Source organism: Chrysemys picta, chromosome 13 (assembly GCF_011386835.1).
Source record: "Chrysemys picta bellii isolate R12L10 chromosome 13, ASM1138683v2, whole genome shotgun sequence".
NCBI lineage: Eukaryota > Metazoa > Chordata > Testudines > Emydidae > Chrysemys > Chrysemys picta.
In genome coordinates, this window is record NC_088803.1 from 10,953,650 (window position 1) to 11,024,490 (window position 70,841).

The following is a 70,841-nucleotide window of genomic DNA, read 5'->3' on the forward strand; positions in this document are numbered from 1 at the left end:
ATCTCTTCAACCCACATCTTCTATGATTCTACTGTGTCCAGTTCTGGGTGCCTCAATTTAGGAGAGATGTACAGAAACTGGAGAGGGTCCGGAGGACAGCCACAAAAATAGTCAAAGGTTTAGAAAACCTGACTTTGGAGGAAAGGTGAAAAAAACAGGGTATGTTTTGTCTAGAGAAGAGGAGGCTAAGGGGGAACCTGAGAACAGTCTTCCAATGTGTTAAGGGTTGTTCTTAAAAGTATGGGGGTCAATTGTTCTCCATGTCCGCTGACGGTAGGACAACAAGTAATGGGCTTCATCTGCAGCAAGGGAGATTGCAGTTAGTTATAGGGAAAACTTTCTACCCCTAAACGGAGTTAATCTCTGGAATAGGATCCCAAGGGAGATTGTGGAATCCCCATCACTGAAGGTTTTTTAGCCCAGGCTGGGCAAACACCTGTCAGGTATGGTCTAGGTTGATGTGGTCCTGCCTCACAACAGGGGGCTAGACCAGGTGACCTCTCGAGGTCCCTGCCAGGATGATATTTCTATGATTCTACTCTATGAAATCCCCTTAGCCTTGTTCCCCTCCATTGGCTGTTATCTGGAGACGAGCTAGCCAGGGAGTTATGAAATATTGCACCGAAAAAACAAAGCTGATCTTGAAAGTTTTGTAAGAACCGGGAGAAGAAGGAAATGACTCAGCAAGTGGGGACTGGAGAAAGTAACAAATTTGCAGACAACGATGTAGACATTTAATAGTCTCACTGGTGCAGGCCAGAGACGGTGTGGCAGGGGGTGGGTGGTATGTGACCACAAATGTCCCCCGAGATTAGCTACTTAGCTTATACTGACCATGCTCACACGGACTGAGCATGCTGGATAGCATTGCTGAAACCGGCTGCCCTCATTCTGCACCCCACTATGGGCAGGCATGGGTCATCTCTGCCAGTAACCCTCAATACCGACCTGCAGACCCACCATCCCAGTCTTGGACTCAGGACCTCAGACAGATCCATCTATGCTTCCTAATGTCTGACTCTAAGAACGGTTTCTGTTCGTGACACGGCCGTGTGTGGGGAAACACCTTTCACTGCCAGGGGGATGGGGAGATGTCCTTGCGCACACACTCAGCTTGTCAGTCAGGCCTCAGGGCTGACAGCCTCCTACAGATGGGAGGGTTTTACTCTCCAGGCCATGGCCACTGGGTTTATGTCTACACCACAAATAAACCCATGGCAGCAAGTTTCAGAGGCTGAGTCAATTGATCCCTGGGTGCGGACCAGACTGGACACAGCCCCAGCTGTGCAGAGCCCAAGATGCTGAGTGTCTGCACATGTTGGGCACCCATCCTTTCTCCCTGCCATGTGACTGGGTGTACATGGCCCAGGACAACCTAGCACCCACCTATGCACTGGGAACCTGACCTGAGGTTTCCTGTCCCCATCCAGCTGGAGATGCAAACCCCCTGGGCCCAGGCAGAAGCGCTGCCCCCTCCTCAGACAGTCCATGAAGATGCTACTTGCAGTGGGATTGGAGGAGGCCCCTTTGGAGAGAATGGGAGGGTCTCATACTCTCTGGGTGCTGTCTGACGGATATCGGGGCACCCTGAGGGAGTGGGACAGATGAGGAGAAGACCAGAGGGCTTCATGCATTTAGGGGTCAGTTCTTCAAGCTCTTCTCCGCAGCTTCGTGGGCTCAAAACGTCCAATTTACCAGAAGAGAAGCCGAGATTCACAGGTGATCCCATGACTCCTGACTCTGAGGCTTTACAAAATACACAAAGCCATTTCAGGAGAGCTCAGAGCTTGATGGAGAAATGCAGTCAGCCCCTCAGGGCACTTTTAAGCCACTTTCTGGGGCCCAGAATTGTAGGAGCGTGAGATGTTCAAAGGTCTGGCGGTGGGGAAGCTAGCTCTCATACAGCCTCATGGCAGAGGATTCGCTGGTTCAGAGGGTGCAGAATGAGACGTGGGGCATTTCCCCTCTAGGGCATCTCTGTTCTGCTGTCACTGTTCCAAGCACAAATTTCTGCCCTTCCGCAGCTACCCTGTTTACATGGGCTGAGGGTAACACTGATCGGTATCAGTGCTGGGTGAGAAAACACACCTCTGTCCCCCTGTGTGTGAGATAGAGGCAGGTGGCTCTGATCACCCTGATATCAGTGCCCCACCACAGACATTGTGTACGTGACAACCAAAGTGATACCCTCATTGAGTTTATCAACCCACAAGGGGGCTCAGCCCCATCCCCTGTCCATGGGGTCCCTGGCCTGTCATGGGAGGTGCTGTCCCCCTATGAGGATTCGCACACACAGAGCCAGGAGCATCACTGGTCCAGTCATTCCTGCATCCTATCCCCCCAGCCAACCCCTCTGCTGGCCCTGAGTCAGGTCGGTAACCCCTACTGTAGCTATCAGCTGGGTACAGACAGCGAGTGGGTCCAGTACTGGTAGGGTGGCAAGATGGATCGAGAATGGATGTATGGGGGTCTAGATGGATCTAAAATGGATGTACAGGGATGTGCATCGATCTAGAAGGGATCTACAGGTGGCTATGTGAGTATGGGTAGATCTAAAATGGAACAGCATCAACTGTAATGAATCTAGTCTAAAATGGAACAGCATCAACTGTAATGAATCTAGCATGAATTTTAATGGAGTTAGTTGGGTATTCATGCATCTGTATTGATTTTGAATGGATCTAGAGAGGTTCTGGAATGGTTCTAGATAGTGACACTGATATCTGGGATGGACAGAACCCATACATCATCCTTCAGACAGACCAATTCCAAGAGAGGCATTCAGAGTAGCAGCCGTGTTAGTCTGTATCCGCAAAAAGAAGAACAGGAGTACTTGTGGCACCTTAGAGACTAACAAATTTATTAGAGCATAAGCTTTCATGGACTCCAGCCCACTTCTTCGGATGCATATAGCCTATGCATCCTATATGCATCCGAAGAAGTGGGCTGTAGTCCACGAAAGCTTATGCTCTAATAAATTTGTTAGTCTCTAAGATGCCACAAGTACTCCTGTTCTTCTTTTTACTTTGTCATTCTGAGCAACGTTAAAAGTCATGTTCAACAAGGTGACTGTGCTGATGTGATATATACGTGGATTCCCATAGGGAGTTTGCCAAAGTACCACACAACATTCAAATTGAGAAATTATCTCTCTAAAAACTCAACATGGCTCCAAACTGGGCTAACTGATTCTCCTCAAAATATGATCCTCAATGGGGAATCAGCATCCACTGGGGTGTTGCTGGTGGGCCCCGCAAAGCTCTGTTCTGGGTCTCAGGTTATTCAGTATCTGTATCAATGATCTGGAAGTTCATGTAAACTTGTTGCTGGCAAAGTCTGCGGAGAACACAAGGATAGGTGCGATGGGGACATCTTCAAGCTACAGAGCTAGCTGTGTCACCTTATGAGTTGGGCTCAATTAGACCTGCACATGAATCCAGCCAAATGCAAAGTTAGACATCGAGGGACAAGGTATGTCATTCATGCTGGCAGGACAGGAACTGTGTCCTGGAGAGGAGGGACTATGAAAGGGAGCATGGTGGAAACCATTCAAACAAGAGAATGCTGGAGCTAAGCAGCCAGATACCATCCTTGGGTACATAAACCCGGGGATATTCTGTAACAGCAAGGAGGTGGGGTCTGTGACAGGTTCGGTGACAGAGATCTCCTTGGGACTGTCAAACCATGATTTGAGGACTTCAATAGCTCAGACTTAGGTGAGAGGTTTATTGCAGGAGTGGGTGGGTGAGATTCAGTGGTCTGCTTTGTGCAGGAGATCAGACTAGATGATCATAATGATCCCTTCTGACCTTAAAGTCTATGAGTCTATGGGTAGGTCTACTCTTACCTCCGGGTCCGGCGGTAAGCAATCGATCTTCTGGGATCCATTTATCGCGTCTTGTCTAGACGCGATAAATCGATCCCGGATCAATCCCGGAAGTGCTCGCCGTCGACGCCGGTACTCCAGCTCGGCGAGAGGAGTACACGGCATCGATGGGGGAGCCTGCCTGCCACGTCTGGACCCACGGTAAGTTCGAACTAAGGTACTTCGAATTCAGCTACGTTATTAACGTAGCTGAATTTGCGTACCTTAGTTCGAAGTGGGGGGGTTAGTGTGGACCAGGCATATGAGTCTATGAAATTACCCCTGAGCCCATTTTCCCTGCCAGCTTGAGACTCCAGAAACCTGCCTTGTTGATTCAGACATACTAGCCTGCTTCAACACAGACATGGTATCTGGGACGTGCCCCCAAAGCTTCAGACTTTAACTAAAAACAGCCCAGCAGGTTACCTGTCTCCAGCACCCAGACACCTAGCTCCCAATTCGATCCAAACCCCAAATAAACCCATTTTACTCTGTATAATGCTTATACAGGGTAAATTTTTTAATTGTTCACCCTGTATATCACTGATAGAGAAATATGCATAGCTGTTTGGTCCCCCAGGTATTAATCACTTACTTTGGGTTTATTAATAAACAGAAGTGATTTTATTAAGTATAAAAGTAGGATTTAAGTGGTTTTAAGTAATAACAGCCAGAACAAAGTAAATCACAAAGCAAAATAAAACAAAATACGCAAGTCTAAGCCTAATATATTAAGAAACTGATTACAGGTAAAAAGAACAGGAGTACTTGTGGCACCTTAGAGACTAACAAATTTATTAGAGCATAAGCTTTCGTGGACTACAGCCCACTTCTTCGGATGCATATAGAATGGAACATATATTGAGGAGATATATATACACACATACAGAGAGCATAAACAGGTGGGAGTTGTCTTACCAACTCTGAGAGGCCAATTAATTAAGAGAAAAAAAACTTTTGAAGTGATAATCAAGCTAGCCCAGTACAGACAGTTTGATAAGAAGTGTGAGAATACTTACAAGGGGAGATAGATTCAATGTTTGTAATGGCTCAGCCATTCCCAGTCCTTATTCAATCCAGAGTTGATTGTGTCTAGTTTGCATATCAATTCCAGTTCAGCAGTCTCTCGTTGGAGTCTGTTTTTGAAGTTTTTCTGTTGTAATATAGCCACCCGCAGGTCTGTCACTGAATGACCAGACAGGTTAAAGTGTTCTCCCACTGGTTTTTGAGTATGTTGATTCCTGATGTCAGATTTGTGTCCATTAATTCCTTTGCGTAGAGAATTAAAAAAAAAAGAATTAATCAAGTTTTTTTTCTCTTAATTAATTGGCCTCTCAGAGTTGGTAAGACAACTCCCACCTGTTTATGCTCTCTGTATGTGTGTATATATATCTCCTCAATATATGTTCCATTCTATATGCATCCGAAGAAGTGGACTGTAGTCCACGAAAGCTTATGCTCTAATAAATTTGTTAGTCTCTAAGGTGCCACAAGTACTCCTGTTCTTTTTGCGGATACAGACTAACACGGCTGCTACTCTGAAACCTGATTACAGGTAATATCTCACCCTCAAAGATGTTCTAATAAGCTTCTTTCACAGGCTAGACTCCTTCCTAGTCTGGGCCCAATCCTTTCCCCTGGTACAGTCTTTGTTAGATCCAGCAGACATCTTGGGTGGTAACCAGCGATTTTCTCATGACTGGCCTCCTTTTGACCTGCTCCACCCCCTTTTATAGCTTTGCCAAAAGGCGGGAATCTTTTGTCTCTCTGGGTCCCCACTCCTCCTTCTAAATGGAAAAGTACTAGATTTAAGATGAATTTCATTATCAGGTGACATGGTCACATGTCACTGTAAGACCCCTAGTCTCCATTCCCCCTGGGCTGGCCCACACGTATACAGGAAGGCTTTCAAGTAACAAAAGCCATTTACAACTGATTGTTTCTGGAGCACCCTTAATGGCCTCCACTTAATATGTTTACATCAGTGATACATGTTTATATCTTATTCTCCTAACTCCAGATATAGAAATAATACGTGCCAACAAATAAGATGAACACACTTAGTAGATTACAAGCTTTCTAATGACTCCATACAAGGGGTATTTAGTGTAAAGCATATTCCAGTTAATTCATATTCATAAGCATACTTCCATAAAGCATATGGAGTGCAACGTCACAGGATCATCTCTGGATTCGGCCCTTGTGGGACCATGAGTGGAGATTTTGTCCACCTCAAATGTCCACACCTCTAGCAGGACTTTGGCAAATTGGAAAGAGCTACAAGAACAAGCTGGTGGGGAGAGGTAAAAGGAGAGTGGTCTCCTGAGGGTATTGGAGGTGAAGAGGGGACTTGGCCCCCTCTGCAGAAACCTCCATGGGGCAGGGGTTTCTGAGAGCAGGGGGCTCTTCAACCTCTCTGGCCAAAACAGGAAAAGACTCGATGGCCGGCAGCTGGAATCAGAAAAGGTGTGGCTGAGACTAATATGCAACCATTAAACATGCAGCCATGGGAACAACTGACCTGGGGCTGTAGTGAAGGGAGGAAATGCTGGGTGGGGTTTGGATCTGGGGTTTCCACCAGGGGGTCAGGTTGGGAGGTCACAATGGTCCCTTCTACCTTTGAAATCTATGGGTCTGGGTATCTCAGTGCAGAGATGCCCAAGGGTGTTTCTTACACCTGTAGTACGGAACAGTGCAGGGTTAACCACATCCGCAGCCAGACCGAGTGGGCACCAGAGCAGGGAGGAAACCCCCCGCCCTGATGTGGGCACAGCTGTGGATGGAGGCTTCTCCAATCGGCGTCTCCACCCCTGGGCCATCTGGGGTGGGAGATTACAGGCAGTAGGGTACACGTCCCTGTGGTTGCCAGGCTCTGCCCTGCCCTCCCTCCCCTCCCCTTCCCATGCCTGGTCCATATAACCCCCAGGGCTCAGGCAGAGGCTCCGTGCCCATGCCTGGATGGCTCTGACGATGGAGCTCTTGATCCTGGTTCTGCTTCCCGTGGCCTTTCGCCTTCCCCCTGGGTCTCAGGCTGGTGAGTTCGGGGATGGGGGGGATCAGGGCCCATGGGCAGTGGGACCCTCACCCCATATGGGGAGTTGTGGGCAGCAATTAGGGTCTCCCCTTGCTCCTGCTGGGGCCAAGGACCTGTATCAACCCCTGCATCCTTTCCTGCGTGCACCTGGGGCTCTCACAGCAGCACAAGGGGTTGGGTGGCCAAGCCCCCACAGGCTCCTTTTCGGACCCCACTGCCAATCCGTGTCCCAGACAGGGAGGTCGGCCATGGGGCTAGGACATTGGGCTGGGACCCAACAAATCTGGGACCATTCCTAGATCTGCCCAGGATCTCTGTGGACAGGGATTTGTATGGATTGAGGATGGTCAGCGAAATCCCTTAGTCAGGTTTACAAACAATCTTCCTGGGCCTCAGTTTCCCTATCTGCACAATGTGAAGAACAATTTGGCTTGTGTTTGGACACTGCCTGGGTCAGTGAAAGGCCTGGAGCAAGGGAGCCCCTGATCTCAGTTAGTTTCTGCACAGCCCCTGGCATAATAGGGGCCTGGATCTCGGTCTATGTACCACCCTCATGCAAATAACAGCAATTTGTTAAAGTTGAGATTTTTCAACACACCCGACACCTGGGTGGAGACTTCTTCAGAGGTGATCAGAAAACATTTTTTATTTTCCACGGGAAAAAACCCAAAGTGATACTTTTGAAATTTTCACCTAAATATCACCCAACACTGGGGGGGAAAGAATTAGTTTCACCACAATAATTCAGACCTGTTTGAAACGAGGCTTTCTGAGAAAAAATGACATTTGTAAAAAGTTTTCTGGGTCGGTCTTGGAGCAGCCCTGGCTGATGGAGAAGATGCATCCACAAAGGACCTCTCAGTGCCCTTCCAGGGGCTCCCTGGCCTAATCTGGGGTGACTTCGGCCCCCAAAGCTGTTAACTCCAGGCAGTGCGATTACTGACCCACTCCTGATTCTTTCCATGGTGGCCAAGCTTAGAATGTCCATGCTCCAATCTTTGATTGTTGGTTGCTTTTTTTGATTTCCATTTCTGTGGGACTAGTTTTTCCACCACTGTTAGTGCTCTGCTTAGCCAAAGTCTTTCAGATTTATTCCGCTTCCACTTAATACTCATTAGGTTGAAAATTACAGGTTTAATTTTATTTGATAGGAAAAAATGTACTCTCCAATTCAGTTCCACCCAAAGCCTATGCATCTAGATGCCTTCCCAGAGCATATGGGTTAAGTCAGCACCTGCCGAATCTCAGAACCAACATTTGTCTGACTTAGCAGCATCTGGTTTGAACAGTGGAAGGAAGGTCCAGGACCTCCTGTGTATGATTTCCTGTGGAATTAATCTGAAATGCAGCTCCAAGGAGCAGTTTGGAGCACTGGCTACTATTTATTTCCATTTGGTTAGCAGAAAATAATTGGTCTTGTTCCTCCTCCCAATGCTTTTTTAGAGGATCGGTGTTTAGTTCAATTTGCTGGCCAGCTGTGCATATAATGTTCCATATCTTGGGCAATGTAGGTAACATTTGGAGAAATGAAAGCAGTAAAGGGTCAGGGATAGTGAAGGCAGCAGGGCTAAACGGATGGGGGACGGCATGTTTCCATTGCATACCTTGCCACTGCTTCTTAATCTCTAGTGTGACCAAAGAGAAAATTGTTTTGGTGACCGAAAACTTACAAATTGTCAGCTGAAAAATGCCGAAAGCTGGGGGCAATGATCAGTTTGCCAAGAAAAATGTTGAAATGTTTGAAGCGAGGAGATGCTTTCTGGGAGATTTTTCATTATCTAGAAAACCCGATTTTCTGTACAAAAACAGTTGTGGGGCGGGGGGAGGGGACAGCTTGGGAGTAGCCCTGGCTCATCACTGGCGGTTGACGGAGAAGGTGAAACATCATCAGGGGACGTGTCTGTGGCGTTCTGGATGCTACTGGCCCACAAAGCCGTTAACTCAGGGCAGTGCGATTACTGACCTGCTCCCAGTGCATTTGGCACCGATTCTCCACCCAGCGAGGTGAGAGCTTTAGATTTACTAGGGGGTGTCCAGTGCAGGGCAGAGCTCAGCACGGGGCAAAGTTCCTGGTACAGGAATCCCCCAGGGAGAGCATCACAGGAGATGGGTTGAGGCTGTGGGGACTCCCCTTTGGGATGGGGAGACTGATCCCAGCCTGGCCCAGGGAGATGATGTGGCTCTTTAGATGAATTTGTTCCCCCCCCAGGTGAGATCATTGGGGGCCGGGAAGCCCTGCCCCACTCCAGACCCTACATGGCCTGGATATACAAAGCAGAGACAAGAGGTTTCGATGTGGAGGGTTTCTGGTGTCGGAGAACTTTGTGCTGACGGCCACTCACTGCAATGGAGAGTAAGCGCCTCTGTGCTGGGGATGTCGGGGCAGGTCGGGGTTAGCAGGTGATGGGGCAGCCGGGAGCTCTGGCACCGTCGTAGGTTGCAGGGAAGAAGCAGTGAGTGCGACAGGCTGGGAGAACAGAGCCCAGGGGTCTGATCCGCTCACGGGGTGTCGGTGTGTCTCTAGGGGCCTGCGGAAACCATGGTCGAGATCCAATGCTGGGTAAATCAATGGAGCTATGGCCCATTGACACCAGCTGAGGTTCTGGCCCCATTGATGCCAGTGGAGCTCCATCCCATTGCACCAGCTTTGGATGTGGCCCATTGTCCTGACCTGGGCATGGAGGGGCTCACAGTGCTGTGGTCTAGGGGGAGCTGTGTATAGACCCTTGTCTGGATCTGACTGGGGAGGGGTCACCAGGCTGCAGGGGAGCTGAGACCCAGGGGCCAGGAGGACAATGGGGAGTGAAGGAACTCAGGGGAACAGCACAAGGACTGGTAGAGACACAGGCTGGGACCCCAACATCACAAGGGAGGGGCTTTATGCTGCAACCGGCACCCCCTAGATGGAAAAGGCCCTGTGTCCCATTCCCTGCCCCAATGAGCCAGCCAGTCCTCCACCCTGAGGTCAGATCAGAGCCAGCCATGTGTTCAGAGGAATGTACATTATTTCAGGCTGTAAGCTGAGTCCTAGATCTCTTCCTGAGAGCCCCCAACATAAGTATTAATGAGTCAGATTCACATGGGCCCATCCCTACCTCATGTGCTCTGTTGCCCTGAAGCAACATGTGTTCTTCTTGGCTTTACAGCATCATCGCTGTCAGGCTGGGAACCCACAACCTTAGGAATTGGGAACACAATGAACAGAGGATGTAGGGCCTGCTTTGCAGAGGGGCTGAGTCCCCCCAGGCTGATCTCCCCCACCCCAGACATCGCTCCTCTCAGGCAGTGCCCAACCCATGAGTATCAAGGCAGGGAGCCTCGGGGAGTTAGGAGCCATGTTCAATTCCAACTCCCTCAGCTCCCTTGGTGATCCCAACCCTGGCCCTTAGGCTGCGTCTTTGCTAGGGAAACAGCTGGTTTAGTTCCCCCGGGGTAATGGACACGGGCCAAACCCTGGGGCAGACCTGGCAGTTTGTAGCTCTCCCCAGTGTTAGCCCGTCAAGTGACCGTTTATGGGAGATCCTCATCATTACCTGACCTGCTAACTCCTGTTAAAACTGCATCCTGCCCTGTCCTCACTGGGCCTTTTCCACATTATTTCCCCAGGGGTAGCCACCCCCCGTTCCAAAGACACCTGCTCCCAGTGCCGACAAGGAAAGTGGGAGTTTTTTCATGGGAAGAGAAATTAGGAAATTATGCACTGAATTGATTTCAGCTGAAATGACAGCTCTGAGCGCCTCCCTCTAACCTCCCCTGCCCTGCCCTGCCCTGCCGCAGGACTTGGTGCATTTCGCTCACTGCTTCTTACCCAGCAATGAATAAAAATGAAGTTGCAAAACAATGAAGTGGTGCCTTCCTGGGAATTGAATGAAGCCCCCAGCCTCGGACTCCCAGCTAACTTGTACCTAGCAGGTGTAACCAGGGTTTTGGGCCCCGTGGGGAATTCACCCCCTGGGTTTGAGTAATTCAAGCTGGATCTGCTAGAAAGACAAGGAAAGTCACAAGTGAAAAAGCAAATCACTGTGTGTGTTGTCAGTTCTCCTGACTCTGGTATCCCACCGCTGACACCTAGGCCAGCTCCCTGCCAACAGGAGTGCACTTTAGGCCCACTGGAAGAGAAATCGGTACCAGGGTATTCTTAGTTTCCCTTGTGTCATTCATCTTCAACTCTGCACCTGTCTGGAGACAGAGGGGTCACAAACAGCAGGCAGGTCAGTCCCCTCCATCAGGCATCTCAGCCCAGATGTCAAGGCCTGATCCCAAAGAGCCTCTGTGTGTTCCCGTCCCCCTCCCCGCCCCCGGACTGACTCTAATCAGGGGCTATTCAGGCAGGGAAAAAACTCCATTGCTGTTTGCAACAGCTCCCCTGCAAAGAAAATGCACCACAAACCTAGCCCAGTACAGCAGGGATCCACGGACCGGACGCTGGTCTGATGCTCTGGGAAGAGATGTCTCAGACTGGGACACGGCACCATCAGACGATGCCTGTTAGTGTCATCTCATTGTTCCCCTGGTTCTTCCCTCTCAGCCTGTCTGTAGCCATTTGTTTTCTCTTGTTCTATACCTAGATAGTGAGCAACTGGGGACAGGGGCCATCGCTGTGTTTTGTGCTTGTACAGCACCTGGCACGGTGGGGTCCTGGGCTATAGCTGGGAGTCCACCTAGGTGCTACTGTGATACACCTAACAAGTAATGTACAGCGGCAATGGGATCCTTTGCCATTACTGGGTCTTCTAGGCGCTACCATAATAAAAGGGTCAGGAATAGGCCTGGGGAAATTATCTTTTCTGGTAAGTATCCTGCTGATCTGTAGGCTCCTTGGTTCCAGGAGGTCACTGCTGGGAGGGAATTGGGAGGTGCTTTCCAGGGCTAAGAATCTAATTGCGCAGTGATCCCCTAACAACCTAGACCCGCTCAGGAGACGGGGTGTTGGTTCAGACATCTGATCGGCCCAAAGAGGTGAGGTGATGGTGAGACCAGCTCAGCACAGCTCCCACTGGCTTGGCCAAGATCTATTATTATACATGGCTATTGACGTTCCTTCATCTGAAACCCTGGCCAACACAACCCAATCCAACTCTACTCCAAACTCAACCACCTCAACACAACCCTACCAACCCTACCTCAAACACAAACTCCACCCTACACAAACCCACCACTAATAAACACTGCACAGCACCCAGCACAATGCAGCCCTGGTCATCTGATTGTCCTGGACATGCTCAATGTCTCAGGTTGGATGCCAGAAACGAGAGTCACCCCAGGGTCCCAGCTCAAGCTGCCATCGTGTGTCACAGCACCAGGCATTGCGGTAAATGCTGACTGAGCCAGGGCAGGTGCAGGGAGCAAGCTGGGGCGCTTAGTGAGCTGGGCCCAGTCACACCCCAGCAGTGAGAATCCAGCCGATGCAGTGTTCTCCCTCCCAGCCCCAGGGACGCAGACACCTCCCCAGGTCCAGGACTCTGTGCTGGAGAACTGATGCTCCACAAAGGATCTAGGTGGGCTTACAGTGAACAAGCAATGCTATGAGCTCCCCACGCACCACTGGGGCAAAACTGGCCAGAGCCTAGGCTGTAAAACCAGGGGCGTAGGAGCAGGGAGGTGATTTTGCCTCTCTATGCAGCATTGGTGAGACTAATACTGGCCCCAGGATGGGGAACAGGCTGGCTCAGGGGAGTGGGGAATGGACTTGGTGCCTTTCCCCTATGGGAGGGGGCTAGCTCTGATACAGCCTCATGGCAGGGGACTGGCTGGTTGAGGGGGTGCAAAATGAGACGTGGGACATTTCCCCTCTAGGGCATCTCTGTGCTGCTGTCACTGTTCCAAGCACCAAGTTCTGCCCTTCCCCAGCTCTCCTGTTTACATGGGCTATGGGTAACACTGATTGGTATAGGTCCTGGATGAGAAAACACACCCCTGTACCCCTGTGTGTGAGAGAGAGGCAGGTGGCTCTTATCACTATGATAACAGTGCATTGTGTACGTGACACCCAAAGTGACACCCCCATTGAGTTTATCAACCCCCAAGGGGGCTCAGACCCATCCCCTGTCCATGGGATCCCTGGCCTGTCAGGGGAGGTGCTGTCCCCGTACGGGGATTCACACACAGAGAACCAGAAGCATCACTGGTGATGGGGGAGCTGGGAGCTCTGGCACCATCGTAGGTTGCACGGAAGGAGCAGTGAGTGCGTTAGGCTGAGAGAGTAGAAGCCAGGGGTCTGATCTGATCAGGGAGCATCGGCGTGTCTCTAGGGACCTCTGCAAACCATGGTCCAGATCCACCACTGAGCAAATCAATGGAGCTACGACCATTGGCACCAGCTGGGGTCCAGCTCCATTGACACCAGTGGAGCTACGTCCCATTGGCACCAGCTTGGCTCTGGCCCACTGTCCAGATCGGGGCAGGGAGGGGCTCACAGCCACAGGAGAGTTCTGCGGGGCTCTGCGGTGGGGGCACCTGGGCGTAGACCCCTGTCCGGATCAAGCTGGAAGGGGTTCCCTGGCTGGAGGGGAGCTGAGACCCAGGTGTCAAGGGGAATGAAGGAATCTGAGATCACTGCCCTGTCCCCACAAGATCAGTACTTATGTCACACCATGGGCCCATCCCCCCTTCAGTACAGTCCTGCCCAATGCCCATGTATTGCTCTTGGTTTTTACAGCAGGATCACTGTGGAGCTAGGAGCCCATAACATTAGACAACGGGAACAGAGCCAACAAAAAATCCCCGTGCCACCGGATCCCCCATCCTCAATACAACGGAGAGACCTTTAACAATGACATCATGTTGCTGCAGGTACAGCCCCAGTTTTGTCACCCTGCCTCAGGGACCGCACACTGCTGCAGGTACCATCCCCATCCCATCTCTCTGCCCTCAGTGATCTCATGTAGCTGCAGGTACTGTCCCCATCCCATCACCCCACCCCCAGTGACCTCCACTCATGCACTGGACACATCTCCACTTTCCTCTGTTAGGACGTGTTGGCCCCTCCCAGCTCCGCTCCCTGTGCTGATCTGGTTCCTTGTTTTCCCTCACGTCCATGTCAGCTGTCACACAGCGCAGTGCTGAATAACTGGGTGCGGCTCATCCCTCTGCCAAACGCCAACTCCAGGGTGAGGCCGGGATCCACGTGCAGCGTGGCCGGGTGGGGTCGGACTGGCCGGAACTCAAGAACTGACACGCTCCGTGAGGTGGACCTGGAGGTCATGAGGGACAACATGTGTCAGCTGTACCCGGGACACAACTGCTCAACAATGCTGTGTGTGGGGAAGCCCGGCCTGGGGAAATTACCTTTTCTGGTAAGTATCCTGCTGATCTGGAGGCTCCTTGGTTCCAGGAGGCCGCTGCTGGGAGGGAATTGGGAGGCGCTTTCCAGGGCTAAGAATCTAATTGCACAGTGATCCCCTAACAAACTAGCCCCGCTCAGGAGACAGGGTGTTGATTCAGACATCTGATCGGCCCAAAGAGGTGAGGTGATGGTGAGACCAGCTCAGCACAGCTCCCATTAGCTTGGCCAAGATCCATTATTATACATGGCTATTGACGTTCCTTCATCTGAGACCCTGGCCAACACAACCCAATCCAACTCTACCCCAAACTCAACCCCCACAACACAACCCTACCAACCCTACCTCAAACGCAAACCCCACCCTACACAAACCTACCAACGCTACGCTAAATTCACCCCCCAACACAATCCTATCCAAATCTATCAAACTTAACCCCTGTTCTGCAAAACTCTCCCCAACTCCAACTCTCCCTAAACTTTACCAACTCTACCAAATCTCTACTAAATTAATCCCTGTCTTATCCAGCTCTACTAAACATACACCCTGTCCTACTAAAGTCTACCCAAACTCATTACTTCCTACATCCACCGAATTCAAACACTATTCAATTCAAACACAACTCTACCAAACTCTGCCTAACCCTACCAAGTGCTATCCCCCGCCCCCCCAAAAAAACCACTTCCAAACAGAAAAGATTTTGGTGAAGTTGCCAAAGTTGAAAAAAGGCAATTTTTTACACAAAACATATTTCTTTCCAAATATTTAACCATCTCAACTCTCATGCAATAACATCTGTAAATAAAAAGTCATGCTAGAGATGTAAAAGATGTAATTGTGGTTATTCTTAATCCCAGGGTGATTCTGGTGGTCCCTTGGCATGTGACGGAGTGGCCCAGGGCATCGCTTCATATGTTGACGAGCATTTTGGGAGCCAAGCGTGTTCACAAGACTCTCCACCTTCATCCCCTGGATCCAGAACATTCTGCAGAAACAACACTAAAGTAGACACCCATTTTCCTGTCTTTTTGCTGGCTAGACCAGCCATGGGCTAACTAGGCTTTGCATGTGAAATTCACATTATCTTCATTACTCTTAGAAAAATGCTATGAATTGATTGATGTCAAAATGGATTGGGGGTGGGAGAAGCAGTCCATAGATATTGAGATAAAACCCCTGTGTGTCTCTGGGAGTTTTTGGACTCTCCTATGGGATTCTAGAGCAGGCATCAGATTCTCTCTTTTAAATCCTATAGGATGGTGCAAAAAAAAAAAAAACCAAACTATAGAAAGGCTGGTATTGAAGCCAGCGCCCCCTAGAGGGAAAATGCTCCATGTCCTATTCTCCGCACCCATCTCAAGCCAGTCCCCCCTTCCTGGAGTCAGATCAGAGCCGGTACCATTTTCCCTCTCCCTCATGAGCCATCAAGTCCCCTCTTCCTGAGGTCTGAATAAGTGCATTGTGGGAGGGGTGTTGGTCATTGTAGCAGTGGAGATATTTCTGCAAGTTTTGCATCTTTTGTTCTGGCAGGGTCTGCTGCTACCCTCTACAGGGGACAGGTCCCATATCTGACCTTTTCTATTCCTACTGATCCTGATCTGGACCATCAGTCTGCCCTGTGCATGAACCCTTACCTCAGTTCACATTGGTTCCTTGACACTCCTGAGTAAGCCCTAGTTAACCTCTGCTTTCCACCCAGCACATGCCACTTGGGGTGCAATAAAACGCTTGATGCAACAGCCTCTGTGTGTGTGTGTTTGGATTCCTGTCTGCGTCTGACTGTAACTGCTCTGCCTGGAGTTCACCCCACATCTGCACCTCATGGCCCCTGAATGCTGGAGAGAGGATTTGTTGCTACCCTGTTCCCTGTCTCCTAGAGATATGGACCCAGCAGGAATTCCCCTGTTGTGGCAACAGTGCCCACTACTGTCCCAATGGGTGTACAGCTCGGCGATTGTTGAACTTGATATCTTTTTTTGATATATGCAGCTTTGTTGTAGCTGTGTGTGTCCCAGGGTATTTCAGAGACAAGGTGGGTGAGGTGATATCCTATTGCATCAATTTCTCTGAATGAGAAAGACAAGCTTTGGAGCTTACACAGAGCTCATCTTCAGGTCCTGGAAAGGTCCTCTGTGTGTCACAGCTCAATGCAAAGTGGAAACAGATTGTTTAGCATAAGAAGTTAACACATATTTCAAGGGATCATAAAAGGTGAAGTAGCCTGTTAACGTCTCTCCAGTCATAGGGGGAGAAAGAGGAAGGAAAAGGTGTGTGGAAAGGGGTTTAGTGGGTTACCGATTGTTGTAATAAGCCATGAATCCAGTGTCGCTATTCACTGTCTAGCAAAGTTATGAATTTAAGGTTGATCTTTTCTAAGTGTTGTGCAGGTTTCCTTTGACAATGAGGACTGAGAGGTCAGAGATGGAGTGATCATCTCGTGAAAAGTGTTCATCCCCCAGTGATAAGGTGTTTTTGACTGTCACCATTTTTCTGTGTGAGTTCATTAGAGGGTGGTTGTCCCATTTCACACACCTGGTTGTTATTGGGGCATTTAGTGCACTGGATGAGAGAAACCACATGTTGTGACAGGCATGTGTAGGACCCACGGATCTTGATAAGTGCATTGTGGGAGGGGTGTTGGTCATTGTAGCAGTGGAGATATTTCTGCAAGTTTTGCATCTTTTTTTTTCTGGCAGGGTCTGCTGCTGCTTGGAGTTGGTGGGTCCTGGTCTGTGCAGAGCTTGCTTCCGATGATGAGTTTTGAGAGGAATATGTACTAAGTACTTGTACTAAACAACCTGTTCCACTTGTACTTAGCTGTGACACCCCAATATCCTTTCCCAGACCTGAAGAAGAGCTCTATGTAGGCTCGAATGCGTGTCTCTCTCACCACTAAAAGTCAATCCAATAAAAGATATCCCCTCACAGACCTTGTCTTCTTTTAATCAGATTACAACTTTGGTAGATGAAGGTAACAGTGTTAATGTTATACACTTATAATTCTGGAAGGCATTTGACTTGGTACCGCACATGCTGAGTAAAAACTAGAAGGATATAAGATTACCATGGCATGCACGACATGGATTAAAATCTGGGTAAATGAGAGGTCTCACGATGTAATTGTAAATGGGGAATCATCATCAAATAGGTGGGTTTTTGTGGGGTCAGGGATCAGTTCTTGTCCTATGCAATTTACCTTTTTTATCAATGCCCTGGAAGAAAACATGAAATCATCATTGACAACGTTTGCAGATGACTCAGAAATTGGCTGGGTGATAAATAATGAAGACGAAAGGGCAGGGACACAGAGTGATCTGGACAGTTTGGTAAACTGGGTGCAAGCAAACATTATGGATTTAAACATGGCTAAATGTCAGTGTATACATCGAAGACAAAAGAATGTCAGCCATACTTACAGGATGGGGGACTCTATCCTGGGAAGCAGAGACTCTGCAGAAGATTTGGGGGTCACTGTGGATAAGCAGCTGAACATGAGCTCCCAGTGTGATGCTGTGGCCAAAATGGCTAATGGGATCCTGGGATGCATAAACAGGAATCTCGAGTAGGAGCTATAGAGATAATTTTACCTCTGGATTGGACACTGGTGCAACTGCTGCTGGAATCCTGTGTCCAGATCTGGGGCCCACAATTAAAGAAATATTTTGATAAATTGGGGAGGGGTCTGAGAAGAGCCATGAGAATGATCAAAGGATTAGAAAAAAATGTCTTACAGTGATAAACTCAAAGAGCTCAATCTGTTTAGCTTAACAAAGAGAAGCTATTGGGTGACACGATCAGTCTAGAAGTAACTACACAGGGAACAAAGATTTAATAATGAGCTCTTCAATCTTCCAGAGACAGGTCTAACACAATCCAAAGGCTGGAAGCTAAAGCTAGACAAATTCAGACTGGAAATAAGACAGTGAGGGTAATTAACCATTGGAATGACTAGCCAAGAATCATGGTCAATTCTTAATCACTGATAATTTTAAAAAGAAGACTGGATGTTTTTTCTAAATGATTTGCTCTGGGAATAATTGTGAGGCAGTTCTCTGGGAAGTGTTACACAGGAGATCAGAGTAGATGCTCACCATGGTCGCTCCAGGCCTTGGAATCTATGAATTTAGGTTTAGGGATGGATGGACGGATGGATGTGTGTGGGGATGGATGGATGTACAGATGGCTGGCATGGCTGGATGGATAGAGGGATAGACAGATAGATGGATGTATGGATGGATGGGCAAACGGATGGATAGACAGATGAAGGGATGGACGGATGGATGGACAGATGGATGGACTGATAAATGAATGGATGGATGGATGTGTGACGGGTTGGATCACAGAAACCCCCTTGGGGCTTCCAATTGATGTGCCAAGACTACTTCTGCCCCTGCTTTCCCTGCCAGCTTGGGAGTCTAGAACCCTGCCTGGTTGTTCCAGACACGCTTGCCAGCTACAAACACAGACCCAGGTCTGAACCACGTCCCACAAACTGGAGGCTGAATTGAAAGCAGTTTAAGAAATGTTCCTGTCTCTAACACTCAGATGCCCAACTCCCAATGGGGTCCAAACCCCAAATAAATCCGTTTTACCCTGTATAAAGCTTATACAGGGTAAACTCATAAATTGTTCACCCTCTATAACACTGATAGAGAGATATGCACAGCTGTTTGTCCCCCCTCCCCAGGTATTAATACATACTCTAGATTAATTAATAAGTAAAATGTAATTTTATTAAATACAAAAAGTAGGATTTAAGTGGTCCCAAGTGATAACAGACGGAACAAAGTGAATTACCATGCAAAATAAAATAAAACATGGAAGTCTATGCCTAATACAGTAAGAAGCTGAATACAGATAAAATCTCACCCTCAGAGATGTTCCAATAAGCCTCTTTTACAGATTAGCTTCCTTCTAGTCTGGGTCCAGCAATCACTCCCCTCCCCTGTAGTTACTGTCCTTTGTCCCAGTTTCTTTCAGGTATCCTTGGATGGAGAGGCTACCTCTTGAGCCAGCTGAAGACAAAATGGAGGGGTCTTCCAAGGCTTTATATAGTTTCCCCTTGTGGGTCTAAACCCCTCCTTCCACCTGTGCAGAATTACAGCTACAAAATGGAGTTTTGGGGTCACACGTGCAAGTCACATGTCTATGCATGACTCAGAACTTTACAGGCCAAGCCACATAGCCAGGAAAGCTCAGATGTGGATTGGTGTCTATCAAGGTCTATTGTCAGTTTAAATTTTTCTTGATTGGGCACTTAAGTTGCACATTCCTCTCTAAAGAAGCTGACGAAATTCCTTACTAAGACTACTTAAAATCAAAGAAGTACACAGCCAATATTCATAACTTCGAATACAAAAATGATACATGCATACAAATAGGATGAATATATTCAGTAGATCATAACCTTTACAGAGATCTGTTACATAGCATATGTAGCATAAAACATATTCCAGTTATGTCATATATACATACATAAGCATATCTCGATAAAGCCTTATGGGGTGCAACGTCACAGGATAGATGGGCTTTTCCACCATAGGGATGACACTCACAACATTGACTCACCCTCCTGCCTTAGTAAGCCCAACCTAAGCTGAAACAATTACCTAGAATTAAATCAACATCAACAAACAAATGTAATTAAACAAATAAGATCTGAACAATTCAAAAATCAGAAGAAAGAAAGAAAGAAAGAAAGAAAGAAAGAAAGAAAGAAAGAAAGAAAGAAAGAAAGAAAGAAATCTAGGACTGGAAGGGACCTCGAGAGGTCATCTAGTCCAGTCCCCTGCACTCATGGCAGGACTAAGTATTATCAAGAAGACCATCCCTGACAGGTGTTTTCTAACCTGCTCTTAAAACTCTCCAGTGATGGTGTGATAAATGAAAGGGGAGGAGGGTTAGCTCCCTTTTATGGACATCCTGCCAGCCAGTCAGCTATAAAATCCCCCTTAGTAGTTGTTCTCTACATGCTTTACCTGTAAAGGGTTAAAAAGTCTCCCTGCATAGGTAAAAGGAAGGGAGTGGGCACCTGACCAAAAGAGCCAATGGGAAGGCTAGAACATTTTTCAAATTGGGAAAAAACTTCCCCTTTGTCCGTTGTTGTTCTGAGGGAGAAGCACAAACAGGACTGGAACTATGCCGTAAAAAGCTTGAGTCCAGGTATGAAAAATCATCTGAATCATACCTAGAAACTACTCACTTGAAACCCCCAGATATGTAAGTAGATCAGGAAATGTCTAGGAAGACGTGATTGGGTTAATTTCTTTTTATTTCTTTATGGCTTGTGGACTCCGCTGTGCTAACCCCAAATGCTTTTGTTTTGCTTGTAACCTTTAAGCTGGACCTCAAGAAGGTTATTCTTGATGCTTAATTCTTGTAAGTGTATTTTTAAAATCTAGCAATAGCCTGAGTTTTCAAATGTATTTTCTTTCTTTTTGCTTTTTTAAGAACAGAATTGGATTTTGTGTCCTAAGAGGTTTGTGCACATGTTGTTTAATTAGCTGGTGGCAACAGCTGGTTTCCTTTGTTTTCTTTCTCAGCTCTTCCCCAGGGTGGGGGGAGAAAGGGCTACCCCACAGGAAGGAATTCTTAAGTGCGCTGTGACGGGGCAGAGCGGCCCCGCACTGGTACAGCAGGGGTTAACCTGTCTCTCCTAGCAGAGGAAGCCACACCCCGGAAGCTCTGCTGGGCATGCTCTAACTGGAGCACAGATATAAAAGCCTGCAGATCAGCTGAGTCTGGGCTGACTGCTGGAGGAGAAGGATGTATGCTGCTAGCTCCTGCAGAGGGAGGGCCTGCGAGCCAAGACCCGGGAGGCAGCCAAGCTGAAGCACTACCTGGGACCCCGACGGAGGGCGTCTCTGGGGAGGAACTGAACGGAGGACCCCCTGCCATAGAGGAACTGAGATTCACAGTAGGAAGTGACCCAGGGGAACTATAAGGATAAATGGCATTAAAGCTGTATTGATGCTCGGCGTGTTGCGGGTGGATCCCTGCCGAGTGAGTGGCAAGGAAAACTTGCTATCAGGGTCCTGGGTTGGGGCTTGGTGGAGAGGGCAGGCCTGAGTCCCCCCTACCTCCTCACCCCCAAACTGTGAGGGATTTTTGATGGACTCTGGCTGCTAGGCTGTGCTACCCCACTTGTGAGGGTGTTTATATGGACTCTGGCTGCTAGGCTGTGCTACCCCACTTGTGAGGGGGTTTATATGGACTCTAGCCACTAGGCCGTGCTACCACGCCAGATAGGGGAGGTGTAGGGAGAGGAAGGATGAAAGGCCGTAACAGACCGCCCGCAGAGGGGCGGCCACAAGGACTATAGAGTGGTGAGGTGCTGACACCCCATCCTACCTCTGCCCCAAGGGGGCACTGCGGTGAGAGGCCAGCCACATGCACCTTCCTGGGTTCTCAACGGGGTTTTTGCACTTGGGTGATGGCAGCATCTACCCATCTAAGGTCAGAGAAAAGTTGTAACCCTGGGAGTTTAATACAAGCCTGGAGTGGCCAGTATTCATTTTTAAAATCCTTGTGGGCCCCCAACTTCTGCACTCAAAGTGGGGAATCAGCCTTAAGAGATGGAGATTCCACAACCTCCCTAGGCAATTTAGCAATTCAGGAATTTTTTCCTAATGTCCAACCTAAATCTCCCTTGCTTCAATTTAAGCCCATTGTTTCCTGTCCTCAGCGGTAAAGGAGAACAATTTATCACCCTCCTATTCATAATAATCTTTTAGGTATTTGAAGACTTCAATCTTCCCTCATAGACCATGTGTTCTAGTCCTTTAATCATTTTTGTTGCTCTCCTCTGGACTTTCTCCAATTTCTCCACTTCTTTCCTGAAGTGCGGGGCCCTCAGCTGGACACAATATTCCAGTTGAGGACTAATCAGTGCTGAGTAGAGCAGAAGAATGACTTCTCGTGTCTTGCTTACAACACTCCCGCTAATACATCCCAGAATGACATCCATTGTTGGCTCATATTTAATTTGTGGTCCACTATGACCCCAGATATTTTTCTGCAGAACTCCTCCCCAGGCAGTCATATCCCATTTTGTATGTGTGCAACGGATTGTTCCTTCCTAAGTACAATTATTTGCATTTGTCCTTATTGAATTGTGTCCTATTTATTTCAGACCATCTCTGCAGTTTGTCAAGATCATTTTGAATTCTAATCCTGTCCTCCAAACCACTCGCAACCCCTCCCAGCTTGGTATCATCTGCATACTTTACCAGTGTACTCTCTATGCCATTATCTAAATCATTTATGAAGTTATTGAATTGAACCTGACCCAGGACAGATCCCTGCGGGACCCCACCTAATATGCCCTTCCTGCTTGGCTGTGAACCACTGATAACCTGGGAACAGTTTCCAACCAGTTGTGCACCCACCTTATAGCAGGTTCATCTAGGCTACATTTCCCTAGTTTGTTTATGAAAAGGTCATAGGAGACAGTATCAAAAGCTTTACTAAACTGGAGAGAAATCACATCTACTGGTCCCCACCTATCAACTAGGCTTGTTACCCTGTCAAGGGAGACTAGGTTAGTTAGAAATGATTTGTTCTTGAGAAATCTATTTAACTCCTACTTATCACCTTCTTTTCTTTTAGGTGCTTACAATCATAGAATATCAGTGTTGGAAAGGACCTCAGGAGGTCATCTAGTCCAACCCCCTGCTCAAAGCAGGACCAAACCCAATTATATCATCCCAGCCAGGGCTTTCTCGAGTCGGGCCTTAAAAACCTTGAAGGGTGGAGATCTGAGTGTTGGATTATTTGCTTCATTCTCTTTCCAGGTACCAAAATATAGATGACTGTCTTATAATTCTCTGGATTGCCCTTATTCCCCTTTTTATAGACCGATACTATCTTTGCCCTTTTCCAGTCTTCTGGGATCTTTCCCATTGCCCATGAGTTCTCAGAGATAACCACTAATGGCTCAGAGATCTCTTTAGATAGATTCTGGCCTGCAAGCTCCAATAGATGATGATCATCTGTGGCAAATCTGTTGTGACTTTGAAATACCTCTTCAGCAGCCTGATGTGGACTGCTTCTGAGACCCCAGTCCACCTTTGGGGGCTAAGCATAACTTAAGACCTGGCCCTATGGTTTCTCTTGGAGGCAGAGGTTGCTGAGGGATTTTAATGCTGCCTTCGGCATCTCCGGGGTGCCCCAAACCGAAACTCAAAAGAACCAAGATCCTTCCTAAAGCAGCTTCTCTCCCATCCCAACTAGTGCGGAATTCTCCAGCCAAATGTTATTTCCACCCAACAACCCCCCACCCCCACCCCCAAATCCCCGTGTGATGCTGTGGCACAAGAGGCTAGTGCCCTCCTTGGCCATGTAAACAGGGCCATGGTGAGCAGGAGCCAGGGGTGTTTCCTGGGGGATCCTGGGATCCTGCGCCCAGTTCTGGGGTGCACTTTAAAAGGGCTGGCGGCAAACTGGAGACGGGGCACGACGGGGCCAGGCAAATGATTGGAGTGCTGGAGAAAACACCTGGCAGGGAGAGACTGAAAGTGCTCGCTCTGTTTGGCTTCTCCACAAGTCGTGGCGAGGTACCTGTGCTCAGGGCACAAGGACCTTCGCGGGGAGACAAAGCCGGGTGCTGGGGGCTCTTCAATCCAGCAGGGAAAGGCAGAGCGAGATCTAGCGGGGGAAGCTGGAGCCTGATCAAATCCAAAGGGAAAGGAGGCCCCAGTGTGGGACAGGGAGGGGGATTCACCATGGAAACCATCTCCCCAGAGCAGGAGGGTTTCTCCTTTTCCAGGTGGCATCAGAACCAGCCTGGCTGCCTTGCTGGAAGAGGCGTTCGTCAAACACCAGTGACCGGGCTCAGTCCGGGGGAGCTGGGCGAGGTTCTCTGGCTGGTTTCACTCAGGAGGGCACAAACATCTATGGATCCAGGTATCCAGGGGCAGAACAGACCGGGGGGAATCTGCCCTGTGCGGCTGGGAGGCCTCAGCGCTGGCTCTGTCCCAGCCGGGGCAGGAAGGAGGCACCGTTATCCATGGCCACAGCCAACGGCAGGGAGGGAACCAGTGCAGGAAGGAACACCCCCCCGATGTGGGCATTTCCTCTTGGGGAATCTCCACCCCTGACACATTACTGCTGGTGAATTTCTTGGTAGCTGGGTACATGACCCTGCACTGCCTGGGTCACCTCTTCCCAGGGTCGCCCCTCCACCACCTGCTCTATATAAACCCCAGGGCTGAGACAGACCCACCAGTCCCAGCCCCTGGATTTGAACCAAGGATGCTGCTGCTGCTGCTCTCCACGGCCTTTCTCCCATTCGCCGCGGCCTTTCTCCTGCCCCCGAGTCTTCACACTGGTGAGTGGAGCTGAGTGACTGGCTGATTTCCCAGCCCCGGGGGGCTCCCGGTGAGAGTGGAGCTGAGCAAGTTGCTGAGTTTTTGGTTCAGGGGCTGAAATATAAAATCTGGGGAGAAATTGGGTTCAACCCAAAAAAATGATTTTATTTGTTTTTTCTCACTGAAAAAGTTGATCCAGAACCAATTGTTTTTTTCTTTTTCATTTGCTTTCAGGTGCTTACTTCAATCCCAACAAAATTTGGGGGGTGTTTTTTTTATTTGATTTCAGGTTGCTTTAGGGGGGGTTTTCCCACTGTTTTAAAAAATGATTCAGTCCATTTCTCAATGAAACATTTCAAAACAAAAAGGATTTGTTTCCCAGTGCCCAGAACTAAAGTTTCCAACTTTTTCCAGAAAAAAAATTCCCTTTTTGTAGTGAAAATAAATCCTCAGAATTCCACAGGAATTCACAGGTTCTCTTTACACCCCAAAGTTGCATTTTTTGGCAAATTTGCCAATTGCTTAGAAAACTTTGCCTGGTTCTAGTGGTGAGATCGGGGAGACTGGGGCCCATGGGCAGCGCAGCCCACACTAGGGGCAGGGGTGAGAATTAGCTGTCAAACTCAGGCAGGTGTCAGGAGAGAGGACAATGGGGCCGGGGAGTGCTGGGAATCCCTGGCCTAGTTCTCTGAGTGGGGAGATGGCCAGGGGGTGGCCCCACAGGCAGATGAATGGATGGTTGTGTACAGGATAAGGGATGGATGGATGCACAGGTCCACATGGGAATATGTGGATTACAATGCATATATGTTTGGGTAGAGAGCAGGCTGGGGAGATGATCCAGGGGGAGGCTGGGCTGGGGGAATGAAAGGGGGACAAGGGGCTGATCCAGGCCAGCAGGGGGTGGGGGTGAGGGATTAGGGTCTAGGTTGCACTGGGCTCTTGGTCCCACACTCCAGACTCCCTTTTGAACCCCTCCCTCTCTCTCTCTCCAGCTCGGGTCATCAGGGGCCAGGAAGCCCCGCTTGGCTCCACACCCTACATGGCCTACGTGCAAACCGGGTCAACGGGAAGCTGCGGAGGGTTCCTGATCCAGGAGGACGTGGTGGTGTCTGCGGCTCATTGTAACTGCAACCTGGGGTAAGAAATGCGCCATCCATCACCTCTGAGCCAGACGGTCCCCGGCCCTGGGGCTGGATCGGGGCTGGCACCCCTAGAGGGGAAAGGCCCTGTCCTATTCCCCATCCACCACGCGAGCCAGTCCCCCACCCTGGGGCGGGATCGGAGCTGGAAATATGTTGCCCCAAAGTGTTTATGGGATGTGAAAATTACAAATTTCCCTGGGTGCCTGTTTGATTTTGAAGCCCAAACCCATCAAACTAGGATGGTGAATATCCCAGCTGCCATTTGTATTCAAACCCCTGTGATTGAGTCCCTTCACTCAGCTGAAATGTAACTTCTTCTCAGGTCTTTCCCTTTGGCCATCACTTCACAAACCCAGACACCTGGCTGCTCTTAACCGATCAAGAAATCCCCTGATTGCCTTTGGGGATCTGAGCCCTACTGAACAGAACAACCTTGTCCACAATGGATATAGATCAGTGCTGGGGCCCAGCTGTTGTACCAGAGACTGATCCAATCCCCAGGGTTTCCTGCTACATTCACTTCCGATCAGCCATCAATTCCTTCGTGTCTGCAGCACGTTTCTCACACTCTCATTAACTCTCCAAGCACTAACTTTGCCCTTTGCCTTATGGCGCTCTATGAATTTGGTCCCTGCTAGTTCTAGTTTGGAGGGGGGGCACTAGTTTAAAGCATCAAAAGCAGTCGCCTCAAGTTATCGTTGGAGGTTGTTGTAGGCCTTTGACTTTGACTGACGATGGAGAAACAGGCACAGAGCCTGGCTTAGTTAAAATCCAAGTTATGGTTCCTTGAGGTCTCTCTAGGCCGAGAGCAGAGACAACAGGGGAAAACCCAGATATTGAGATTAAAGAAAGATGAAGAGATTCAATCTCTGCCATGAAGTCTCACAAGGGAAGGGGCTGTGCAGAGGTGCTGGGCTAAGCATCCGGGAACCCTTCTGGACTTCAACATCTTCTCTGATGCACTCAGCAAGCTCTTCATCCCACATAATGACCTCTCTCTCCAGGGTCATCTGCAGATCTGGGCTTATTCCTACTTCCATCCATACCCAGTAGATGGCAACGGTGCATAAAATATTGTTTGATCCTTTTCTTATTTGTATGTTTCATTCACTCCAGTGACATTATTTCTGATACTGCCCAGCCTAGGCATCTGGGATTCCCCCACTTTAAGAAATTTCTTTTAATATTTCAAAGTTACACCCAGGTAAGGTCCTTAGACCTTCCCATGGGTATTTTCCTTCTTCTGCCATATGCTGTTCAATGATTCAGAGATCCCAAGATCTTTGTGATCATCTTGTGTGACCTCCTGTATAAGACAGACCAGAGAACGTCCCCCAAATAGTTCCTTTTGATCTACAGCAGTTCTTTAAAAAATCCAACCTTGTTTAAAAGTTGTCAGTGATGGAGAATCCATGATGACCTTTTAAATTCTCCCAATGGTGAGTTACAGTCCCTGTTAATAATTCATATCAGAAACAATAATTGAGAAAGAAAAACAAACAGAATCCTTTATAGTCCCTCTGAATAAGAAACCAATTGATCTTGAGTTTCTCAGTATAAGTCAGGCTTTCCAATCTTTTGACCCTTCTCGTGGCTCTTCTCTGACCCCTCCCCAATTTATCAACATCCTTTTTGAATTGTGGAGAGAAGAACTGGACGATGGGTCACCCTGCATAGGAGAACAGTCCATTGGAAAGTCTTTTGGGGTCTCTTTAGCCAACCAGAGGGGAGAAGGAGGAAGTCCATCCACATATAGGTGCATAAGAGGGTCTCTGTTACTCAGTCGCACAACTATTGATAGAAATTTGCACAGGCCAGGTGCAGGGTTGGTGTCCCTATTCGAGGGGCTGTGACGGCCCGACCCCACTGTCCAAAGGACATTAATGCCCCCGTATTCTCCCCTTGGCTTTTCCAGCAAGATCTTTGTCTACCTGGGAGTCCAAGACTTCATGAAGCCAAGAAAGAACTGGCAACGGATCTGGGCCCGTCGCTGGGTTCTGCACCCCGACTTCAACAATGAGAACTTTGACAATGACATCATGCTGCTGAAGGTACTACCACCAGTGACCCCATTCTGCTAGGGTAACCCCCCCATCCCATCACCCCACCCTCAGTGACTTCACACTGCTGCAGGCACTGCCCAATCCCATTGCCCTGCCCCCAGTGTCCTCACACTGCTGCAGGTAGCACCCCCGTCCCATCACCCTGCCCCCAGTGACCCCACACTGACTCCCTGGATTCACATCCATGCCCTGGCCAGGTGGTGCTGCCCTTTGCCAGCTCCTATACCTGTGCTGATCCAGGTCCATTCTCTTTCTCTCCTCCCCATGGTAGCTGTGGCACAACGCAGAGCTGACTGAGTGGGTGGGGCTTGTCCCCCTGCCAGAGGCTAATCACCACGTCAGCCCAGGCTCCAAGTGCAGCATGACCGGGTGGGGTCGGACCGGAGTGAACACCATCACCAGCAGGCTGCATGAGGCAGAGCAGGACGTGGTGTCGGACAGCCTGTGCAGAAAGCAGTACCGGCATTACAACCCCACCACCATGCTGTGCGCCGGCAGCCCTCAGGCCAATAAATCAGCCTCCCGGGTAAATATCCCTCCGCCCAGAGCCACTGGGGATACAGCAAGCTGCTCCAGGGGAAGGAGCTGGTGGAAACCAGTATGGCCGTGCCCCTCCCATGCTCCACTTCCCCAAGAAGGGAGCCCATGGTGCATCATGGGAGATGCATTCCAGCCAGGGAGACCAGCACCTAGGACATCTCCAGAGAGGTATCTCAATGTTAGTGCCCTTGTGCAAGGTGCTGTTGGAAACGGGCTGAAATTTAACATGAGTTCATGCACATAGGGACAAGAAACAAGAAAATTGCTGCTCTGAGCTGGGGGCTTATGAACTGGAAGCAACAGAGGGGAAGGGAGACCGGGGTGTGCCTGTCAATCGCAGGATGACTATGGGCCACCAGTGGGCCAAGGCCAGGAGAAAGGTCAATGCGATCCTGGGATGGAGCAGCCGAAGTGTCTCCAGTAGAGAGAGAGAGAGAGGGTTTAATGCCAGAGGAGAAGGCTCTGGGCAGAGCTCAGCTGGAATCCGGTGCAGAGTTCTGGGCAGCCCTGTCCCAGAAAGAGGAATCTCAGCTGGAGCAGGGGTCGAGAAGGGCTGGTGGGACAATCTGGGGAATGGAGAGATGGTCTTATGAGAGGGGAATAAAATACTGGGCAAGGTTAGCCTAAAACACAGGCTGAACGGGGTCTGATTGCTCTATAAATATATCGGAGGGACAGACACCAGGGAGGGAGGCGAGCTGTTGAAGCTAAAGTCAAGGACAAATCAAATGGGAATAAATGGAGGCTGGAGGTGAGGAGAAGGTTTCTAACCATCAGAGGTGGGAGGTTCTGGAACAACCTCCAAAGGAAGCAGTTAGGGAGGGGAGGGGAATAACCTAACAAGGATGCAAATGGAGCTTGATAAGTTTATGGATGGGATGATACAATGGGGCTACCTGGGACAGCAGGAACTGGACTCCATGACCCAGTATGGCCCTTCCAATCCTGTGTTCCCATAATGGCATGAGGCCCCTGAAATACAACTCCAATGATGCACCATGACTAGACATTTTGGGGCTTTGATTTTTTAAAAATGTTCCAGGGAAAATGTTAATAATAAATGGGAACCCCTCACCCATCACCACCACATTTTATGACCGTCTCTACTCTTCACCTTCACTGGAGGGTTTATTGGTGAACTCAGCCCTGAGGCTACCCAACAGACAGGACCCTGGGTGAAATCCTAGCCCCATAGACGTGGATGGGAGCTTTGCCATTGACGTCCATAGGGCCAGGATGGCACTGGGGCTGAGGGAGAATCAGTGTTCCCATCTCACAGGAAATAGCAACATTCCAATCTTTGTTTTCTAAGAAAAGTTGAGATTTCAACATTTTTGGCAGAACAGAAATTCCAAAAGCAGGTTTAAGTCAGAAATGTCAAAATGTTTCATTGCAACATTTTAAATGAAAATGAAACATGCTGAGATGTGAACAGATTGAAATGTTTCTTTCCATGCAGGGGTGAAAGTAATTTCAATATTGTAGGAACTGCCTTTTCCACGGTTACATCATTCTGCCCAGCTCTAGATTTCTCTCTCTGCCCACCCATCTAGAGGGACTGTTCTGTGTGGTGGAAAGAGCTGGGCATTCAGCTGCAGAGAACACCTGCCCCACACGCAATCTGAGATCTCCGCAGGACAGGCTGGGCTGGGTAATGTCAGTCACTGATGTTGTTCTCCTTATTGGCAGGGCGATTCCGGCGGGCCCCTGGTGTGCAACGGGGTGGTCCAGGGCATCGTCTCCAATGGAAATCCACGTGGGCGACCCCCCAGTATATACACAAGAATCTCCAAATTCATCCCCTGGATCAAAGAAACTCTGCAGAAGCTGAGTTAAAGGAGACGCTCCCCTGTAAAGGGCAAATGTTGCCATACTGGGCAATGTGCCTGTGTGGAACCCCAAGATTCCTTAGATGAGTGTTTGTTTTTTTCTAGTGGTAGAGAAATGCTATGAATGGCTCAGTCCTGAAATCCTTTGCAGCTAGAAATACCCCATTGATGTTTGAAATTTTGTTATATTGTCTCCCCAAGTGTCTAATCAATGTTTGGGACCCTACGTGTGTTCTGGTTGGAATTAGAAATTGACAATGGAGTCTGGTATTTCCTTTGCTGTGATCTATTTTATTTACAAGGAATATCCAAAGTCCTCTTTCCCTGAACACAGTTGGAATCAAACAGCAGCAGAGAGCAACTCTTTTCAGTGTCCTAAGCCTGCATCTCCAGCATTCTCTGTGCCCCAAAATCTTCTTCTCTTAGCTGTCTCTCAGGGCCACATTCCTACGCTTCCAGCTTGTTTCTGCCTGGCTTTTTACTTTGCGTCTTACTTGCTTCTGTCCCCATGTCTCTGTTTGTGTCTGTCCAATCTGAATGCCCCATTACCCCAAGAAAAATATTTGGTGAAAACCTTTCCTCCTGAGTTATCATAATTCCCCCATGTGTACAGGGTTTTACTTCAGCTGAGGGGATTCTGGAGCGAGGGTAAAAAAAATTCTGAATTTTATAGACCCTCTACAAATGCTGATCATTTTTATACCTAATCCATTCTTTGGGTTTTTATCATCAAAATTCCTAGTTGCAGTGTGTCATTGGGTGGCTTAAAAACTTTCTTTCATCCAACCAGAGAGCAGGAATGGGGCCATATGTCTTAGGTGGCCAACCTATCACCCTGAAGCGTAGCTAGTCAAATTAAGCAGCCCATGACAATAGAACATTGAAACGATTGCGTGAAAAAAATTGAAATTTTGAATGTTTTGTTTCGCGCATTTTGAGCCAGCCCTGACTTTTATTTGTTTTCAGTATTTCCTTTTCTTTTTTCCTCTCCCCACGCCACAAATATTTAACTATTTATGATATATTACATGACAGGGCCGCCCAGAGGATTCAGGGGGCCTGGGGCAAAGCAATTTCAGGGGCCTCTTCAAGAAAAAAAAATTGCAATACTATATTCTTGTGGGGGCCCCTGCGAGACCCAGGGCAAATTGCCCCACTTGCTCCCCGCCCCACGGGCGGCCCTGGGAAAAATAAACCTTCCGCATCTCAGCACAAAACCAGTTTTGAGAAACCTTGTAAAGAAGTTATCACTGGTTCTCAGTATCAGCTAGTGCTAAAAGGCACTAAAGCTCATTAAAAGAGTTGGACAAATATTTTCCATCAAAACTTTTTTTGGATCGAAAACTAGGGGTTTTGAAAAAGCAGAAAAAATCACGGACAATGTCTGCTTTCCTTCAAAATTTGTTGGTTTTTTTTAATTGAAAAGCTGAAATTAGTCTGCCAAAACCTGAACATGGTTTGGGGTTTCAGAAGTGTGTGGCCAAATATTTGCTGCTTGCTGTGTTTGATTGTTTAAAGAAACTATAAAAAAATTCTGCTTAAAAAATATCCAAAACTTTTGAACCACCTCAGCTTGTGACCGAACGCCTGAGCCCATCCAGTCAGAGATTTGTCCTCGTTTCTGATGCTCTGCTGGCTTCTTTGACTCATATCTGTCTCCATAACTTTGGGTTCATTTAGGTTAGAACATAAGAACGGCCATACTGGGTCAGACCAAAGGTCCATCCAGCCCAGTATCCTCTCTACTGACAATGGCCAATGCCAAGTGCCCCAGAGGGAGTGAACCTAACAGGTAATGACCAAGTGATCTCTCTCCTGCTATCCATCTCCATCCACCCTCTGACAAACAGAGGCTAGAGACACCATTCCTTACCCATCCTGGCTAATGGCCATTACTGGACTTAACCTCCATGCATTTATCTGTTTCCTAGAGACTGGTTCCATGGGGTCCCTCACAAACTGGAGATGGTTACTGTGGGTTTGTCTTCAGTATAGCTTATGTACATACTCCATGAACTGAGCATTTGAGCTTGTCCAGAATCTGGGATGAGCCTATGTTGTGAAATAGCACATGCATGTGAATGGACAAAGGGTGCTAAAATGAAATTAACCCAGGGGTTCTCAAACTGGGGGTTGGGACCCCTTAGGGGATCACAAGGTTATTACTGGGGGTCGCGAGCTGTCAGCTTCCACCTCAAACCCCACTTTGCCTCCAGCATTTATAATAGTTTTAAATATATAAAAAAGTGTTTTTAATTTATAAGGGGGGGGGTGCACTCAGAGGTTTGCTCTGTGAAAGGGGTCACCAGTACAAAAGTTTGAGAACCACTGAATTAACCCCTCTGAAGCCTCGGGGAATGCAGCGGGGGGTCTCCCTTGGTAGGGTTGGGAAGGAGGTAGGTGGTGTAGGATATTGCTCTTCTCATGTGATCCCTCCCCCAGTGGCTAATTTGAAATGAAGCTCCCCTCCCCTGACACGACTCTCCCTATGGCACTGAAATGAAATATAGACTATCATTTGGCATTTGAGAAGTGAAAGGGACGGCAGCCCTAAGGCAAAAGCTAACAGCTTGGCTCTTCTGCAAGCCTCAAACTGCTGAATGAGCTTTAGGGTAGGGAAGTCTGTGCCTCCCAAACAGCCTGTTCCTGCCCCCATCCGACCCCCACCCACTTCCTGCCCCCCGACTGCCCCCCTCAGAATCCCCAACCCATCCTGCTCCTTGTCCCTTCACCGTTCCCCAGAGACCTCCCCCAACCACAACCCCGGGACCCCACCTTCCACCAACCCTCCCTGTCCCCTCACCGTCCTCCAGAGACCTCCCCCAACCACCACCCAGGACCCCACCCTCACCAACCCCCCCACTCCCTGTCCCCTGACTGCCCCGACCCCTATGCACATCCACCTCCCCTGCTGAGTCCTGACAGACCCCCGGAACGCCCACAATCCAACCCCCCTGTCATAACTATAAAGGGAAGGGAACAGCCCTCCTGTGTACAATACTATAAAATCCCTCCTGGCCAGAGACTCCAAAATCCTTTTACCTGTAAAGGGTTAAGAAGCTCAGGTAACCTGGTTGACACCTGACCCAAAGGACCAATAAGGGGACAAGATACTTTCAAATCTTGGTGGGGGGAGGCTTTTGTTTGTGCTCTTTGTTTTGGTGGGAGTTCACTCTTGGGACTAAGAGGGACCAGACATCAACCCAGGCTCTCCAAATCTTTCTGAACAAGTATCTCATATTTCACACTTGTAAGTACAGCCAGGCAAGGCGTGCTAGTTTTATCTTTGTTTTCTCAACTTGTAAATGCATCTTTTGCTAGAATGTTTACCTCTGTTTGCTGTAACTTTGAACCCAAGGCTAGAGGGGGTTCCTCTGGGCTCTTTAAGTTTGATTACCCTTTAAAGTTATTTTCCATCCTGATTTTACAGAGATGATTTTTATCTTTTTCTTTAATTAAAAGCCTTCTTTTTAAGAACCTGATTGATTTTTCCTTGTTCTAAGATCCAAGAGGATTGATCTAGACTCACCAGGAATTGGTGGGGGGAAAGAGGGGGAAATAATTAATTCCTCCTTGTTTTAAGACCCAAGGGGTTTTGGGATTAGTGTTCACCAGGGTGTTGACATCACTAGGCATAGCTACCAGGTAACTCGGGGGAGTGGAAGGCCATAAGTGCCGATGAAACTCTCCTGCTCTGGGTCTAAGTGAGCCACAGTGACTCCATCTTGTGGACTTTCACCTATCTACATGCTAACAGCCTATGCTGAAGCAGAATATTCAATGGTCAGCTTTTTCTAGCAGACAGCTGCAGTTTTGCTTGCACTAACAGAAACAGTAGTGATAATGCGGGGGCAAAGGGGGAGGGAAAGGCCTAGTGCGTGGAGCTTGCAAGGCCAAAGATAAGCATGTGAACGGGAATGTTTCTAACATGCACAATATGTACCTGCTGTAACTGCTATCGGGTAGGGAGTGGTATGAGGGAGAAACCAGAACAAAAGGCTTACTGAAAACAGCTTGGAATATAAAAGGGAAAACTTGCTTGTATGTGCTGTACTTGATTTGAGACGTGCCGGTCTCCCTGCACCACTTTGAGATCTCAAATAAAATTTGTTTGCTTCTCCACCCTGGTGTGTCTATTGGTGCGGCGCACACTGGGCAACGAACCCTGTTGCCCCCTCAGGGCCCTCTAGGCCAGCAACAGTTTTGGCGCCTAACGTGTGGGGCTAGAGGCTGAAATTTAGCCTTGCCCGGATCCCTCCTGGAGGCCGACAGATTACGGTGACGCCCGACGCCCAGCGCGCACCGGTGACTTCATCGGGGGCCTCGGCTGAGACGTGGTGTGATCGACCCCGGAGGGCACAACAGTGCAACGCGCTTGAGTAGTGGAGAAGCAGTTAGGGGCGACGGTGAGGAACCGGACCCTTGGATAAGGTAGGAACAGTCCAGTGGGGACTTTTTGCCTGCTAGAATATGGGGGAGGGACAGAGTACAGCTGGCGTGGCACAGTGTACCCCCTTAGAATGCATCCTAGCAAATTGGGATGTGTTTGGGTCAGAGTCGATACTTAGAAATAAATTGAAAAGATTCTGTACAGTTGACTGGCCTCAATACCAGCTAGAGTGCCAGGAAAGGTGGCCACAGGAAGGATCACTTAATTACAACACAATCCTTCAGTTACTTTTGTTTTGTCAGCGAACAGGTAAATGGAATGAACATTTCTATGCGTATACGTTTATGGTGTTAAGAAATAGGACTGATATTTTGCACAAGTGCCATTTGACTCGGACGGACTCAGTAGTACCTGCTGCTAACCCCCAGCACCCTCCCACAGTTGTAATGGCAGAATCGGTGTCCCCTTCGGCTCCAGCACCCCCACAGGCTCTAGAGAGTACCCCCTCAGTGGGATTGTATCCGTTGATTACTGAAAATGTGGTAGCCTGTCCAGGAACACAGGATTGTGCAGCCCAGATTGTGCCAGTGTATTCTCATGTTCCTTTTAACCCAGTGCACCTAGCTGCCTTTAAGGCAGAAGCAGGGGAATTCTCAACGAATCCAAATTGGTTTATTTCAATCTTTGAAGGGTGTCTAGCAAGCCATAAACCTGAGTGGGATGATTGCAATATACCGATGAGAACCTTGTTGTCTGAGGTGGAGCAGAATCAGGTTATAGCTAAGGCTAAGGAGGAGGCACAGAGAAGGCATAATGAGGACAGAGAAGGCAAGCCCCTGCCTGAGGTCGCTGTCCCCATAGCGGACCCCCGGTGGAATCCGAATGAGGAGGGGGATTTGAGGATGCTTAACTCCTATAAGGAACTGCTTATGTATGGCCTCCGGCACTCGGCTGTCAGACATAACAATTGGGCAAAGCCTTATGAGCTAATCCAGGAATCAAAAGAGTCCGGTGGCTTTCCTGCAGCGCATTCGGGACACCATCCGGCAGAGTACTTGCGCAGACCCAGATGATCAGGCAACTGAGGCAATTATAAAGGGTATCTTCACCAGCCGTGCGGCCCCTGATATTAAAAGGAAACTGCAGAAAAAGGAGGATTTAATGGGAATGTCTATGGCTCAGATTTTGGAGACTGCAAATAAGGCTTATACCCTTAGAGAGGGAGAGAAGGAAAAGAGGCAAGTGAAAATGATGGTAGTGGCGGTGCAGGCCGGCGGCAAAGGAAGGTCACAGAAAGGCAAAAGGGGCCGGGGAATGAGAGGTTGTGGACGTGGGCGCCCCGGTTCCCAGGAGAGGCGCCTGGGTTACAACCAGTGTGCCATATGCCGGAAGGAGGGACATTGGAAAAATGAGTGCCCCGAAAGGGAAGGTACCCCTATGATGGCAGCAGAGGATCAAGACTAGGGGTGTCAGGGGAGACAGACCATCCTGCCCCTGGAACCCCGAGTAAAAATGTGGGTGGCAAATTCAGAAATAGACTTTTTAGTAGACTCTGGAGCAGCATGGACCGCCGTAAATCGACCCCTTCAGCTGCCAGTGGCAGACTCCCTCACAGTGGTGGGTGCCACAGGGAAAGGAACTAAGTGCCCAGTATATGCCCCAGCGGAATGTGTCTTGGGGAACAAAACTGTATCTCACAAGCTGGTTTATCTCCCCGATTGTCCAACACCCCTACTAGGACGGGACCTGCTTTGTCGCTTAGGAGCCACCCTGCATTTCACTCAAGATGATATAACTCTCACCTTACCCCCCTGAGAATGCTTGGATAATGACCCTTGCAGTTGAACCCTCAGCCATGCAAGCCCCAGGGTGGAGCGAGTGGGAGGACCAGGTGTATTCCCTTGTTTGGGCATCAGGGGTCCCAGGGAAGGCAACCCATCAAACCCCTGTTCATATTCAGCTCCTTCCAGTCAATGAACAGGTTAAGACTCTGCACCCCCTGGTTCCAAACCCGTATACACTGCTGGCCTCTATAGGGGGACAGTATACCCATTTCTCGGTCCTAGATTTAAAAGACGCTTTTTGCACGATTCCAGTCGACACCCAATCTCAGGAGATATTCTCCTTCGAGTGGGAAGACAACAGAAGGGTTAAAAAGCAGCTTTGCTGGACAGTATTGGCCCAGGGATTTAAAAATTCCCCCATTCTGTTCGGCCAGGCTCTGGCCAGAGACTTGGAGGAGTGGAATAATTCAGACAGAGTCCTGCTCCTGCAATATGCAGATGACTTGCTAATTGCTGCTGTGGGTCTGATCCCTTGTCTCAAAGCCACTGTGAGCCTCCTGAACTTTGTTGGACTCCGAGGATACCGGGTAGTCGAAGCAAGGCTCAAATTGCACTCTCTGAAGTACAGTATCTGGGATTTCACATCAGGCAGGGAGAGAGAAGACTCTCAAATGAAAGAAAGGAGGTTATTTGCCAAGTCCCTATCCCTAGTAACCGTAAACGGCTCAGGGCATTTTTGGGCATGGCAGGCTTTTGTAGAATATGGATCCCAGAATATGGACTGTGGGCTAAACCTCTGTATGAATGTGTTAAGGGAGCGGCTCATGACCCCTTTTTCTGGTCCCCAGAAGCAGACAGGGCATTTAAAATCTTGAAAAGGAAGCTGATGGAAGCCCCAGCCCTGGGTCTGCCGGGTCTCTCTAAGCCGTTCCAACTGTATGTGCATGAAAGGAAAGGAATGGCCCTGGGAGTGCTTACTCAGTTACTAGGCACCTGGAAACGTCCCGTAGCCTACTTTTCTAAACAACTGGATCAAGTTGCAAAGGGTTGGCCAGCATGCTTGACGGCGGTCGCAGCCACTGCCCTAGTGCTTGGGGAAGCTGAAAAACTGACACTGGGAGGAACTGTGCAAGTGTATATTCCCCATATGGTTCAAGCCCTGCTGGACACTAAGGGTGATCTCTGGCTCACACAGGCTTGGGTTGCTCGGTACCAGGCAAAACTGTTAGCGAACCCTGAAGTTACCCTGCAAACCTGTCCCTCCCTTAATCCAGCTACCCTGCTACCAGAGACAGAAAAGCAGGAACATGACTGTCTGGAAATCATAGATACACAATACTCTAGCCACCCAGATTTAAAAGATCAGCCACTCCCAAATGCTGACTTGGAATGGTATACGGATGGCAGTAGTGCTCTTGTGGATGGGCAAAGGAGGGCTGGTTATGCTATTGTGTCTCTTCATGATACCGTGGAAGCTGAGAGTTTACCTGCTGGGACATCTGCCCAACTTGCTGAACTAGTGGCCCTGACTCGTGCACTCGAGCTGGCAAAAGACAAATGGGTTAATATCTTTACTGATTCAAAGTATGCTTTTGGGGTATTGCATGCTCACGCTGGTCTGTGGAAGCAAAGAGGAATGCTGACAGCCCAAGGCTCCCCGGTTAAGCATGGGTCTCAAATTCTCCAGCTGTTTGAAGCAGTACAACTCCCCTCAGCGGTAGCAGTGGTGCATTGCAGAGCCCATCAAAAGGAAGATCAAGATGTAACCAAGGGCAATGCTAGAGCAGACAGGGAAGCCAAGCGCGCTGCTAACCTGAAATCACCAACAGAGGAGAATGCCCAAATGCATGCCCTCATCCCATCAGTAGGTGAGCTTGCAGCCCCTCAGTACTCCCATGATGACAGAAACCTGGCTGACAGTCTCGGTCTCCAGGAAAAGGAGGGATGGCTTTATTCCACAGAGGGAAAAATCCTCCTGCCCAAGGGCCTGATTCGACCAGTGTTGCAGAAACTGCATCAAACCACACACGCAGGCAGAGAGGCTCTTACCCAGCTTATGAATAAATATTTTCTAACCTCTGGGCTTAAACCCCTAGCATCACAGGTACAGGCTGAATGTTTAATCTGCCAAAAGAACAACCCTCGACCAGGAGTAGCAGTGCCGCCAGCCACCCTGGAACCTACCCCAGGCCCAGGATTAGTGTGGCAAATAGACTTTACTGAGTTTCCCCGGACCCAAGGGTACAGGTACCTCCTCGTCTTAGTGGATCGATTCAGTGGATGGCCTGAAGCCTTCCCATGTCATAACAACACTGCCAAGACGGTGGCTCTTAAGTTTGTCAAGGAGATTATTCCTCGCTTCGTACTCCCCCAGTGGATGGAATCTGACAATGGAACACACTTCACACCTCAAGTGGTTCAAAAGATATCAAGTGCTCTGCAAAACACACCATGGCGACCACAAGCCAGTGGAGTAGTGGAACGCACAAATCAGACACTCAAGCGACACCTCTCAAAGGTCTGTCACGAGGCCTCTCTTAGGTGGCCTGATGCTTTGCCCCTTGTGTTACTCTGCATTCGTGCTCTCCCCAAGGGTAGGTTAGGGCTTAGTCCCTTCGAGATTATGTTTGGAAGGGCCTGGCCTTTGAATGGTACCCCGGTTCTGGCAGGGGAGTGGGAAATGGGGTGTGGGTTCTTGTCTCAGTACATGTGCTCTCTGTCTGCTGTTCTTTCTTCTCTTCACAGGTACACCAAAGATTCACAGCCTCTTCTGCTGGATGCCCTGGTCCACTCCCTGCAGCCTGGTGACTCCGTTCTCGTGCGGACCTGGAAGGACGAGCCTCTCCAAGAGAAGTGGAAGGGACCCCACATCATCCTGCTTGTTTCCCACACAGCGGCAAAGGTCGAAGGACACAAGAACTGGATTCATCACTCTCGACTGAAAGCAGTGCCCGCTCCTGAACAGTGGACTGTCCAGCCTGCTGAGAAAACTGCTAACGACGATTTGGGACTTAAGCTGTTATTCAAAAGACAGTAAGGGTCATTGGGAATGCTTTGTGATCTCTCTGAACAGCCACAGCATACTCCCCGCGAGAACCCTGAGCATTGGTTTTATCTATTCACAGAAGGCCGACCTGGCCTATGTATTTCGTCTTGTTATTTTTTGACTTGTTTAGTGTCAATAATTCTTGTCTTTTGGGCATTTGGGTTGTTGTAATCACAATATGGATTCAGGTTTAGGGTTTCTCACAACATTCCTTTTGTCACAGAAGCAATCCTTCTGTTACCTAATGTTTCACCCACATCGCATGCAGGATGGGGAGCCATCCCTGCAGATACGGCTAACCCAACTCTACAGAAGACTGTCTAAATTTCTCACTCAGTTTGCCAATGATACCCTGGCCATAGAGAAACGCATAAGTGCTGAGTGGTACCAGCTTCGACTGCTGGCTTTGCAGAACCGCCAGGCCCTATATTATGTGTTAGCGTCACGGGGCGGTGTATGTGCTCTTATTGGAGAAGAATGTTGTACCTATGTCCCAGAGTTTTCACAGGATATTAACAAGCACATCTTGTCAGCCGAACAGGCCTTGAACCAGTGGAAGGCCCAGGAAGGGGAACCCACTATTTTTGATTCCCTTTGGGGTTGGATACCTGGTTTAGGGGAACTAGGGAGTATAGGGGGAAGCATTGTTCGCATCTTGCTCACAGGTGTGGTGATAGGTTTTGTCCTTTTCCTTTTGCTCACTTGCTGTAAAGTGCTCATATGTAAGATTTGTATCTCCCCCTTCCCAGAGGTTCCTTTATATTCTCTCATTGATGATCCTGATTGCATGGAGCTTAATCGCATTTTGTCTTTAGAGTATGAGAAAACTCTGACAAAGGTTTGTTGAGTGTTCTCAAAGGAGGGAGGGATTGTTGGTGTCACTAGGCATAGCTACCAGGTAACTCGGGAGAGTGGAAGGCCAAAAGTGCCGATGAAGCTCTTCTGCTCTGGGCCTACCTGAACCACAAAACTCCATCTTGAGAACTTTCACTTACTTCTGTGCTAACTACTTACATGCTGAAGCAGAAATGTAAGGGTCAGCTTTTCTAGCAGACAGCTGTACTTTTGTTCACACTAGCAAAACTTGTAGAGATAAGACGGAGGAAGACTGCTGCACAGACCTTGCAAGGCCAAGAGATAAGCAGGCAAAGGCAAAGTTTCTAACATGCACACTGTGTACCTGCTGTAACTGTTGTCTGGAAGGGAGGGGTAAGGGTGAAACAGAACAAAGGCTTGCACAGAAACTGCTTGGAATATAAAAGGGAAATTTGTTTGTATTTGTTGCACTTGATTTGAGACATGCTGGTCTCCTAGTGCCATTTCAGAACTCTGAAATAAACTTGGCTTGCTTTCTCCCCTCGGTGTCTTTATTGGTGCCAAGCACACCGGGCAACGAACCCTGTTTGCCATCTCAAGGACCGATCTGGGCAGGCAACAAGCTGGCCACCCAGGGGGAACAAACCCATGGAAAGGCCCATTGAGGACAGGGCAGGCTGCAGTTTCAACAGGAGTTAACAGGTTGAGGTAATGACGAGAATCTCCAATAAACAGTCATTTGGGTTGGGGGCTGCCTGAGGGTAACAAAGGCTGGGGGAGGGGGCTCAGCCCCTCTGCAAAGCAGCCCCTACGTCTGGGCCTCTCCAAAGGACAGAAGTGGTGCAGCTCTGGCCCGTGCAGTGATTCCCGGCTCAACTCAGGGCTCCAGTGTCCTCATCATCTCCTCTATCCAGGGGATGAAGGTGGAGATTCTTGTGTACACTCCAGGGGAGGCGCTCTTTCGGGATCCCCAGGAAACGATGCCCTGAGCTCTTTTCCCACACACCAGGGGGCCCCCAGAGTCACCCTGCAAAATCAAACAAGCCACAGATGGAGAAGAGTTCAGTGAGTCGTTTCCTACTGAAGTGCAGCTCAGTGACATCCCCTGGTGCAGCTGGTCTCAGTGTCAGCCCACAATGTCCACCCAACTCTCCTTGCACCCCTTGGCCCAGCTGGCTTAAACACCCTACCCACTCCCCTGTCCAGCTGGTCTCTACCTTCCCCTGAGACAAGACCAGTTCTTTTCCCATTCATTTGTACAACACCAAGCACAGTGGGGCCTGATCCCCTATGGTCACTCGTAGGCACAACTGCATCCCCAAAAGCCTCATTCATAATAATGATTTATCAAGGGAGCTTGAAGCCAGAAGGAGATTCACCTTAAAAGAGGCTTTGCCCTTCTTCGGATCCCCCACACACATCATGGTGGAAGCATCATAGTCACAGTAGGTCACATCAGGATTTTTCAGACACACGTCATCCTCCAGCACCTTTAAATTCGCCTCCTGGAGTGTGGTGGCTGGGGCCGATTCACTCTGTCTGCTAGTGCAGCCCCAGCCAGCAACACTGCATTTGGTCCCTGGCTTCACTCTCTTGTCAGTGCGTGGCAGGAGGATGGTTTTCACCCATCTATTCAGCTTCACTGTCTCTACCAGCTGAGCGAAAAGAATGATGAACATCAATGTGAGGGTCACACTCACGGACAGACAGACGCACCCTGTTCCCAGCAACTCCCCTTGACCATGTGGTCACTGGGGACAGAGTGATGGGCTGAGGTGGTGCCTGCAGCAATGTGAGGTCACAGGAGGCAGGGTGATGGGCTGGGGGCGGTGCTTGCATCAGTGTGGTGTCACTAGGGGTGGGGCAATGGGATGGGGGTGGTACCTGCAGCAGTGTGAGTTCATTGGGGGTGGGGTGATGGGATGGGGGTGGTACCTGCAGCAGTGTGAGATGACAGGGGGTGGGGTGATGGCCTGGGGGCGGTGCCTGCAGCAATGTGATGTCACTAGGGGTGGGGTAATGGAATGGGGGCGGTGCCTGCAGCAGTGTGATATCACTAAGGTGGAGTGATGGGCTGGGGGCGGTGCCTGCAGCAATGTGATGTCACTAGGGCGGGGTGATGGGCTGGGGGTGGTACCCGCAGCAGTGTGATGTCACTAGGGTGGGGGTGATGGGCTGGGGGCGGTACCCGCAGCAGTGTGATGTCACTGGGGGCAGGGTGATGGGATGGGGGTGGTACCTGCAACAGCATGATGTCATTGTTAGTTGTCTTATTGTCGTATTGTGGGTGGAGGATCTGACGATGCACAGGGATCTCTTGTTGGCTCCGTTCCTCTTTACTGATGTTATGGGCTCCCAACTTGACAGTGATCTCACTGTAAAAGCCAAGCACAACTCATGGGGCATCAGTTGCAGGAGCGTATGTGAGGTGGGGGGTGGGCACATGTCGGTCTGATTCACGAACAGTGATATGGACGGGGCAGGGTACCCTGGTGCTATCCCCCTGAGCAGGGCAAGCTCTAGGTTTTTTGCCGCCCCAAGCAAAAAAATTTTTGGCTGCCCCCGACCCCAGCCCTGGGTTCCCCCCGGACGTCAATACCGCTCAAGCCCTGGGCTCTTCCCCACACCCGCACTGCCTGCCATTCCAGTCCTGGGCTCTCCCCCCGACCCACACCCCCTGCCGCTCCAGCGCTGGGCTCCCCCCACCCGCACCCCCTGCCACCCCAAACCTGGGCTTTCCCGCCTACCCCACCCGCACTCCCTGCTGCCCCAGCCCTGGGCTTCCACCCACCAGTGCTGACTCCGCCCGCTTCCCCCCTTGCCTCCATCCCTGTCCGGCGCTGGCCGGGTCACGATAAACAGCACGGCTCCAGGGCCGCGCCTCAGCCCAGGGTCCCTCCAGCTGGGGCTCCCACCTCCAGGACCGGCCGGGAGCCGGGACGGCAGAGCCAGGGGACCACCTGGCAGAGGGCTGAGGAGCCGGGGCAGGGCAGCCCCAGAGGGAGCGGAGCCCCGGAGAGCAGGACGTGGGCCCTGCATGGCAGCGCCCTGGGCACCAGTCCCCACTATGGCCCCTCTGCTGCTGCTCCTCCTGGCCGCCCTGCCGCAGTCCCTGGGTGGCTCAGGCCACTTCGCCCAGCTCCGGCTGCAGCGCTGGGGGGCGGCCGCCCTGCGGTACCTTCAGGCGGCTCCGTGCGCCGCGCGGGGCGGCCCCCACCCCGAGTGTCCCACACTCGGAGCCCGCCCAGCCATAAGGTGCGTGCGCTGCTCCCCAATGCGAACCGCAGCAGCCCCAGGACGCCCCTGTGCAGGACGCACTGCTGCTGCCAGGAATGGCTCTTGGCTCCTGTTGCCACAAGAGCAAAAAAAAAAAAAAAACGGCTGGCTGGAATGCTGCCCCTGAAAATGTGCCGCCCCAAGCACCTGCTTGGTTTGCTGGTGCCTGGAGCCGGCCCTGCCCCTGAGCTGATTCACTCCCCCTTGTTCTCCAGGATCATGGGTCTCATCTCCCCTGCACCCTGGAGAACAATCCCTGCCTAGATCCATACGGGGTCTATGCCCCACTCCCCCCAAAGCCCAGAGCCCTGCAGAGCTGTCCTGGGGCTGTGATCCCCTCCCTGCCCCGATCTGGGCAATGGGACAGACCCCAGCTGGTGTCAATGGCTGTAGCTTCATTGATTTACCCAGCGCTGGAACTGGACCATGGTTTGCACAGGCCCCTAGTAACTCGCCGACGCCCCCTGAGCAGATCAGACCCCTGGGCTTTGCGCTCCCAGCCTGTCACACTCACTGCTCCTTCCCTGCAACCTAGGATGGTGCCTGAGCTCCTGACTCCCCCATCACCCACTAATGCCCAACCTGCCCCGACATCCCCAGCACACAGGTGCTTACTCTCCATTGCAGTGAGCGGCCGTCAGCACGAAGTTCTTCGACACTAGGAATCCTCCACATGTTTTTATATACTGTCCGTCTTGTATTTCCAGATAGGCCATGTAGGGTCTGGAGTGGGGCTTGGCATTTATTCCTCCAATGATCTCACCTGAGGAGAGACCAGGTTCATCTAAAGAGCCCCATCATCTCCCTGGGCCGGTCTGGGACCGAGCTCCCCATCCCGAAGGGGAGTCTCCACAACATCATCCCACCCCCTGTGATGCTCTCCCTGGGGGATCCCTGTACCTGGAACCCTGCCCCCGGCTCAGCTCTCCCCCACACTGGACACCCCATGGGGCTGGAGGGGAAATCTAAAGCTCTGATGTCGCTGGATGGACAATCGGTGACAAACGCACCACGAGTGTGTCAGTAATTGCCCTGCCTTGAGCTAAGGGCTTTGGGGGCCAACATCACCCCGGCTTAGGCCTCACCACTGGGTGAGGAATGGGACACAGGGTCTGTTGCTCGGTGCTGAGCTGTTCGATGCTGTTGTCACTGTTTTTGCCCTTCCCAAGCTCTTCCTTACGTGGGCGGTGGGTGACACTGATCAATATCAGTGCTGGGGGAGACAACATGCCCCGATCCCCCCTGACATTCTGTACCCCTGTGTTAAACCCATTACAAGATGGTGATACATTCTGTACAAAGCATGCCTTGTGAGGTCTCTCTCACCACATGTTTCTGCACTCTTACTGTCTGAGTCGCTTTCAGTCAGGATCCATCCCCCATGCTGCTTCCTTTGTACTTCCGGTGTTGTGAGTGTCGTGGTTAGAGAGAAAGGGAGAGGTCATTGGGGGGAGTTTCTGCTCCCCTTCTTATAGGTCTTTCTTCTTTAAGAATCATCTCCAGCTGGGATTGAGAAGATGGAAAGTCTGATCAGACAGTAATACTGAGCTGTTTCTTTGTCAAGGTGTAAATTTTTCACCCACATCTTTCCTGCCCAGGAATGACCACTTAACCAGGTGATAGTCCATTTGATTACATTTACTCCTGGCTGAGGCATTGGCTAGCCATTTGTCTCTGGGGAACTGGTTTGTGGTTGTTCCCCAGACTTGAAACATGTCTGAATAACACCATGCAATAAAATCTTATAACTTTACATGCCACACATATTTTACCAGAACAATAATGATCAGCAAATTATGAGTTTTCAGATGATAACTCACAAGGCATGCTTTGTATAAAATGTATCATAGTCCTGTAAAACTTGTGAATATATGGGTACAGATTGTCACAGACCCCTAGATATCACCCACTGACCCCAATCCCTGAGACCCCCCCCCCATTCACCCCAATGTCCCAGGGGCCCTAATCCCAGCTGTACTTACCAGCCCAAGCCCCAGGGGACAGGAGAAAGGCCATGGGGAGCAGGAGCAAGCTCTGGGCCTGCATGTTTGGAGTCAGTGCACGGACGGTGAATCTGCCTCAGGCCTGCAGGCTTTATAGACTCAGCTTGGGGGGGATTGGAGGGGAGGCAGGAAACCTCAGGTTCGCCCACACACTCATCTAAATGCAGGGCTCAGGCATCTCAATTTCCAACCACAGCCACCTACACGGGCTGGGGGGAAGGACAGGCCATGCGTCAGCCGGGGATCCTGCACAGCTGGCTGGATTCTGCATGTCTGGGTCCCTGCATAGCTGGGTGGAGGATGCACCGCTGGATGGAGAAGACACCGCTGGATACATCTGGGGCTTGAACTCACTGGCACCATCCTCGCTCAGCTCCCTGCCCGTGTCTCTGTGATGGGGCTGTGGGTGACAGCGACTGATCTCAAGTGGCTGGTAGGAATGTGGCCCTTTGATCTTTCTCATATTGGCCCAGCTGTGAGCAGGCTGGGTCTGGGCAGACTGCCATTGGCCCTGATCACAGCTACCATGGTGGGAGGGTTTCTGACAAGCCCCCCCACCCTTCGGGGAGTTTGTGATCACGTGAAGGGGATGTGGCTGCATCTGTGATGCCGTACGGCTGGGAGCTATGACTGTGCAGTATCAGATAGGAAATGACATAGCAGAGCCAGCGATAGAACCCAGGTGTCCTGGCTCCCAGCCCTCTCCCCTTCCCCCACTCTAACTGCTAGAACCCAGAACCCTCCCAGAGCCAGGGACAGGACACAGGAGACTTGGCTCCCAACCCCCTCCTCTTCCCCTACTCTAACCATTAGACACCACTCCCCTCACATAGCCAGGGATAGAACCAAGGAGCCCAGGGGCTGGCACCAGTGTTCCCTCTCATTTTCCCCACCCCTCTGAGGAATGAATTTTCATATGTGCACCAGTATGGAGGTGAGGTGTGACACGACTCTATGTGACACATCACCTTCATATTGGTGCACCTAGCAACATTCATGTGGTGAGGGTGGGGCCAAAGCTTTCTGAGTGTGGGAGGGGCTCAGGCCTGAGGCCGAGGGTTGGGGTGCAAGTGTGTGAGGGCTTCAACTGGGGGTGCAGGCTCTGGGGCGGGGCAGAGGATGAGGGGTTTGGCGTGAAGGACGGTGCTCTGGGGCTACCGCAAGGAGAGAGGACTCCCCCAAGCTCTCTCGTCACAGCATCACCTGGGCAGAGGGTGGGAGGTGCCTCCCTCCACCATGGCAGATCCAGAGATGCGGCCGCAGGAAAGCCCCCCCCCCCCGGCCCTGGCAGGTTCCAACTGGGGCTGGGTTAGAGCAGGGGGAGGGTCGCATATCCTGGTGCCCCGGCCGCAGTAGCTCTGGGCCTCCCCGGCCCCAGCTGAGTTCAGGCTAGGGTAGGGGCACCCTGGCCTCGGCTGGGTTTGGGTCGTGGCAGAGTTGCAGCCAGGGGAGGGGTACCCCATCAGTGGCAGGTCCAGGCTGGTGCTGGGTTCTGGCCACCCATCCCTCACTCATGGCAAATTGGAGAACAGGCTAGGTTGGGGCCAAGGGAGAGGCAGCACTCCCCTGGCTGCGGCATGTTCCCCGGGCAGGTTCCTTGAGCCCCTGCGCAGTGCTAAAAAGACAGCTGCGCGGCTGCATAGCTTACAGGGAACTTAGGGACTCCTGGCTCCCAGCCCTCTGTGACCCCATTGGTGCCAACAAGCAAAGTGTTCACTGTCCTTCACAAGCCTCTCTGGTCTCAGACCAGACAAACACACTACACCAAAGACATCACTTCCCTGGATGCGAGGGCTTTACTGAAAGCAGGTAACTTGTCAAGCCTCATGCTCACTGCAAGCCGTGCGTATGGATGGCTAATGTCCTTATCCTGGCACCTACAGTTAATTGTCTTCGGGTGACCCTCCAGGGAATCTCATGGCTTGGGGATAGCCATTCATGCAGGAGAGAGCTGGCAGCCCTCCTCCCCCCGTCCACCACAGCTAGCCAGTGGTGGACTACACGGTGTGACACTGGCAGACCCAGGTAGCTGGCAGTAACTGAGAACTAAGAAACTCATAGCTTGAGACCAGACTGTTCACCTGTGTGTTTGTTTCACCCAAAATAGGGATGAGTCTTACAAGAAAGTATTTAGTGTTCAGACTCTATCAAATGCTCAGATGTAACTCCCTGCATCGATCTCATGTGCAATCTCTGTGTTCCTGGCTTTAAGGAAAGAAGTACAATTGGCTTTATAACACCAAAACATTTGCTCTGAACATGAGCACCCAGGCACTGGAATTTTCCCTCCACCCCCACCCCACACATCCAGAAGGACGATCAAAATCAGATGGGCCATCACATTAAAAAGGATTTCTGAATGGACCTCTTGCTAATGGAAAATGCTGCCTGCAAAAAAGTACTGCGGGTTTGGATGCTGAATGAAGTAAATAAAAGGAAGCCACTGGACAATTTTTTAACCAACACAGACTCTTTCCTTGATTGTGTCTTTCTGGGCATCTAGTAAAGTCTTCTGCAACAATTCCTATTCCTAGGGGAATTCTGTGCCAAAAAAAAAGGTGCCAAAAAAATTAAAATTTCTGCAGACAATACTTTAAAATTATGAAAACTTGTGTATATTTTATTTGTCAAAATAAAACAACATAATCATGCCAGTTTCAATTATTTTGGTTATTTATTAAAAAATCTCTGTCAGCCAGTATGTCTGTAATAATACAGAGGGGAAAAAAAGATTCTGGTAAATTCCTTACTAAGCATATTAATATGGAACTTTTCCCCACAGGAAATACATACTGCACCAGAAGCGCCGCACTTCTGCCTTTTGCCCACAAAAGGCCACTGTGGCAACAGGTTTCAGAGGGGTAGCCGGGTTAGTCTGTATCCACAAAAACAACAAGGATTCAGGTGGCACCTTAAAGACTAACAGGTTTACTTGGGCATAAGCTTCCATGGGCAAAAACCCACTTCTTCAGATGCATGGAGTGAAAATTACAGATACAGGCATAAATATTTATTGGCACATGAAGAGAAGGGAGTTACCTTACAAGTGGAGAACCAATGTTGAAGGCCAATTTAGTTAGAGTGGATGTTGTCCACTCCCAGTAATTGATGAGGAGGTGTCAATATCAAGAGAGGGAAAATTGCTTTTGTAGTGAGCCAACCACTCCCAGTCCCTATTCAAGCCCAAATTGATGGTGTTAGGTTTGCAAATGAATTGTAGCTCAGCAGTTTCTCTTTGAAATCTGTTTTTGAAGTTTTTTTTGTTGAAGTATGGCTCCTTTTCAATCTGTTATTGAATGTCCAGGGAGATTGAAGTGTTTTCCTACTGGCTTTTGAATGTTACCATTCCTGATGTCTGATTTGTATCCAATTGTCCTTTTATGTAGAGACTGTCCGGTTTGACAATGTACATGGCAGAGGGGCATTGCTGGCACATGATGGCATATATCATGTTAGTAGATGGGCAGGTGGACGAGCCCCTGATGGTGTGGCTGGTGTGGTTGTGTCCTATGATGGCGTTGCTAGAGTAGATATGGGGACAGAGTAGGCAATGGGGTTTGTTACAGGGATTGGTTCCTGGGTTGGTGTTTCTGTGGTGTGGTGTGGTGTGTAATTGCTGGTGAGTATTTGCTTCAGGTTGTGGGCTGTCTGTAAGTGAGGACTGGCCTGCCTTCCAAGGTCTGTGAGAGTGGAGGGTTGTTTTCCAGGATAGGTTGTAGATCACTGATGATGCACTGGAGAGGTTTTAGCTGGGGGCTGTACATGATGGCCAGTGGTGTTCTGTTATTTTCCTTGTTGGGCCTGTCCTGTAGTAGGTGATTTCTGGGTACCCATCTCGCTCTGTCAATCTGTTTCCTCACTTCCCTAGGTGGGTATTGTAGTTTTAAGAATGCTTGATAGAGATCTTGTAGATGTTTCTCTCTGTCTGAGGGATTGGAGCAAATGCGGTTGTGTCTTAAGGCTTGGCTGTAGACAATGGATCGTCTGATGTGTCCTGCTGAGCTACAATTCATTTGCAAACTTAACACTGTTTGCAACCTCCACTCCCCAGATGCTCTTAACTCTGAGGTTCTCCTGTATATGCATTAGCATGGCACCGACATCAGGACACCCATTGTGCTGGGTGCTGCACAGACCTCGACTGAGATCAGGGTCCTCCCATTGTGCTGGGCGCGGCACAGACCCACAATCCCTGCTCCAAAGCATGTGCAATTCAAACAGACACAGGTAGAATCATTTTTCTCAGATTACAAATGGGGAAACCGAGGCCCAGGGAGACCGTTCCTAAGGGGTTTGGGTGCCCAGTTCCCATCAGCACTCCATGAAACTCCCAGCCCCAGAGACAAGCCCAATGTCCCCACAGGGAGCCTTTGTTGAGCTGGGAAATTCTCCCAAATTTCTTGGGGTCAAGCCCTGTGCCTTAGCCGCACGGCCGGCCTCCCTGCCTGGGGCAGGTCTTGGCAGTGGGGTCATAAAGGAGCCTGTGGGGACTGGGCCACTCAACCCCTTGGGCTGCTCTGAGAGTCCCAACCACACCCAGGAGCGGCTGCAGGGTTTGATACAGCCCCTTTGCCCCCATCAGGAGCAGGGGAGAGACCTGCCCAAAGCTGCCCCTGCCAGGTGAGGTCCCTGCACCCCATGGGCTCAGCTCCCCCTCCTCCAGCTCACCTGCCTGAGAGCTGGGGGCAGGAGAAAGGCCACAGGAAGCAGGGCCAGGATCAAGAGCTGCAATGTCAGAGCCATCCAGGCATGGGCACGGAGCCTCTGCTAGCCCGTACGGGTTATATGGACCAGACCGGGGAGGGGGGTAGGGCCTGGGAATCACAGGGGCATGTACACTCCTGTCTGGAAATTCCCACCCCGGATGGGCCAGGAGCAGAGACACCCATTGGGGAAGCCTCAGGTCACAGCTCCACCCATATTGGGTGAGCGTTGAAAGGTTCCTTCCTTGCTCGGGTGTGCACCAGGCCTGGCTGTGGATGTGGCTAACTCCGCTCAGGGCTACTACAGGTGTAAGAAACACCCCTGAGTTTTTCTGCACCGAGATACCCAGACCCATCGATTTCAAGGCCTGGAGGGACCATAGTGACCTTCCAACCTGATTCTCTGGGCACCCCAGAGCCAGAACCCACCCCGTGACTCCTGCCTCCACCATGGCCCCAGGTCAATTGTTCCCCTGGCTCCCTGTGCAACGCATTAGGGTGGCACCTAGACCAAAATCAGGGCATCCATTGTTTGTCATGAAGTGTGGGGGAATCAGAGGGCCCTGCACCCCAACTTTGCAACCCACAGGAACTCAGCCAGCATTGTACAATGGAAGGCTTGTTTGGTTTATTAGTTGATAGGGACACTGAGTAGAATAGAGCTTGTTAGCATAAACAACAGGAACATTCGGTAGAGTCCATCTTGGGGGGTGGGGAGCCCAGAGCCAGGACTCTGGGTCTCCCCCGTCTCCCCAGCCAGCTCCAAACTGAAACCCCTTCCAGCCTAGAGGCCCATCAGTGATAACCAGTAATGTGTTCACTGTCCTTCACAAGCCACTCGCGTCTCACTCCTGACAAACTCACTAAACCTCAGGTACCACTTCCCTGGTATTTAGCCCTGAAGGATGGCTAGTCATGAATACAGGTACTAGCTCAGCGATAACGTCCCTATCCTGTGTCTAATGGGCTTGGAGCGACCATCCAGGATCTCGTGGCTCAGGGAGGCCCATTCACACAGGAGGGAGCTGTCAGCGCTCCCTGGCTAGCTGGTGATGGACTACACAGTGTGATGCTGGCAGACCCAGGCAGCTGACATTAGCTATGAATTAACAAACTCACATCTGGAGACCAGACTGTTCACCTGTGTGTTAGTTTTGCTCAAAATAGGGATGAGTCTTACAAAATTCCATTTAATATTCAGACCCTGTGCAATTCTTGGAAATAGCTGCCTGCGTTAACCTCACATTCAGTGTCTGTATTCCAGGCTATACGGAAACATGTAAGTTTTGTTTCATAACATTGAAAGTGTTTGCACTGAACTTGGGGACCAGGCCGGATTCCAGGCCTCAGCTCAGATGCTGCAGCATTAACTGAGCTTGGGTATCCCATTCCCTGCCCCCCCGAGCAACCAGTCCCCTGGAGCCAGTATCCCACAGACAGGAAAGGCCCCATCTCTCAAGACCTCAACACCACGGAGAGCACAACTCAGACTGCTGGGTTTAACTGCTGAGTGGCTGAGTCTCCCCTCCCCTGGCTGACAGAGATCCAGGAGAGAAGGAAACACTCACAGGGACTAAATTTCATAAAACTCTGTTTTGATTCCAGAGGTCACAAGCTGGCCTATGAAATTAACCAGTAAAGAGGGCAGATGGTGTGGAGGGGAGGGGGCTTTAACTACCCACATATCTGCTGGAAAAGTAATACAGGCACAATATTTCCCATAAGTGTTAGACTAGTGCTAGATTTTAGAGCCCATTATTAAATATTTGTTCCCCGTGAAGGTACTTATACATTGTTATCATGTAACCCCTTAACCTTCTCCGTGTTAAGCTAAATAGATGGAGCTCCTTGAGTCTATCACTGTAAGGCAGGTTTTCTAAATCTTTAATCATTCTCCTGGCTCTTCTCCGAGCCTCTCCAATTTATCAAAATCCTGCTTGAATTGTGGGCCCCTGATCTGGAAATGGGATTCCAGCAGGCGTTACACCAGGACCAAATCCAGAGATAAAATAACCTCTCTGCTCCTACTCGAGATTCCCCTGTTTATGCATCCCAGGATCATACTAGCTCTTTTGGCTACAGCGTCGCACTGGGAGCTCTTGTTCACCTTGACCCCCACATCTTTTCCAGAGTCCCTACTTCCTAGGAGACAGTCTGTAAATATGGCCGACCTTCTTTGTTCCTAGATGTATACATTGACATTTAGCCATGTTAAAATGCATATTGTTTGCTTGCACCCAGAGTACCAAACTACTCAGAACACTCTGCCCTGTCCTCTGCATTATTTGTCACTCCTCCAATTTTTTAATCATCTGCAAATGTTATCAGTGATGATTTTGTTTTCTTCCAGGGTATTGATAAAAATAGTAAATTACATAGGACAAGAACCAATCCCTCTCCCCACAAAAAACATGCCCATTTGATGATGACTCCACATTTCCTATTACATTTTGAGACCTACTGTTTAGCCAGCTTTTAATCCATGTTGTGTTTGCCATTTAATCTTATATACGTCTAGTTTTTTAATCAACATGTGTGGTATCGAGTCAAATGCCTTCCAGAATTATGACAATATACTATCAACATTGTTACCTTTATCAACCAAACCAAATTTGGAATCTGACGAAAAGGAGACAAGGTCTGTGGGGGGATCTTTTATTGGACCAACTACTGTTGGTGAGAGAGACAGGATTTCAAGTTTACACAGAGCTCTTCTTCGGGTCTGGGAAAGGTTCTCAGGGTGTCACAACTAAGTACGAGGTGGAACAGGTTGTTTAGCATAGCTACTTAGCACATATTTCTCTCCATGCTCATCATCAGAAGCAAGCTCCACACAGAGCAGGACCCACCAACTCAAAGTAGTACCAGACCCTGCCAGAATAAAACCTGCAGACATATCTCCACTACTATGATGACCAACATCTCCTCCCCAGAACACATCTTTCTATTCCTCGGGTCCTACACATGCCCATCACAACATGTGTTGTACCTCATCCAGTGTACTAAATGCTCTAATAACAATGAGGTGGGAAAAATGGGACAACCACGTCAAATGAGCTCACACAGAAAAAATGTTGAAAGACAAAAACACCTTATCACCCGGGGATGAACACTTTTCACAAAATGATCACTCCATAGCTGACCTCTTGGTCCTCATCCTCAAAGGAAACCTGCATAACCTTTGCTAGATACTAAAAAAAATGAAGTGAATAGCGACACTGGATTCATGGCTTATTACAACAATCTGTAACCCACCAAACCCCCTTCGCACATGCCTTTTCTGCCCTCTTTTTCCACCTATGACTGGAGAGATGTTAAAAGGCTACTTCACCTTGAATGGTCCTGTAGTGAGTCGGTGTGGCTCCCCTCCTGCCCAGCCGAGGGAGCGCCCTTACAGACACCCAAGTGGGCGGAGCCACCACCGCCTGTTCCCGCCCCCCGGAAGTCAAGGGGTGGGACAGGAAGTATAAAAGCTGGCTGCCAGAGCTCAGTGAGGCCCCAACCACTGCACAGAGCAGATGTGCGGCCGGGAGCTCCCGGCCGGGAGAGCCCCGAGGCCGTTGTCCTGTCTGGCCGGAGCTGCCCCGAGCCCACTACGGCGAGGAGCCACCGGAGCCCACCCGCTCCCGTCATTGGGAGGAGCTGTTGGAACTCCCCCACACCAACCCCGAAGGCGAGACGCCACCAGAGCCCCTCCGCCCCTGCTGTTACCCGGAGGAGCCGCCCGACTCCAGTTGGCCGGATTTCCCCAAGGAGCTGCCGGACCTGCTGCCAAGTCCCGGCTGGGAGGAACCCATGCTGATGGACTGGACTGGGCCCGGTGCCACGGACGAGGTAGGCCCTGAGGGGGAACCTGGAAGTAGCCTGGGGGTAGCCGACCCCGGTCAGGCTGCAGTCATGTGAGAGCTGATGTCAGTGTGTTTAGGTCAGGACACCCCACTGTCCCGCAGCGGCAGTGGCTGCTGCTAGGGCCCCGGGCTGGGACGCAGTTGAGTGGGTGGGCCTGCGTCCCCCCCGCCACCGCCGGTCACGGGTGGCAGCCTTCCCCCTCTCACTGTTGCATTGTTGCTCAGCCCCTGCACCTAAGGGCCTGAGCCTTCTAACTGTGATACTGTTGCTCAGCCCCTGCACCAGAGGGCCTGTGTAGTGAGTCGGTGTGGTTCCCCTCCTGTCCAGGAGGGTCGAGCCCTGGCACAAACCTTCCACAGGTCCCTTGAAATATGTGTTAACTTCTTATGTTAAACAATCTGTTCCACTTTGCATTGAGCTGTGACACAAAGAGAACCTTTCCAGAACCTGAAGAAGAGCTCTGTGTAACCTCCAAAGCTTGTCTCTCTCAGTAAGAGAAATTGATGCAATGGAATATCACCTCACCCACCTTGTCTCTGAAATATCCCATGGCTACACCAAATCTCTCTCTCTCTCTCTCTCTCTCTCTCTCTGTATATATATATATACACACACACGCCTCTACCCCGATGTAATGCAACCCACTATAACACAAATTCAGATATAACGCGGTAAAGCAGCGACCAAGGGGGCAGAGCTGCACACTCCGGTGTATCAAAGCAAGTTCGATATAACGCAGTTTCACCCATATAACGCGGTAAGATTTTTTTGGCTCCCGAGGACAGTGTTATATCTGGGTAGAGGTTTATATATATATAAACACACACACACACACACACACACACACATATAAAGATATAAAGTTAAACAATGAGCAAGCTGTATACCCATTGGGACAGTAGGGGGCACTTTTGCCACAATTGTTGAATTCCTGCTGGGTCTGTATCTCTAGGCGACAGGGAACAGGGTAGCAACAAATCCTCTGTCCACATTCAGGGACCATGATGGGCAGATACGGGGTGAACAACAGGTAGCGCAGTTACTGTCAGATGCAGACAGGAATCCAGATAGACTGAAACGGAGGCTACTTCATCAAGCGTTTTATTGCACTGCGTGGAAAGAAGAGGTTCACAAGGGCTTTTGCAGGTCACAATGGTCCCTCCTGCCTTTGATATCTATGGGTCTGGGTATCTCAGTGCAGAGAAGCCCAAGGGTGTTTCTTACTACTGTAATAGTGAAGGTGGCAGGGTTAACCACATCCGCAGCCAGGCCGAGCAGGCACCAGAGCAGGGAGGAAACCCCCCGCCCTGATGTGGGCACAGCTGTGGCTGGAGGCTTCTCCAATCGGCATCTCCATCCCTGGGCCATCTGGGGTGGGAGATTCCGGGCAGCAGGGTACACGTCCCTGTGGTTGCCAGGCCCTGCCCTCCCCTCCCCACGCCTGGTCCATATAACCCGCCGGGGCTAAGGCAGAGGCTCCGAGCCCATCCCTGGATGGGTCTGACAATGCAGCTCTTGATCCTCGTCCTGCTTCCCGTGGCCTTTTGCTTTCCCCCTGGGTCTCAGGCTGGTGAGTCTCTTTGGGGGGGAGATCAGGGCCCATGGGCAGTGGGACCCTCACCCCATATGGGGAGCTGTGGGCAGCATTTAGGGTCTCCCCTTTGCACCTGCTGAGGCCAAGGACCTGTATCGACCCCTGCATCCTCTCCTGAGTGTGGCTGGGGCTCTCACAACAGCACAAGGGGTTGGGTGGCCAAGCCCCCACAGGCTCCTTTGGGACCCCACTGCCAATCAGTATCCTAGACAGGGAGGTCAGCCATGGGGCTAGGCCACTGGGCTGGGACCCAAGAAATCTGGGACCACTTCCCAGATCTGCCCAGGATCTCTGTGGACAGGGATTTGTATGGATTGAGGATGGTCACTGAAATCCCTTAGACAGGTTTACAAACAATCTCCCCGGGCCTCAGTTTCCCTATCTGTACAATGTGAAGAACAATTCAGCTTGTGTCTGGACGCTGCCTTGGTCAGTGAAAGACCTGGAGCAAGGGAGCCCTTGATCTCGGTCAGTTTCTGCGCAGCCCCTGGCAGGATAGGGGCCTGGATCTCAGTGTCTGTGCCACCCTCATGTAAATAACAGCAATTTGTCAAAGGTGCAATTTTCCAACACACCCACCACCACCACCACCTGGGTGGAGAGTTCTTCAGAGGTGATCACAAAACATATTTTATTTTCCATTGGAAAAATCCACAAAGTGGCACTATTAAATTTTCAACTAAATATCACCCAATACTGGGGGGAAAGAATCAGTTTCACCACAGTAATTTAGACAGGTTTGAGACGAGGCTTTTGAGAAAAAATGACGTTCATGAAAAGTTTTGTGGGTCAGTCTGGGAGCAGCCCTGGCTGCTCACTGTGGACTGATGGAGAAGACGCATCCACAAAGGACCTCTCAGTGCCCTTCCAGGGGCTCCTTGGCCTAATCTGGGGTGACTTCGGCCCCCAAAGCTGTTAACTCCAGGCAGTGCGATTACTGACCCACTCCTGTTCTTTCCATGGTGGTCAAGCTTAGGATGTTAATGCTCCAATCTTTGATTCCTGGTTGCTTTTTGGATTTCCATTTCTGTGGGGCTAGTCTTTTCACCACTGTTAGTGCTCTGCTTAGCCAAAGTCTTTCAGATTTATTCTGCTTCCAATTAACACTCGTTAGGTTCAAAATTACAGGTTTAATTTTATTTGATAGGAAAAAATGTACTCTCCAATTCAGTTCCACCCAAAGCCTATGCATCTAGGTGCCTTCCCAGTGCATATGGGTTAAGTCAGCACCTGCCGAATCACAGAACCAATATTTGTCTGACTTAGAAGCATCTGGTTTGAACAGAAGGGAGGTCCAGGATCTCCTGTGTATGAATTCCTGTGGAATTAAACTGAAATGTAGCTCCAAGGAGCAGTTCAGAGCACTGGCTAAAGTTTGTTTCCATTTGGTTAGCAGAAAATAATTGGCCTTGTTCCTCCTCCCGATGCTTTTTTAGAGGATCAGTGTTTAGTTCAAATTTGCTGGCCAGCTGTGCATATAATGTTCAATAGCTCTTGGCAATCTAGGTAACATTTGGAGAAATGAAAGCAGTAAAGGGTCAGGGATAGTGACGGCATCAGGGCTAAATGGATGGGGGACGGCATGTTTCCATTGCATACCTTGCCACTGCTTAATCTGCAGAGTGGCCAAAGAAAATTGTTTTGGTGACTGAAAACTTACAAATTGTCAGCTGAAAAGTGCTGAAAGCTGGGGGAATGATCAGTTTGCCAAGAAAAATGCTGAAATGTTTGAGGCAAGGAGACACTTTCTGGGAGATTTTTCATTATCTAGAAAACCTGATTTTCTGTACAAAATAGTTGTGGGGGGTGGGGGCGGGGGCAGCTTGGGAGCAGCCCTGGCTTGTCACTGTGGGTTGATGGAGAAGGTGAAATATCAGCAGGAGACGTGTCAGTGGCGTTCTGGGTGCTACTGGTCCCCAAAGCCGTTACCCATTCCTGGTGCATTTGGTACTGATTATCCACCCAGGAAGGTGAGAGCTTTAGATTTACCCTCCGGCCCCATGGGTTGTCCAGTGTGGAGGAGAGCTCAGCACAGGGTAAAGACAGGAATCTCCCAGGGAGAGCATCACAGGGGTTGGGTTGAGCTGTGCGGACTCCCCTTTGAGATGGGGAGATTGATCCCAGCCCAGCCCAGAGAGACAATGGAGTTACTTATATGAATCTGTTCCCCCCACTCCTAGGTGAGATCATCAGAGGACAGGAAGCCCAGCCACACTCCAGACCCTACATGGCCTATCTGCATTTACGAGATGGAGATGAGAAGTCTCACTGTGGAGAGTTCGTGGTGGCAGAGAACTTCGTGCTGACGGCCGCTCACTGCAATGGAGAGTGAGTGCCTCTGTGCTGGGGATGTCGGGGCAGGTTGGGCGTTAGCAGGTGATGGGGGAGCCGGAGCTCTGGCACCGTCGTAGGTTGCAGGGAAGGAGCAGTGAGTGCAACAGGCTGGGAGAGCAGAGCCCAGAGTCTGATCTGCTCAGGGGGCATCGGAGTGTCTCTAGGAGCCTGTGCAAACCATGGTCCAGATCTAGCGCTGGGTAAATCAATGGAGCTACAGTCGCTGGCACCAGCTGGGCTCTGGCCCACTGTTCCGATAGGGGCAGGGAGGGGCTCACAGCCATAGGAGAGTTCTGCGGGGCTATGGGGTGGGGGCACTTGGGTGTAGACCCCTGTCTGGATCTAGCTGGGTGGGGTCTCCTGGCTGGAGGGGAGCTGAGATCCTGGGGAGAAGGGGAATGAAGGAGTCTGAGATCACTTCCTGAGCGCACCATGCTCCCCTGTTCCCACAAGTTCAGTATTTATGTCATACCATGTACCCATCCCCCACCTCAGTACACTCCTGTCCCGAATGCCCATGTATTGCTCTTGGTTTTTATAGCAGGCTCACTGTGTATCTGGGAGCCCATAACATTCAACAATGGGAACAGAGCCAATAGAAAATCCCTGTGCGCTGCCGGATCCCCCATCCCCAATACAACGGAGAGACCCTTAACAATGACATTGTGTTGCTGCAGGTACCGTCCCCATTTTATCATCCCACCCCCAGTGACCTCACACTTCAGGAGGTACCACCCCCATCCCATCACTCCACCCCCATCACCTCACACTCATGCACTGGACACATCTCCATTTTCCTCTGTTAGGATGTGTTGGGCCCTCCCAGCTCCAATCCCTGTTCTGATCTGGTTCCCTGTTTTCCCTAATGTCCCTGGCAGCTGTCACACAGCGCCGTGCTGAATAACTGGGTGCGGCTCATCCCTCTGCCAAACGCCAACTCCAGGGTGAGGCCGGGATCCACGTGCAGCGTGGCTGGATGGGGTTGGACTGGCTGGAACATAAGAACTGATACACTCCGTGAGGTGGACCTGGAGGTCATGAGGGACAACATGTATTCTGGATACAACTGCTCAACAATACTGTGCGTGGGGAAGCCTAGCCTGGGGAAATTATCTTTTCTGGTAAGTATCCTGCTGATCTGGAGGCTCCTTGGTTCCAGGAGGCCGCTGCTGGGAGGGAATTGGGAGGCGCTTTCCAGGGCTAAATATCTAATTGTGCAGTGATCCCCTACCAACCTAGCCCCGCTCGGGAGACCAGATCAGCACAAAGAGGTGAGGTGATCGTGAAACCAGCTCAGCACAGTTCCCACTAGCTTGGCCAAGATCTATTATTATACATGGCTATTGACGTTCCTTCATCTGAAACCCTGGCCAACAACCCAATTCAACTCTACCCCAAACTTAACCCCCACCCCAACACAATCCTCCCAACCCTACCCCAAACACAAACCCCACCCTACACAAACCTACCAACTCAACACTAAACTCACCCCCCAATGCAACCCTCTCCAACTCTATCAAACTTAATCCCTGTCCTGTAAAACTCTCCCCAACTCCAACTCTCCCTAAACTTTACCAACTCTACTAAATTAATCCCTGTCTTATCCAGCTCTACCCAACATTCCCCCTGTCCTACTAAACTCTGCCCAAACTCATCCCTACCTACATCCACCCAATTCAAACACTATCCAATTCAAACACAAATCTACCAAACTCTGCCTAACCCTACCAAGTGCTACCCCCCCCCCCCAAAATGAAACCCTTCCAAACAGAAAACATTTTGGTGACATTGCCAACGTTGAAAAAAGGCTTTTTTTTTTAAACACAAAACCATCTAAACTCTCATGCAATCACATCTGTAGATAAAAAGTCATGCTAGAGAAGTTCAAGACATAATTGTGCTTATTCTTAATCCCAGGGTGATTCTGGTGGCCCCTTGGCATGTGACGGAGTGGCCCAGGGCATCACTTCATATGTTGATGGGAATTTTTACGAACTAAGCTTGTTCACAGGACTCTCCAAATTCATCCCCTGGATCCAGAACATTCTGCAGTAACAGCACTAAAGCAGACACCCATTTTCCTGCCTCTTTGGCTGGCTACACCAGCCATGGGCTAACTAGGCTTTGCGTGTGAAATGCAGATTATCTTCATTACTCTTAGAAAAATGCTATGAATTGATTGGTGTCAAAATGGATTGGGGGTGGGGGAAGCAGTCCGTAAGTGTTGAGCTAAAACCCCTGTGTGTCTCCGGGAGTTTTTGGACTCTCCTATGGGATTCTAGAGCAGGGATCAGATTCTCTCTATTAAATCCTATAGGATGATGCAAAAAAGAAAAAAAACTATAGAAAGGCCGGTATTGGAGCCAGCGCCCCCTAGAGGGAAAAGGCCCAATGTCCCATTTCCCTCTCCCCCATGAGTCATTAAGTCCCACCTTCCTGAGGTCTGAATAGAACTGCTACCCTCTGCAAGGGACAGGTCCCATATCTGACCTTTTCTATTCCTACTGATCCTGATCTGGACTATCAGTCTGCCCTGTGCATGAAACCGTCACTTAGTTCACATTGGTTCCTTGACACTCCTGAGTAAGCCCTCATTAACCTCTGCTTTCCACCCGGCACATGCCACTTGTGGTGCAATAAAACGCTTGATGCAGCAGCCTGTGTGTGTGTGTGTGTGTGTGTGTGTGTGTGTGTGTGTGTGTGTGCGTCTGGATTCCTGTCTGTGTGTGACTGTAACTGCTCTGCCTGGAGTTCACCCCACATCTGCACCTCCTGGCCCCTGAATGCTGGACAGAGCATTTGTTGGTACCCTGTTCCCTGTCGCCTAGAGATATGGACCCAGCAGGAATTCACCTGTTGTGGCAACAGTGCCCACTACTGTCCCAATGGGTGTACAGCTCAGCGATTGTTGAACTTGATATCTTTTTTTGATATACGCAGCTTTGTTGTAGCCATGTTGGTCCCAGGATATTTCAGAGACAAGGTGGGTGAGGTGCTATCCTATTGCATCAATTTCTCTGAATGAGAAAGACAAGCTTTGGAGCTTACACAGAGCTAATCTTCAGGTCCTGGAAAGGTCCTCTGTGTGTCACAGCTCAATGCAAAGTGGAAACAGATTGTTTAGCATAAGAAGTTAACACATATTTCAAGAGATCATAAAAGGTGAAGAAGCCTGTTAACGTCTCTCCAGTCATAGGGGGAGAAAGAGGAAGGAAAAGGTGTGTGGAAAGGGGTTTAGTGGGTTACCGATTGTTGTAATAAGCCATGAATCCAGTGTCTTTATTCACTTCATTTTTTTCTAGTGTCTAGCAAAGTTATGAATTTAAGGTTGATCTTTTCTAAGTGTTGTGCAGGTTTCCTTTGAGAATGAGGACTGAGAGGTCAGAGATGGAGTGATCATCTTGTGAAAAGTGTTCATCCCCCAGTGATAAGGTGTTTTTATCTGTCACCATTTTTCTATGTGAGTTCATTCGAGGGTGGTTGTCCCATTTCACCCACCTGGTTGTTATTGGAACATTTAGTGCACTGGATGAGAGAAACCACATGTTGTAATGGACATGTGTAGGACCCACAGATCTTGATAGGTGCATTGTGGGAGAGGGGTTGATCATTGTAGCAGTGGAGATATTTCTGCAAGCTTTGCATTTTTTGTTCTGTCCGGGTCTGATGCTACTTTGAGTTGGTGGGTCCTGGTCTGTGCAGAGCTTGCTTCTGATGATATTTTGAGAGGAATATGCACTAAGTACTTATGCTAAACAACCTGTTCCACTTGTACTTAGCTGTGACACCCCAATAGCCTTTCCCAGACCTGAAGAAGAGCTCTGTGTAGGCTCGAATGCGTGTCTCTCTCACCAATAAAAGTTGGTCCAATAAAAGATATCCCCTCACAGACCTTGCCTCCTTTGATCAGATTACAACTTTGGTTGATAAAGGTATCAGTGTTAATGTTATACACTTATAATTCTGGAAGGCATTTGACCTGGTACCGCAGATGCTGATTAAAAACTAGAATGATAGAAAATAACCATGGCACGCATGACACAGAAGCTGGCTAAATGAGAGGCCTCAAAATGTATCTGTAAATGGGGAATCATCATCAAATAGGTGTGTTTCTTGTGGGGGGAGGTATCAGTTCTTGTCCTATGCAATTTACCATTTTTATCAATGCCTTGGAAGAAAACATGAAATCATCACTGATAACGTTTGCAGATGACTCAGAAATTGGGGGAGTGATAAGTAATGTAGAGGACAGGGCACCAACACAGAGTGATCTGGATTGTTTGGTAAACTGGGTGCAAGCAAACATTATGCATTTTAACATGGCTAAATGTCAGTGTATACATCCAAGACAAAAGAATGTCAGCCATACTTACAGGTGGGGGACTCTAGCCTGGGAAGCAGACACTCTGCAGAAGATTTGGGGATCACGGTGGATATGCAGCTGAACACAAGCTCCCAGTGTGATGCTGTGGCCAAAATGGCTAATGCGATCCTGGGATGCATAAACGGGAATCTCGAGTAGGAGTATAGAGGTAATTTTACCTCTGGATTTGACACTGGTGCAACTGCTGCTGGAATCCTGTGTCCAGATCTGGGGCCCACAATTAAAGAAGTATTTTGATAAATTGGGGAGGGGTCAGAGAAGAGCCATGAGAATGATCAAAGGATTAGAAAAAAATGTTTTACAGTGATAGATTCAAAGAGTTCAATCTGTTTAGCTTTACAAAGAGAAAGCTATTGGGTGACACGATCAGTCTAGAAGTAACTACACAGGGAACAAAGATTTAATAATGAGCTCTTCAATCTTCCAGAGAAAGGTCTAACACAATCCAAAGGCTGGAAGCTGAAGCTAGACAAATTCAGACTGGAAATAAGGTGTAAATTTTTAACAGTGAGGATAATTAACCATTGGATCGACTAGCTAAGAATCATGGTCAATTCTTAATCACTGACAATTTTAATATGAAGACTGGATGTTTTTTCTAAATGATTCGCTCTAGAAATAATAGTGGGGCAGTTCTGTGGGCAGTGTTACATACGAGGTCAGACTAGATGATCACCATGGTCCCTCCAGGCCTTGGAATCTGAATTTAGATGTGGGGATGGATGGACGGATTGATGTGTATGGATGGATAGGTGGGATGGATGGAAGGATGGATAGGTGGGATGGATGGAAGGATGGACAGACAGGTGGACAGATGGATGGATGGATGGATAGGTGGGAATGGATAGGCGGGGCTGGCTGGCTGGATGGATGGGCTTTTCCACCATAGGGATGACACTCGGAACATTGATTCACCCTCCTGCCTTAGTAAGCCCAACTGTAGCACAGTGCAAACTCCTGCTGGTTGTCCTCAGGAATTAGCTCTCCCAGCCTTGGCGCGCCCTCTGCAGGCCGGTGATCCGCCTTGCCATTGGCCCCATGTCCCTCCCAGGACCCCGGTGCCCCTTTCTCTGGGTGCTGCCCCCTGGCAGTACCCCCACAGTTCTGGGTCTCCCCCTCCCAGCGGAACCCCCACCCACTATCCCCACTTCGCCTCAGTCTTGGCTACTGCCCAGTCTCCATCTAGCCCCCGTTCACTGGGACAGACTGCAGTATCAGCCACTCATCACAGGCAAAGGGGTTTGGACCTGCTGCCTCTGCCTACCCATGGGCTGCACCCTGCAACCCAGTACCTAATAGGCCTTACCAGGCCTGCAGCCTGGGGCTTTCCTAGGTCAGAGCTCCCCAGCTCCCTTGGCCTTTCCCCAGCCCTGCTCCACTCTAGGCACTTAGTGAAGCTCCCTGCAGCCAGGCCCTTCTCTCTCTGAATGCAGAGAGAGACTGCTGAGCTCCTGGCTCACTGCCTCTTATAGGGGCCAGCTGGGCCTGATTGGGGCTTGGCCACAGCTGAGCCTACTTTCCCCAATCAGTCCAGGCTTCTTGCCCCAGCCACGGCCCTCTCCTGGGCTATCTTTAAGCTCCAAAGGGCAGGACCCGGTAACCACCCCGCTACACCAATCTAACCTGAAACAATTACCCAGAATTAAATCAACATCAACAAACAAACTTAACAAAATAAATAAGATCTGAACAACTCAAAAATCAGATGAAAGAAAGAACGAAAGAACGAAAGAAAGAAGTGTAGGACTGGAAGGGATTTCGAGAGGTCATCTAGTTCAGTCCCCTGCACTCAAGGCAGGACTAAGGATTATCTAGGCCATCCCTGACAGGTGTCTGTCTAACCTGCTCTTAAAAATCTTCAATGATGGAGATTCTACAAACTCCCTAGGAAATTTGTTCTAGTGCTTAACCACCCTGACAGTCAGGAATTTTTTCCTAATGTCCAATCTAAATCTCCCTTGCTGCAATTTAAGCCCATTGCTTCCTGTCCTGTCCTCAGTGGTGAAGGAGAACAATTTATCACCCTCCTATTCATAATAGTCTTTTAGGTATTTGAAGACTGTTATCATGTCCTCCTCAGGCTTCTCTTCTCCAGAGTAAACAAACCCATTTTCTTCAATCTTCCCTCATAGATCATATGTTCCAGTCCTTTAATCATTGTTTGCTTTCCTCTGGACTTTCTCCAATTTCTGCACATCTTTCCCGAAGTGCGGGACCCTCAGCTGGACACACTAGTCCAGTTGAGGACTAATCAGTGCTGAGTAGAGCAGAAGAATTACTTCTCATGTCTTGCTTACAACACTCCTGCTAATACATCCCAGAATGATGTTCGCTTGTTTTGCAACAGGATTACACTGTTGGCTCATATTTAATTTGTCATCCACTCCTTCTCAGGCAGTCATTTCCCATTATATATGTGTGCAACGGATTATTCCTTCCTAAATACAATGATTTGCATTTGTCCTTATTGAATTGTGTCCTATTTATTTCAGACAATCTCTGCAGTTTGTCAAGATCATTTTGAATTCTAATTCTGTCCTCCAAACCACTCACAACCCCTCCCAGCTTGGTATCATCTGCATACTTTATAAGTGTACTCTCTATGCCATTATCTAAATCACTGATGAAGTTATTGAATAGAACCTGACCGAGGATAGATCCCTGCAGGACCCCACTCGATATGCTCCTCCTGCTTGGCTGTGAACCACAGATAACGACTCTCTGGGAACAGTTTTCCAACCAGTTGTGCGCCCAACCTATAGTAGGTTCATCTGGGTTATATTTACCTACTTTGTTTATGAGAAGGTTATATGAGACAGTATCAAAAGCTTTACTAAATTTGAGATCAATTACATCTACTGCTTCCCCCCTATCCACTATGCTTGTTACCCTGTCAAACGGTGCTAGGTTGGTTAGACATGATTTGTTCTTAACAAATCCATGTTAACTCTTAGTTATCACCTTCTTTTCTTTTAGGTGCTTACAATCTGAGTGTTAGATTATTTGCTCCATTCTCTTTTCAGGTACCAAAATATAGATGACTGGTCTATAATTCCCTGGGTTGCCCTTATTCCCCTTTTTATAGACAGGTACTATCTTTGCCCTCTTCCAGTCCCCTGGGATCTCTCCCGCTGTCCATGAGTTCTCTAAAATAACCACTAATGGCTCAGAGATCTCCTTAGATAGATAGATTAGATTAGATTAGATTAGATTAGATTAGATTATGAATTTGCACTGCTGCTGAGACCCCAGTCGGACTTTGGGAGCTCAACATAATTTAAGATCCGGCCCTACAATTTGTCTTGGAGGCAGAGATTGCTGAGGGATTTTGATGCTGCCTTCAGCATCTCCAGGACCCGCAGACCAAACCTAAGAGAATCAAAATCCTTCCTAAAGCAGCTTCTCTCTCATCCCTGCCGGTGCAGAATTCTCCAGCCAAAAGTTATTTCAACCCGATAACCTCCCACCCCCACCTCCTTGTGTGATGCTGCAGCTCAAGAGGAAAGTGTCTTCCTTGGCCATGTAAAGAGGGCCATGGTGAGCTGGGTGGGGAAGGGTATTTTCCTGGGGATCCTGGGATCCTGCGGCCAGTTCTGGGGTGTAAACTTTAAAAGGGATGGCAGCAAACTGGAGACTGATCAGGATGGGGACAGGCAAATGATTGGAGGGCTGGAGAAAATGCCTGGCAGGGAAAGACTGAAAGCGCTCGCTCTGTTTGGCTTCTCCACAAGTCATGGGGGAGGCGCTTGGTGCTCAGGACACAAGTTCTTTTGTGGGGAGACAAAGCCACATGCTGGGGGGATCGTCAATCCAGCAGGAAAAGGCAGAGCAAGATCCAATGAGGGAAGCTGAAGCCCAACCAAATCCAAAGGGGAAGGAGTCCCCAGTGTGGGATGGGGATTGGGATTAATTAAGGAACCAGCTCCCCGGGACAGGGGGGTTTCTCCATCTCCGGGTGGCATCAGACCCAGCCTGGCTGCCTTGCTGTGAGAGGTGTTCGCTGAACACCAGCGACCAGGCTCAGTCCGGGGGAGCTGGGTGACGTTCTCCAGCCAGGGTCACTCAGGAGGGCAGACGTGACAGTTGAATGGACCCTGCTGGCCCAAACATCTAGAGATCCAGGGATCAAGGGGCAGAACAGACAAGGGGAGATATCTGCAGCTGGGAGGCCTCAGTGCTGACCACATCCCCAGCCAGGGGCAGGGAGGGCACTAGAGCAGGAAGGAAACCCCTCCTCCCTGATGCAGCCGGGGGTGTGCCTCGATGTTTCATCTCAGGGAATCTCCACCCCTGACACATCACTGCTGGGGAATTTCTTGGTAGCCGGGTACGTGACCCTGCACTTCCCGGGTCACCTCTACCCAGGGGTCCTCTCCCCGCCACCCGCTGGATTTGTACCAAGGATGCTGCTGCTGCTGCTTTCCATGGCCTTTCTCCTGCCCCGATTCATACAGATGAGTAGAGCTGAGAAACTGGTTGATTTCCTGGCCCTGTGGGACTCATGCTGGGAATGGGGCTTTGCAAATTGTTGAGTTTTTGGTTCGGGGCCAAAAAACTGGGCAAAAGTGGGGTTCCTTCTAAAAATGATTTTTTTCTCTCAAAAGCGAAAACCCTAAAAAGAAAACCCATTTTTTCAAAACAAATATTTTTCTTTTTTTTCCATTTCCTTGGGGGTGCTTCCTTCCATCTGAAACAATTTTTTCTTTTTTTTCTTTTTGTGTTTCATTTTCAGTCCTCTTCAGGTGTTTTTTCACCCTTATTTTCTTTAATTAGTTGAGTTTTGAACCAAAATGTTGATCTAGAACCAATTCTTTTTTCTTTTCCATTTGCTTTCAGGTGCTTACTTCAATCCCCCCAAAAATTTTGGGGTATTTTTTATTTGATTTCATGTCACTTTAGTGGGGTATTTTCCCACTGTTTTAAACATTTTTTTAAAAAAATAATTCACTTAATTTCTAAACAAAACAACATTTCAAAACAGAAAGGTGAGATATTTTGTTTCCTAGTGCCCAGAACGAAAGTTACCCACTTTTTCCAGGGAAAAAAATCCTTTTTTTGCAGCCAAAATAATGCACCGGAATTGGCAGGTTCTTTTGATGTCCCAAAGTTGCATTTTTTTGGCAGATTTACCAATTGTTTAAAAACTTTTGCCCTGCTCTAGTGGTGAGATCAGGGCCCATGGGCAGCGCAGCCCACAGCAGGGGCAGGGGAATAGAATTAACCATCAGGCTCAGGGAGGTGTCAAGAGAGGGACAAAAGGGTGGGGGGAGGGGCAATAGGGAATCCCTGGCCTAGTTCTCTGAGTCGGGAGATGGCCAGGGGTGGCTCCAGAGACAGACAAGTGGATGGGCGTCTATGGGATAAGGGATGGATGGATGGATCGATGGACGGACGGACAGACAGGTCCACGTGGGAATATGTAGATGCACAGCAGGTACGTGTATGGTTAGAAACCAGGCTGGTTGGGGTGAGGAGATGATCCAGGGGGAGGCCGGACTGGGAGGCCAAAAGAGCTGATCCTGGCCAGCAGGGGACAGGGTTGAGGGATTAGAGTCCAGGTTGCACTGGGCTCTTGGTCTCACTCTCCAGACTCCCTTTTGAACCCCTCCCTGTCTCACTCCAGATCGGGTCATCAGGGGCCAGGAAGCCCCATTCAGCTCCAGACCCTACCTGGCCTAGGTGCAAATCGGGCCAACGGGAAGCTGTGGAGGGCTCTTGACCCGGGAGGATGTGATGGTGATGGCGGCTTATTGTAACTGGAACCTGGGGCAGGATGGGAGCTGAAAATATGTTGCCCCAAAAACTAGACGTTTATGGGATATGAAAATTATGAATTTCCCTGGGTGCCTGTTATATTTTAAAGCCCAAACGCACTAAAATAACATAGTGGATATCCCAGCTGCCATTTGTATTCAAATCCCTGTGATTGTGTCACTTCACTCCGTTGAAATGTAGCTTATTCTCAGGTCTTTTCCATTGGCCGTCACTTCACAAACGCAGACACATGGCTGCTCTTAATAAATCAAGAAACTCCCTCATTGCCTTTGGGGACCTGAGCCCTACTGAACAAAACAACCTTGTAGGCAAATAACATAGATCAGCGCTGGGGCTCAGCTGTTGTACCAGAGAATGTTCTACTCACCAGGATTTACTACTTCGTTTACTTACAATTATCAGCCATCAATTCCTTCTTGTCTCTAGCACATTTCTCACACTGCACGTCATTAATTCTCTGAGCACTAACGATGCCCTTTGCCTTATGGCGCTCTATGAATGTGGTCCCTGCTAGTTCTAGTGGGGGGGGGGCGCTAGTTTAAAGCATCAAAAGCAGTCGCCTCAAGTTATCATTGGAGGTTCTCATAGTCCGTTGATGTGACTGACGAAGGAGAAACAGGCACAGAGCCTGACTTAGTTAAACTCCAAGTTATGGTTCTTTGAGGTCTCACTAGGCCAAGAGCAGAATCAACCGGGGGACACCCAGATATTGAGATTAAATAAAGATGAGGACATACAGTCTCTGCCATGAAGTTTCACCACTACTTCTCCTGTCCTGCTAACCCTGGAGGAGGGAAGAGGCTGTCCAGAGGGGCTGGGCCAAGCATCCAGGAACTTCTGTACTTCAACATCTTCTCTGATGCACTCAGCAAGCTCTTTCATCCCACAAAATGACCAGAATCATTTTCATGGGCAGAGCTGAGCTTCTTGCTACTTCCATCTGTACCCAGTAGATGGTGGCAGTGCCTAAAAAACTCCTTGATCCTTTTCTTATTTGTATGTTTCATTCACTCCAGCGACCTTATTTCTGTGTCCGCCCAGCCAAGACATCTGGGATTCTCCTGCTTTAAGCAATTTCTTTTAATATTTCAAAGTTACACCCAGGTTAGGGCCCCACACTTTCCCATGTGCGTTTTACTTCTTCTGTCATGAAGTTCAGTGATTCTGAGATTCCAAGATCATTGTGATCATCTTGTGTGATGTCCTTTATAGCACAGGACAGAGAACGTCCCCCAAATAATTCCTTTGATCTAGAGGAGATCTTTTAAAAATCCAGTCTTGATTAAAAATGGCCAATGATGGAGAATCTACCATAATCTTTGGTAAATTGTTCCACTGGTAAATTACAATCCCTGTTAAAAAGTCATACCATGAATCAATCACTGAGAAAGAAAAACAAACAGAATACATTATAGTTCCTCTGAATTTGAAACTAGATGATCTTGAGTTTCTCAGTACAAGGCGGGTTTTCCAATCTTTTGATCATTCTTGTGGATCTTCTCTGACCGCTCCTCAATTTATCAATGTCTTTCTTGAACCATGGACACCAGAACTGGATGACTGGTCATCCTGAATAGGAGAACAGTCCATTGCTCAGGGTTTTTTTTTTCCAGGTCTCTTTAGCCAACCAGAACAGAGAAGGAGAAAGTCCATCCATACATAGGTGTATAAGATTGTCTCTGTGTTACTCAGTCACTCAACTTTAGGTAGAAATCTGCACAGGCCAGGAGCAGGGCTGGTATCTCTTCCCAAGGAGCTGGGATAGCACCATCCCATTGTCCAATGGGCACTAACTGCTCTATATTCTCCCCTTGGCTTTTCCAACAACATCTTTGTCTGCCTGGGATTCCAAGACTTTATGGAGTCAGGTCAGAACTGGCAACAGATCTAGGCCTGTTACTGGGTGCAGCACCCCGAAGTCAACAATGAGAACTTTCAGAATGACATCATGCTTCTGAAGGTTCCGCCGTGTAGTGAGGCGGACGGGCGTCCCTCCTCCAGGGTGAGTGAGGGAGCATTAAATGCCCCTTGGAGGGTAGAGCCTAAGCCTCCCCGCCCCCCTCACCGGAAGGAGAGGGGTGGGGCCAGAAGTATAAAAGACCAGACCCGCAGCCCATTTGGGGGGAAACCTGCAGAGGAGAAGGACGTCCTGCTGGTTCCAGAGCAGCTCGAAGCAGATCCCCCGCCTAGCTCGGTCCATGCCCCAGACACGGACGACAACTGGCCTGGAGTGCCCACTGCTGTTTACCCAGAGGAACCGGACAACAACTGGACATCAGAGGTACCCTGCCCAGGGGAGGCAGGAAGTGGCCCAGGGGCAGAAGCCGTAGGGCTGGCTGCAAAGCCCAGAGTCCCAGCATCAGTGTGTTGCAGCTGGATCCCCGCTGACCCCAGGGCAGCTGATTCTGCCCCTGCCAGGGCCCTGGGCTGGGACGTGGTCTAGTAGGGAGGGTCCGCGTCCCCCTGCCTCTCCCCCGGGTGGCTGACCCTCGTTCCTCTGCAAAGGGCTCTCGCTCTGAGGAGAAGTGGCCCCAGCCACATAATGAGCTCTCTCTCCAGGGTCATTTGCACAGGCAGATCTGGGCTTCTTCCTACTTCCATCTCCTACTTCCATCTCTATCCAGTAGATGGCGACAGTGCATAAAAAACTCTTTGAGCCTTTTCTTATTTGTGTGTTTCATTCACGCCAGCGACCTTATTTCTGTGCCAGCCCAGCCTAGGCAGCTGGGATTCCCCCACTTTAAACCATTTCTTTTAATATTTCAAAGTTACACCCAGGATAGGACCTTAGACCTTCCCATGGGGATTTTCCTTCTTCTGC

General features: G+C 49.6%; 2 protein-coding genes and 3 pseudogenes across 2 annotated transcripts; 4 read left to right on the forward strand and 1 right to left on the reverse strand.

Moving 5' to 3' along the window:
- Positions 1-6,835: 6,835 nt before the first annotated feature.
- Positions 6,836-14,719, forward strand: LOC101932579 (cathepsin G-like; annotated as a pseudogene).
- Positions 14,720-22,155: 7,436 nt separating this feature from the next.
- On the forward strand, positions 22,156-34,157 carry LOC101953121 (duodenase-1-like). The gene is made up of 5 exons (XM_065565414.1): positions 22,156-24,509; positions 25,485-25,629; positions 27,550-27,685; positions 27,969-28,223; positions 29,927-34,157. The coding sequence occupies exons 1-5, from the start codon at positions 24,317-24,319 to the stop codon at positions 30,071-30,073; spliced, it is 876 nt and encodes a 291-aa protein (XP_065421486.1). The 5' UTR covers positions 22,156-24,316; the 3' UTR covers positions 30,074-34,157.
- Positions 34,158-40,544: 6,387 nt separating this feature from the next.
- LOC135975242 (granzyme H-like) lies at positions 40,545-45,485 on the reverse strand. Its single transcript, XM_065565429.1, has 5 exons — positions 45,361-45,485; positions 43,994-44,141; positions 42,342-42,477; positions 41,482-41,757; positions 40,545-41,129 (listed from the first exon to the last, which is right to left on the reverse strand). Exons 1-5 carry the CDS (start codon positions 45,422-45,424, stop codon positions 40,980-40,982), a joined length of 774 nt encoding a protein of 257 aa, XP_065421501.1. The 5' UTR covers positions 45,425-45,485; the 3' UTR covers positions 40,545-40,979.
- Positions 45,486-55,439: 9,954 nt separating this feature from the next.
- LOC101947580 (cathepsin G-like) lies at positions 55,440-59,916 on the forward strand (annotated as a pseudogene).
- Positions 59,917-67,612: 7,696 nt separating this feature from the next.
- LOC135975112 (mast cell protease 3-like) overlaps positions 67,613-70,841 on the forward strand; it is a 5,326-nt pseudogene continuing 2,097 nt past the window's right edge.

What these genes read in the sequence shown, in the direction of transcription:
- LOC101953121 (XM_065565414.1), top strand. Translation starts at nt 24,317, where the DNA reads ATGACCCTGCACTGCCTGGGTCACCTCTTCCCAGGGTCGCCCCTCCAC. An exon ending in CATTGTAACTGCAACCTGGG is followed by an intron (nt 25,630 to 27,549) that starts GTAAGAAATGCG and finishes TGGCTTTTCCAG; the next exon opens with CAAGATCTTTGTCTACCTGG. An exon ending in ATGACATCATGCTGCTGAAG is followed by an intron (nt 27,686 to 27,968) that starts GTACTACCACCA and finishes TCCCCATGGTAG; the next exon opens with CTGTGGCACAACGCAGAGCT.
- LOC135975242 (XM_065565429.1), bottom strand. Translation starts at nt 45,424, where the DNA reads ATGCAGGCCCAGAGCTTGCTCCTGCTCCCCATGGCCTTTCTCCTGTCC. An exon ending in GCCGCTCACTGCAATGGAGA is followed by an intron (nt 42,478 to 43,993) that starts GTAAGCACCTGT and finishes TGGCTTTTACAG; the next exon opens with TGAGATCACTGTCAAGTTGG. An exon ending in ATGACATCATGCTGTTGCAG is followed by an intron (nt 41,758 to 42,341) that starts GTACCACCCCCA and finishes CTTTTCGCTCAG; the next exon opens with CTGGTAGAGACAGTGAAGCT.